The sequence below is a fragment of the Triticum aestivum genome, chromosome 2A (assembly GCF_018294505.1).
Source record: "Triticum aestivum cultivar Chinese Spring chromosome 2A, IWGSC CS RefSeq v2.1, whole genome shotgun sequence".
NCBI classification, from domain to species: domain Eukaryota; kingdom Viridiplantae; phylum Streptophyta; class Magnoliopsida; order Poales; family Poaceae; genus Triticum; species Triticum aestivum.
In genome coordinates this window covers 297,679,431-297,751,519 of record NC_057797.1, presented here as the reverse complement: position 1 = coordinate 297,751,519, position 72,089 = coordinate 297,679,431, and positions in this window count along the sequence as shown.

Genomic DNA, 72,089 nt, shown 5'->3' with positions numbered 1-72,089 from the left:
CGAAACCCCAACAATACCAACACATCTAGACGTAGGCTATTACCTTCATCGTAAGGGGCCGAACTAGTACAAAACCTCTCGTGTCCTTTGTCCCGATTAACCCCTTTATGCTTCCTAGTTGCGATGGCCCTACGACTAAGTCCTTCCACTAGGACATCTGCCATGACAATTCCACGACAATACCCGAAGAAAATTTATAATAAATATTTTTAGTAGGTGAAGTAGGTTCAAGATCAACTGATTGTGGTTCCGGTCGAGGTGAAGATATCCCGAACAAACCCCTCAAAATATTATTTTCCATAGTAACAAGTGACAGTAAATTTCAGCACACTATATAAATGTTTCCTTACCAAATTCCACTTACCAAAGGCACTTCACTCCCTGGCAACGGCGCCAAAAAAGAGTCTTGATGACCCACAAGTATAGGGGATCTATCCTAGTCCTTTTGATAAGTAAGACTGTCGAAACCAACGAGGAGCAAAAGGAAATGACAAGCGGTTTTCAGCAAGGTATTCTCTACAAGCACTCAAATTATCGGTAACAAATAGTTGTGTGATGGGGTAAATTGTAATGGGTAACAAGTAATAAATGTAAACAAGGTGCGGAAAGGTGGCCCAATCCTTCTTGTAGCAAAGGACAAGCCTGGACAAACTTTTATATAAAGGAAAGTGCTCCCGAGGACACATGGGAATTGTTGTCAAGTTAGTTTTCATCATGCTCATATGATTCGCGTTCGTTACTTTGATAATTTGATATGTGGGTGGACCGGTGCTTGTGTGCTGCCCTTCCTTGGACAATCCTGCCACTCTCGGAAACATCCAAAACTATGAAAGAAATATTAAGGTAAACCTAACCATAGCATGAAACATATGGATCCAAATCAGCCCTTTACGAAGCAACACATAAACTATGGTTTAAGCTTCTGTCACTCTAGCAAACCATCATCTATTTATTACTTCCAAATGTCTTACCCTAGGCCCAAATAATAGTGAAGTGTCATGTAGTGGACGTTCACATAACACCACTAGAGGAGAGACAACATACATCTCATCAAAATATCGAACGAATACCAAATTCACATGATCTCTTATAACAAGACTTCTCCCTCAGGAACAAACGTAACTACTCACAAAGCTTATTCATAATCACGATCATAGGAGTATTAATTATCATTAAGGATCTGAAAATATAGTCTTCCACCGAATAAACCAACTAGCATCAACTACAAGGAGTAATCAACACTACTAGCAACCCACAGGTACCAATCTGAGGTTTTGGGACCAATATCGAATAGAAGAGATGAACTAGGGTTTAAGAGGAGATGGTGCTGGTGAATATGTTGATGGACATTGACTCCCTCTCGATGAGAGGATTGATGGTAATGACGATGGCGACGATTTTCCCCTCTCGGAGGGATGTTTCCCCGGCAGAACAGCTCCGCCGGAGCCCTAGATTTGTTCTGCCCAGGTTCCGCCTCGAGACGGCGGCGCTTCGTCTTGAAAGCTTCTTCTTGATTTTTTTTCTAGGGTAAAAGACACCATATAGCCAAAGATGGGAACCGGAGGCCTGCCAGGGGGCCCACAAGGTCGGGGAGCACGCCCAGGGGGAAGGGCGCACCCTCCAGCCTTGTGGCTGGCTGGTGGCCCCCCTCTGGTACTTTCTTCGCCTAATATTTTTTATTTATTCCAAAAACATGCTTCATGAAGTTTCAGGACTTTAGAAGTTGTGCAGAATAGGTCTCTAATATTTTCTCCTTTTCCAGCCCAGAATTCTAGATGCCGACATTCTCCCTCTTCATGTAAACCTTGTAAAATAAGAGAGAATAAGCATAAGTATTGTGATATAATGTGTAATAATAGCCCATAATGTATTAAATATAAATATAAAAGTATGATGCAAAATGGACGTATCAAGGACACACCTTCACTTGAGAGATTACTTGTAGTTGATCAAGAAGGTCCAACAAGAATCAATGTCATTTCTGCGCCGAAATTGACAGTGGCAGGCTACTCATCTCACGAATACTGCAAACTTGTTATTGGATCCACACCTGTTCAGGTACAACAGCCGCCTTCTACCTCTCCTTCTAGTAATGTATATTATTTCTAATTTTGAATATGTATGTTCATATGTCATCCAGAAAATGATTCCGACTAGCTTGACCCCGAAACTGCGCACAGTGAAGGTCTTGGCACTAGAAACTATCGGCCCCAACCTGGACCAAGTTGTCAGTTTCCTGAGATGCTTTCCATGCCTGGAGAAACTATATATCGAGGTGATGTTCCTTTCCTGTTAAATATTAACCATAAGGGAGTTCAATTTGTGACACCTTTTTCCATGTTTACAATGACAATGTACTACAATTTCTGAAGGACTTTTGGAGGATTTCAGTACAAACATGCCCCCCCATACTGGTTGCTTGATCCATATGGTCACAACCCATAAGCATTTCTCCTTTGAATTCATCTATACTAGTTTTCTTAGGGAACTTTTCATCCACTCCAATCTCTTGTAAAGAAGGCTACATTTTTCAAGATTGTAATCAAATGCCCATGTTAATCATGTCGGATTGAAGATGGCACGTTAGTGCATTTTACAAATCCTGCAAACCAAATAGGCCTATAGTACTATTCAAAAATGCATGTAGGCACTAACACGTTTTATTCTTTTGTAAATAAGATTAGGCCCGGTGGTGGATAATGTGATAAAACATAACAATCACATCGAATGCCTAGATCTACATCTCTTAGAAATTACTTTGAACTCCTACCGAGGGATCTTACCGAAGATTATATTCACCAGGTTCTTTGTTGTCAGAGCAAGGGTGCTGAAGGTAATGAGGTTTGCCCTACATTTATTTCGCAAAAATGAAAGGTCTGTTGATCAGCGCCAGCAGCTGCAGCAGAATGGAATAGGCTCCAAAAATGCTGATTTCATTTTGGAACTTCAGATGATAGAGTAATCATAAGTCATCGTGTCAGCCCCATACACGGCTTCTCAGTGGCTAACCCATTTGCAAAAATTATGAGGTTTCAAAACTAGCCTTACAAGTGGGACCTTATTAGTTTGAACCTCTCTTATATCCATGTTCAGCGGATCAGCACAGGCATTTGCAGCTGATGACCTAGATTTCATTTCTAATATTAGTTTGAATCTTGTAATCTTCGAATTTGAGCCATATAACTCTGGAATTATAACCTCGTAATATTCCGAGCTTCTGTGGTACAATCATTGAAATGGCATTGCATGAGACTCATATATTTGTAGCACTATTTGACCTTAATATGCAATGGACTTAGATTTTACTAACCATTCTTTAATGTGTTTACCTTGTCGATCTCATAGCACACGATCTGTATAGCTAATTCGATTGCGATCTTCGACATTATTGCACACAGTTGGTTTCTTCAACTGTGCCCTGTCGAGCGCAGAATTACTTATCACACTTGATTGTTCATCATCACCCTTCGGTATAACTTTGATGTCATCACCCATGGTTAAACTTATGACCGAAGTCATTCCACACACTTCGTTTTTACAAAGCTTTTTGCCAATAAACGCTCATGATTTGTCCCTCTTCAAGCCAACCCGTGGCCAAACTATCCGGGGGAATCTTGCACGGTAAACTCCACGGTTGTGCGGGAATAGGCTCACTGACGATACATTTGGCACCTCTTCGAGCCCACGCATGGTCAAACGAAACATGTGTGTTGTTCTCAAGCATGCACTGGAATCCTCCGCTATGAACGCTATCGGTGTCCTGGGACCGGGAGTGTAACATCCCAAATTTTCAATTTGGAATCTTATACATAGATCATTCATGCATAGCATATTTTATTGCTTTTTGCCTCACGGTCCTCGAAATCCTAAGCAACTCAACGACCCTCGGAGAGAGTTGGGGATTTCCCCGGTTTCCAAATTTGATTTTTATCAAATTCTGAAACGAGGAGTTTGGTTTTAATTATTTTTCTCTCCGAAAATATTTCATATTAAAGTATATGAGAGGAGATAATATGACTTCTCCAAAATAATTGAAATAATGGAGGAAAAATATTAAAATCAAATATTTGATTTTATTTGGATTTTATTTGCATTGGAAAAATTGCACGTTTTTAAAATTGCATTTTAGGGCCAAGAAAATGTTCACCTTGTTCTAAATATTCTATTTAGATGGTGAAAATTTGTTTTGGCATTTTTAGATTTTTATTTTACTCTTTAGGAATTATTTTCTGTTTGGCTGAATTGTTTTTTTAAAGCTTTGGGCGCCGACTGGGCCAAAACCCAGCCGGGCCGGCCCATCTCCCGCCGACGCCGTCTCCCGCGCGGAGCCGCGCGCGCCGCCGCCGCCGACTCAGACAAAGTCCGAGTAGGACTCCTCCACCGCCGCCGCCTTGCCCCTCCTTCAAGCCACCCTGCCCCCGCCCTTTATATATGCCGCCCGACCCCCCCCCCCCCCGCCCTTTATATACGCTGCCCGACCCCCCCCCCCCGCCACCACCACAAACCCCGCCGCCGTCGTAGCGCGCTCCCGAGCCGAGCCGCGCGCCGCCGCCTCCCGCGCCTCGCCGCTGTCGCTGCAAGCCGCTTCGCTGTGCCGCTGCCGCCCCGCTGCCCCGCTAGACTGCCACCCCACCGCCCGAGCCCTGCCTCGCCAGAGGTACCACGCCATTTCGTCGCCGCCGGGTTTTTTTAAGGAAAACCAATTCCGTTTTTTTAGAAAAAACCCTAGTTTGTTTTTTAGATCGGTTCGCCAGTTTTTCCCTGTTCTTCTATTTAGCGGACGCCCGTCCGTACATTCATTTTAACGAACGGTTTTCGCTCGTTAGTTACAGACAACGAACGCTCGTTCGTTAGCTTGTTCGTCAGTTTTCTTTTATCGGATTTTTCCCGCGGTTATTTCTGATCGAGATTTCTGATCCGATTTTCGTCCTAGTTTATCTTTTCGCTCGTTTGTCGGAATCAGGAGATTCAAGCACCTAGATCTTCGTCTCGAGACCCTCTTTTCGTTTAACCAACTTGAACAAGCTTTTGCTACTGTAAAATTTGACCTAGGTCCAGATTAGCAAACGGATCTTGTTTCTTTCGCCATTTCAGTTTTGTTACTCCGTTCGATTTGATTCTTTTTGCAAACCGGAGTTCTTAAGTTGAACTTTCTGGGTAGACCTTCTTATTTGAGTTTTACTCGTGCTTCTTTGCTTGTTTGCTTATGTATGCTATTGTTTGTTTGCGATAGAATTCCTGGAGTGCGAAGCGTGTTATTTGAAATCATTGTGATGTGTACACGGATGATAAGAGTTTGAAGTACATTTTCACCCATAAGGAACTGAACCTTAGGCAGAGAAGATGGTTGGAGCTTATAAAGGATTATGACATGAAGCTGCACTATCATCCAGGAAAGGCCAATGTCGTAGCAGACGCTTTGAGCCGGAAGAGTTATGCTAATACCCTAGAGAGCACGGGATTGCCGAAGGAGTTAGCAGAGAATCTCCGGGAACTACGTTTGGAAATTGTTCCTAGAGGTTTTGTTGCAACAATGGAGGTTCATTCTACATTGTTAGGAAAGATTCGAGAAGCTCAAAAGGAGGACAAAGAGATTGCAGAGATAAAAGAGAAAATGAGCGAAGGAAAGGCCAAAGGTTTTCGTGAGGATGAGCACGACACCTTATGGTTTGAGGACCGTGTTTATGTGCCCAATAACACAGAGATCAGGAAGTTAATACTTCAGGAGGCTCATGACTCACCATACTCGATACACCCCGGAAACACCAATACGTATTTGGATTTGAAGGAACGTTTCTAGTGGACAAGGATGAAGAAGGATATCGCCGAGTATGTGGCCGTATGTGATGCATGCCAGAGAGTGAAGGCAGAGCATCAAAAGCTAGCAGGATTGTTACAGCCTATGTCGATACCCAAATGGAAGTGGGATGAACTTGGCATGGATTTTATCACCGGATTGCCCAGGACCAAATCAGGCTATGACTCTATATGGGTAGTAGTTGACCGCTTGACCAAAGTGGCACACTTTATCCCAGTGAAAACAACTTATACAAGTGCGAAGCTGGCCAAGATATATATGTCTAGGATCGTGTGTCTGGATGGAGTTCCAAGGACCATCGTATCCGCTAGAGGAACACAATTTACCTCAAAGTTTTGGCATCAGTTACACCAGACCTTGGGAACGAGATTGGAGTTCAGTACAACATTTCACCCGCAGGCGGATGGGCGGACCGAGAGAGTCAACCGATTCTGGAGGACATGTTGAGAGCCTGCACGCTATATTATGGATCTAGTTGGGATGACAATCTGCCCTACACAGAGTTCTCATACAACAATAGTTACCAAGCCAGTTTGAAGATGGCACCATTCGCAGCCCTGTATGGACGAAGGTGCAGAACACCGTTAATGTGGGATGAAGTTGGAGATCCACAATTGTTTGGACCAGACTTGATCAAAGAGACTGAGGAGAAAGTTAAATTGATTCGAGAAAGACTAAACATAGCTCAGTCCAAACAGAAGAGTTATGCAGATTCGAAACGCAAGGAGGTAACCTATGAAATTTGAGACAGAGCATATCTGTGAGTATCACCTTTGCGAGGAGTGAAACGTTTTGGACTTAAGGGAAAGTTAGCCCCGAGATTTGTAGGACTGTATCGTGTTTTGGAACGGACGGGAGAAGTTGCCTACAAGTTGGAGTTACCTGAAGGACTGTCAGGAGTTCACGATGTGTTTCACGTTTCCCAGTTGAAGAAGTGCCATGCTGAGATGGCCGATATACCGCTAAGAGATACCGTACCCTTGGTGGCGATTCAGTTAGACAATGACTTGACTTATGAAGAGAAGCCAGTCAAGATTTTGGAGTTTGCCAGTTGAGTCACCCGTAGCAAGGTCATTAAGTTTTGCAAAGTTCAGTGGAGCCACCATACCGAGGACGAAGCCACATGGGAATGAGAGGATGATCTTCGCAAAGACCACCCACACCTATTTTCTAGTCAACCCGAATCTCGAGGGCGAGATTCATCTTAAGGGGGGTAGGTTTGTAACATCCCAAATTTTCAATTTGGAATGTTATACATAGATCATTCATGCATATCATATTTTATTGCTTTTCGCCTCGCGGTCCTCGAAATCCTAAGCAACTCAAGGACCCTCGGAGAGAGTTGGGGATTTCCCCGGTTTCCAAATTTGATTTTTATCAAATTCTGAAACGAGGAGTTTGGTTTTAATTATTTTTCTCTCCGAAAATATTTCATATTAAAGTATATGAGAGGAGACAATATAACTTCTCCAACATAATTGAAATATTGGAGGAAAAATATTAAAATCAAATATTTGATTTTATTTGGATTTTATTTGCATCAGAAAAATTGCACGTTTTCAAAATTGCATTTTAGGTCCAAGAAAATGTTCACCTCGTTCTAAATATTCTATTTATACGGTGAAATTTTGTTTTGGCATTTTTAGATTTTTATTTTATTTATTTTCTGTTCGGCGGAATTGTTTAAAAAAAAGCTTCGGGCATCGACTGGGCCGAAACCCAGCCGGGCCGGCCCATCTCCCGCCGCCGCCGTCTCCTGCGCGGAGCCGCGCGCGCCGCCGCCACCGACTTGGACAGAGTCCGAGCCGGACTCCTCCACCGCCGCCGCCTTGCCCCTCCTCCAAGCCACCCCGCCCCCGCCCTTTATATACGCAGCCCGACCCCCCCCCCCCCCCCGCCACCACTACAAACCCCGCCGCCGCCGCATCCCGCTCCCGAGCCGAGCCGCGCGCCGCCGCCTCCCGCGCCTCACCGCCGTCGTCGCAAACCGCCGCCGCCGCTTCGCCGCGTCGCCGCCCCGCTGCCCCGCTAGCCCGCCGCCCGAGCCCCGCCTCGCTAGAGCCTAGCCGGAGGTACCACGCCGTTTCATCGCCGCCGGTTTTTTTAAACAAAACCAATTCGGTTGTTTTAGAAAAAACCCTAGTTCGTTTTTTAGATCGGTTCGCCGGTTTTTCCTGATTCTTCTATTTAGCAGACACCCGTCCCTATGTTCGTTTTAACGAACGGTTTTCGCTCGTTAGTTACAGACAATGAACGCTCGTTTGTTAGCCTGTTCATCTGTTTTCTTTTATCGGATTTTTCCCGCGGTTATTTCTGATCCAGATTTCTGATCCGATTTTCGTCCTAGTTTATCTTTTCGCTCGTTTGTCGGAATCAAGCGATTCAAGCGCCTAGATCATCGTCTCGAGACCCTCTTTTCGTTTAACCAACTTGAACAAGCTTTTTCTACTGTAAAATTTGACCTAGGTCTAGATTAGTAAACAGATCTTGTTTCTTTCGCATTTTGAGTTTTGTTGCTCCGTTCGATTTGATTCTTTTTGCAAACCGGAGTTCTTAAGTTGAACTTTCTGGTTAGACCTTCCTATTTGAGTTTTACCCATGCTTCTTTGCTTGTTTGCTTATGTATGCTATTGTTTGTTTGCGATAGAATTCCCGGAGTGCGAAGCGTGTTATTTGGAGTCTCTAGGTTACGCGGATCGTCAGCAAGGCAAGTAACACTTTGATCATACCCCTTTATCACCTAGTTTTTATGCATTAGTTCCAATCCTCAAACGTTGCATGATTAGGATGTTATTAACATGTGGGTTGGGAAGTAGTTGATGAGGTAGAACCTATTGCCCTGTTACATTCAAACCCTTGGGAGTTACTTCTACGCGTTGCTTATATTGCTATGCTATGCTCGTAGACGTGGTTTGGGTGAGTGAAATCCATGATAGATGTGAGATTGATAATTAATAGTTTAACTTAAGGTGGCAACTTAAATACACATCTGGGTGGATTGAGGCACCTGGAGTACCCAGTGTTGCCTGTATTTTTGGAAATCCAGGAGTACCCGTGTGATCTTCCTATGGACCGCCACCCAGGCTCAAAGGGAACTAAGATGATTCATGCTAGAAACTTCCGTGTGCAGCCACAAGCTATTATGGGCTCTAGCATAGTTGAGTAAGTTACGTGAAGCTCTCGAAGAGGTAGTTCAGCAGGTACTGGGTTGTAGGTTTGGTATGGTCTGCCCGTAGTAGAGAGTTAATGTTTCTGAAAGGCTGTGTCTCGGTCATCCATTTCTCAAACATCTTGTAGTGAGAGAAATCCAACAGAGGAGATCGAGTCTTGTGGGGAAAAGTGCGCAAACCTCTGCAGAGTGTACAACCTAATCATGGTTAGCCGTGTCCCCGGTTATGGACATCTTGAGTATCTAGTACTTGGAGTATCTTAAGTATCTCATCACTCTTAAATTAATATTGTTGGGTTGATAATTACCTTAATTGGGATTGAGTTGGAGGAACCTTCTCACTGATGTTTCAACTACCATGATAGTTACATTAAAAATCTATTCCATTGTTGAAGGGAAAAATTGGCTTTTCGCAAAACTGTAACCATAGAGCTTTCCACCAGCCAAATATGCATGTAGTGATAGCATTGTTCTGTTCTTGCTCTACTATGTTACTTTGCCAGCATATTCCATGTGCTGACCCGTTTTCGGGCTGCACTGTATTATGTTGCATACTTTTCTGACTAAGAGTAAGGTTCGTTAGGTCGTTGCCGTGCAGCTCAGCAATGTCGTTGGAGTTGATGGACTCACTTTATCTTCCAAGCCTTCCGATGTTATCGTATTAGATGGCCTTAAGCCATATTTATTGTAATAAGTTCTCTCTGGAGACATTCGATGTAATAAGTGTGTGATTGCTACTCTATTATAAATCCTCGAGTATTGTGTGTGTCAGCATTACCGATCCAGGGATGACACTGAAGCACAGAGACTTGACCGTTTGAGGTCGGGTCACTACAGGGAGTGCCCAGTCTTGCCTACCTGCGGCCCATGACGTGGCTCCATCGATGGCCTGGTACGGTCTAGCTTCAGGATCAACAACCCAAGACCCCCGCGAGGGGCCAAGCCTCACGAGGCGGACGACACCAAGATCTCCTCAAGGGGCGGCCTCCCCAGGCTGGCTCCCGAGGAGCGGAGATATCCATGCAAGGTGCACCTCGCGAGGTTCAGATGATTTGAACCATGACGACCAAGGCCAGGTGGGTGCCAGCGGGCACATTTACCAGTTTCCTCTTTGTTGCTAAGGAGGCAAGCGCAGGCGCGGTGTCTCGAGGAATCAAGCAAAGGTTTCAATTTCAGTGCAACAAGACCAAGACCGCTAGGACGGCAAAGCGGAGGTCATTGTTGAGCCCACCACAGCATCACGACCATGAGTGTGACGCCCGGATAGTTAAGCTACAGTAATTCCCTGCTAATGAAGCCATGTCATCATGATTACTGTTGTTAAACTCGCGTTGGTTTGAATCCAGTCCAAATTTAAATTTAAATTAAAGTCAAGATTCAAAATTATTAAACGTGCAAACAAAAATGTTCAAGTTGTTGTAAATAATCTTTTGGTAATATTAGTGGGAAATCAACTTTTTACAAAATGGCTAAATGCTCTAAAAATTATTAAAATAGAAAAGTAAAAAATACAAAAGATAAATAAAAAAGGAGAACCCCCCCCCCCTCACTGGGCCCCGGCCCAGCAGGCCACCGGCCCAACTGGGCAGAGGCCAACCGGCCAGCCCACCCCCGCTCCCTTATCCACCCCACTCCCTCCCGAAACCCTAACCATCCCCCACTCCCCTCGTTTCCCCACCCCCCCCCTCCCCGCTCGATATGGATGATCGGTCGCGCCAGGGGGACGGACCTCGCTGCCCCTGACCCCGGCACACCGACACCGCTCGTCGTCTCCGGCGCCGTCCGCCACCTCGCCTGGAGTCGCCTCGTCGCCCTGGAGCCGCCACGCCGTCGCTGTGCGCCACCACCGTCGCCCGAGGACCTCGCCGGAGCTCCTCTGCCTCAACTTCCTTGTCTCCTCCCCACGCGTCGCCCCCAAGCCTCGCCGCCCCGCTGCCACTTACCCTACGGCCCCGCCGTGAGCGCCCTCCTCCTCTCCCCTCTTCCACTGTCACCGCGCGCCCGAGGACGTGCCCGCTCGCGGCCTACTCGTGCCCGCTCTGGATGGCCATCGCGCCCGACCCCCATGACCACCGCCACTGTCGCTGCGCTGCGCGGCCCCCGTCCATGGTTGCCCCACCCGCGCACTCCGGCAGGCCGCTCCCCAGTCACCGCTCCAGCTCACCGCTGCCACTGCTCTGCACACCGTCTCGCCCCGCTGCTCGCCTGCTTCACCCCACCCCTGACCTTGCACACGCCCGGCGCCGCGTCCCGGTTCCGCTCGCTCTGCCCGCCCATGGTGGCCTTGCTCGCCGACCGCCCTCTCCTCCCGCGGCTGCGCCACCGCGCCCGCTCGCGCTGCTGGCCACGCCGGCGCCGCCCCTCGCCTGCTGCCAGCTCCTGCGCCGCAGCTGCGCCGCCATGGACCGCCTTGCCGCCGTTGCCCAGCCGCCCCATTGGTCGTGCTCGGGCCAGCGCCCGTGTGCCGGCACACTCATGGGGCTCCGCCCGCAATGCCCCAGCGCCAGTAAAGCCCGTAAAGCCCCACTGGGCCAATGACATATGGGCCCCGCGCCCAGAACAAAAAAAAGAATAATTAAAAATAAATAAATAAATAAATAATAAGTAAAATAATTAATTAAGTTAATTAATCCTATTTAATTAATCTAATTAACCTATTAGTTTGATTAAACCATAATTAATTAACCTAACCCTAATTAACCTAAACAGAGAATGACAGGTGGGTCCCACGGGGCCCACACGTCAGGTTGACCAGGTCAACGGTCAATGTTGACTGCTGACGTCATGCTGACATCAGCATGCATTGTTCTGGATAATGTTGAATTTAAATAATTAATTAAATCCTAAAAATGAATTAAATATTTTAAAATATTTATAAAATAAACTATAGCTCGGATGGAAAAACTTTGTACATGAAAGTTGCTCAGAACGACGAGACGAACCCGAATACGCAGCCCGTTCGCCCGCCACGCCTCCCTAACATAGCGAACATGCGACTTTCCCCTACGGTTCATCTGTCCGAAAATGCGAAACATCGGGGATACTTTCCCGGATGTTTTCCCCCTTCGCTGGTATCACCTCCTACCGCGTTAGGTCACACCCGCACATCTTATTGCCATGTTATGCTTTGTGGTGCTATGTTTGCTTTATATTTACTGTTTCTTCCCCCTCTTCTCTCCGATAGACCCCGAGACCGATGCTGCGCTTTTGATCGACTACGTCGATGACGACCCCCTCCTTGCTAGAGCAACCAGGCAAGCGACCCTCCTTGAGCATTCCGATATCGCCCATTTCTTTCCCTCTCATGCTTGCATTAGAACTTCTACTGCTTTATGTATGATCCTACTCTGATGCATAGCTTGTTTTTGTTACCTGCTTTCATACCTTACCGGCTTATCCTAAACTGCTTAGTATAGGTTGGATAGTGATCCATCAGTGACCCCCACCTTGTCCCAGTTGCCTCGCTTTATGTTCGATGACTCGATCACCGTGGTCAACGTCCAGGCCCCGACACCGCACATCACCCCCCTAGTTGTACGACACTACAAAGTTACTATCGAGTACCGAGGGTGAACGTCATACATCACTCCTGATGAGATCTCTGTAGTGTAGCTATTCGGTTGTGATCATCGAGGGTGATTTCCTCCTTAACCACTTCTGTTACGGCTCTGTCGTGCAACCCCTCAAGTGTGAACCTTGAGGGTGGATCCTCTTATGTTCACCTTGATGATAACATCGAGTGGAATTCACCAGGGGTGATTCCTCGAGTTTTCCCCTTGGTGTTAGACACACGGTTACTATGGTTACTATGACTTTGCACGGAGCCATGTTATTAAAGACGGGTCGGCCCTGAGGGGTACCCGTGCGAGCTTAATTGCGAGTGATGTGGAGTCGGGTTGACCTGGAAGGTGCCCGCGAGATACTTATGAGGCGTGGCCGGGCATTCTTAGCCCTTGCCGCAAGTACTCGAGATGGGGTGATGAGGTCACATCGATCGTGAGTCTATGCTCGTTACCGCGTGCTCCTAATCCACTACGATTTGGATATTTGATCCGAGGGGCCTCTTGCTTGATAGCACTAACCATCACGTGGGCATAGTATGGGTGTTCTGCATCGTATGCATCAGCCGAAGTTTAATAGACGTCAGCGACTGAGCGGCGCGCGCCGGGTTGGACTGCGTAAGCTCCTGCCTTGTTGAAGGAGGTAGCTAGGTCTACTCACTAGCCGCGTACGCAACATGCAGGAGTTCCCGGGGAGATGGCCCATCATCCCTGGGGCATAGGTTTAGTCCGGCGTGCTGGCCTCTCTATTAAGCCTAGGTCGGGTTGTGGCGTATTGTTTGGCTGAGGCCGGGCATGACCCAGGAAAGTGTGTCCGGCCGGAGTTAATCGAGCGTGATGGGTAAGTTGGTGCACCCCTGCAGGGAAGAAAACATCTATCGATAGCTTGTCCTACGGTAACGGACACTTGGAGTTGTATCCCGATCGATACAACTAGAACTGGATACTTGAGATGAGACATGGAGATGAGACTTGGATATGAGATGATAACTGGATAGTATGGCTCTGGGATTGCTTTCTCGCAGGGAATCGAGAAAGGATCTCTGGCCGAGGTTGATAACACTACTACTTTACATTATGTTGATTTGTACTCTTCTATATGCTGCAAGATGCTAGTCTTCGATAGGCTAGGCTTTCCCCTTCTTTCTGGCATTCTGCAGTTTAGTCCACAGATACAGCCCATTTCCTTTTATACATATGCATACTTAGTTTAGATCTGATGTATGTCTTGCGAGTACTTTAGATGAGTACTCACGGCTACTTTGCTACCTCTTTTTCCCCATACCCGATTGTTGCGACCAGATGACGGATCCCAGGAGCTAGACGACACCACTGATGACTACTGCTACCCCGAGGGTGCCTACTACTACGTGACGGCCGCTGACGACTTGGAGTAGTTAGGAGGCTCCAAGGCAGGAGGCCTTGCCTTTTCAATCGATGATGCTTTCGTGCTAGCCTTCTTAAGGCAAACTTGTTTAACTCATGTATGTACTCAGATATTGTTGCTTCCGCTGACTCTTGTGTTTTCGAGCTTATGTATTCGAGCCCTCGAGGCCCCTGGCTTGTAATATAAAGCTTGTATTATTTTAATTTGTGTCTAGAGTTGTGTTGTGATATCTTCCCGTGAGTCCTTGATATTGATCGTATCCATTTGTGTGTATGATTGGTGTACGGTCAAATCGGGGGCGTCACAATGAGCTTTTGGCAGGCGAAAACTACTTTTCTCATGATAGCATGTACTAGTTGTCTCCCTTCAAATTTGGCCGTTGTGGGATCCCTTCCTGCCTTACATTTGGGAAGAGGACCAAGCCCACAATACATAGGACTTAGCCACCACCATAGAGGGGGGATCGGTCAAATCATCCTCTCATCCACCAGCTCATCAAGCACAAGAACACCTCTCATCCTAAGGCTGTTCTCCACTGTACTAGTTCATCCTCGGCCCTTCGACGCCAATCCACCACAAAGCAGGAGTAGGGTTTTACACCGCAAGGGGGCCCGAACCGGGGTAAACTGCTGTGTCTTTTCTTCACCCAGTTCGTCGAGATAGGCTGTGGGATTAGCAAGCAGGAAGACAGGGGAGGACGAGTTCTTCGCACACACCCCAGATTTTAAACCTCTCAAGGGTCTGCGGAACCCCGAATCTGACATTTGGCGCGCCAGGTAGGGGTCGTCGAAGCTTTGCCTCTCTGCCCGCTCCGCCTTCCGTTTGCTTTGACCCTTCGTTCGGCTCTCATGGCAGGCGCCGCCACTCCGGCTGGTCGACGGGCGTCCACGGAGGCGCCGTGGGCCTCCGGACCTTCACCCCCGCCTTACGACAAGTGCAGTGGCCGACCAAGTTCATGCCAAAGATGTCCTCCCACTACGACGGTGCGACGGACCTGGCAGCCTCTCTTTAGACATTTGAGGAGGCCGTTTGGGTGGCCAATGGCAACGACAAGGTCATGGCGAACTGGTTTCCCATGGCCCTCGTTGGTGTACCACGCGCCTGGCTGCTCAGCCCACCGGGATCTTCCATGGCATCCTGGGAGGAGTTGTGTGGCCTCTTAATCGCGTGCTTCACGGCACCAGCGCCCCATGCCGCCGCAGCCCTCCTGGGCGGCTCGCAGGCGCCGCCCTCGGACCGCCCCATCAAGCAGTTCTTCCGCCAAATGGGTGCCGCCTGCGTGCAGCAGGGAGACCCTCCGAGGTGGGCGGCGCCAAAGGCCGACCTCACCTTCGACTCAAGGGGCCACCCAGTGACCACCGTGGGCGCATGCGCACTCCCAATGCTTTGCACCCCCACCATCTACAATGTTGCGGTTACCAAGACCCTCATCAAGGGTGAAGCTGGCCTTAATGTACTCTCCGTGGAGGATTTCGGCTTGCTTCACGTACCGCATGGTCGGCTCCACCCCACCAAGCCGTTCTCCAGAGTTGTCGATGGCTCCACCAGCCCCCTGGGGCAGATCCGCCTCCCCGTCACCTTTGGCACCCGCAACAACTACCGTACCGAGCTCATCGACATCGCTCGCATCAGCCTCCCGTATAACACCATCCTTGGTTACCCAGCCCTGGCCAAGTTCATGGCGGCAACTCACCCTGCCTACAACCTGTTGAAGATGCCGGGGAGCAGTGGCGTCCTCACCGTGGCCGGGGACACCAAGGAAGCCCTGATGGCAAGCTCGCCTTTAGGGCTATAGCAGCCATGCGCCCGACCGAAGAAGGGGCCCCAAAGGTCCCAGGGGTTGCGCCACCAAAGAAGAAGCAGTTGTTCTCTCAAGATCGGGCCGAAACGAAGCGGGTGCCAGTAGATGAAGATGGAGCATCGAGTGCCACCTTCACCATAGGCGTGAACCTTCCTCCAGATCAGGAAAAGGCGTTGGTCGACTTCTTGTGCGCGAACAAGGGAGTGTTCATGTGGGAGCCCAATGACCTGGTTGGGATCCCGTGGGGAATAATCGAGCATCACCTGAGGTGTGCCCTAACGCACGGCCAGTGAAGCAGAAGGCGCGGCGGCAGTCCACAGAGAAGCAGTTGTTCATTGTCCAAGAAACCCGCAAGCTGCGTGACGCTGGTGTCATTCGGGAGGTGTGGTACCCGGAATGGTTGGTGAACCCGGTCATCGTCCCCAAGACAGGAGGGAAGGAGTGCAAGTGCGTCAACTTGACCAACCTCAATAAGGCCTGCCCTCAAGACCCCTTTCCGCTTCCGCGCATCAATCAGATTGTTGACTCCACCGCCGAGTGTGACTCGCTATGCTTCCTGGATGCCTTCTCGGGTTATCATCAAATCAAGATGGCGGTACAAGATGTTGAGAAGACAGCCTTACTGACCCCCTGCAGGGTGTACTGCTACACCTACATGCCATTCGGCCTACGCAACACCGGGGCAACCTTCCAGTGACTAATGCACATTGCCCTAGGCCGGCAGCTCGGGAGAAACACTGAGGCATATGTCGACGACATAGTTGTGAAGTCTCGGGAGGCGAGGACCCTTATCGAGGACCTAGAGGAAACATTTTCCAGTCTGCGCATGGTGGATCTATGGCTCAACCTAGAGAAATGTGTGTTTTTCATTCCCTCCGGCAAGCTGCTAGGATTTCTGGCGTCACACAGGGGAATCGAGGCAAATCCAGAGAAAGTGAAGGCCATAGGAAGGATGAGTCCGCCGCAGACTCTCAAGGAGATGCAGAAGCTGACAGGTTGCGTGACCTCATTGGGGCGCTTCATCTCCAAGTTCGGAGAACGCGCCCTCCCGTTCTTCAAGTTGATTAAAAAGAAGGGGCAATTCAAGTGGACTCCGGAGGCTGACGTAGCATTTCAAGACCTCAAGAGGTACCTCACCAGCCCACCATTGATGGTGGCGCTGCTCCCTCTTGAGCCCCTGGTGCTTTACCTAGCTGCCACGCCATACTCCGCCAGCGCAGCGCTGGTGGCGGTCCGGGAGGAGCACCAGACCAAGGGCCCGCCGGGCAATGCCCCTTGATAGGACAAGATGATGCAGTGTAACACCCCGGATGTAAATTGCCATATTTGTACTCCGACTCTTGCCATTTTTGGCTCTAAGTTATGAGATTCCCTTCGTGGATGGGTTTTGTCTTCGTTTTTGCATTTTGTTCATGTCATGCATATCATATCATGTCATCATGTGCATCTCATTTGCATACGTGTTCATCTCATGCATCCGAGCTTTTTCCCGTTGTCCGTTTTGCAATCCGACACTCCTACATGCACTGGCGCCCCCTTTTGTCTCTTTTCGTGAGCGGGTGTTAGACTTTCTCGGAATGGATCGAGATTTTCCAAGTGGCCTTGGTACACCACCGGTAGACCGCCTGTGAAGTTTCGTTCCATTTCGAGTCCGTTTGATACTCCAACGGTTAACCGGGGAACCGCAAAGGCCTTGTGTGTGTTGCAGCCCAACACCTCTCCAAAACGGCCCAATAACCCATCCAAACCCCTTCAATGTCCTCCGCCGTCAGATCACGATCGCGTGGTCGAAAACTACACTCCATTTGGACACTCCTACCTCCTCATAGCTATAAATATGTGCACCCCTCCTCCAAATCTGGGTCCAAACCCTAGCCCCGCTCCTCCCGCGCCGCCGGACACGTCCGCGTCCGCTGGACGTGTCCGCCCGCCGCCACCCGGCCAATCCCAGTGTGCCACATGGCGATCCCCGCCGCGAGCCACCGCCGGCCTGCGCGCTCGCGCCTCCTCCCGCCGCCGCCTTCGCACGCCGCCGACCGCGCGCCTCCGCTGCCTCCATCGTCGGCGCGCCGCCGCCTAACGCCTCTGCCAGCGCTGCCCCGTACGCCGCCACCCGCGCCCGCACGCTCCGGCCACCAGCGATGCCCTCCCCAAGCTCCGGCTGCCTCCACCTCTCCTCTCCGGTGAAGTACTCCGGAGAGAGCTCGCGCCCACCTCGGTTCACGCGCCCGGGGTCAAACCCTAGATCTGGGTGAGGTGTTTTTCTCTAAGTCTTCATCTCTGCAACATTTCCAGGCTCTGTCCAACGCATCATAACTCCATGACCGTAGCTCCGTTTCATGCGCATGATATATCAATTGTTCATCATGATGTGCTCTGCATTTTGTTCCATTGTGGCATGCTTTTTTGAGTCCATCTTGATACCCTAATCACTGATGCAAGGGTGCTATAAATTGTTAGGTGTTGTTTCTTATCAGAGTATGAGGATTTGTCATTTTTGTCACATTTGTTTTGTGCTTCATATGAACATGAGCTCTACATGTGTTTTGGTCTATGCCATGCCATCTTTACAGGGGTGCTTGCCATGTATTTTTGTGATCAATGTGGTGACTAGCACAAGCATGCAAAGTAGCCTCCGTGATATTGCTGATTTCAGGGACTTAGGATTTTACTAAGTTCTTTTCCTGCTGTTATTTTTATGCCATGTAACCATGTTGCTACAATGTGATCCATGCTTGTTTTGAGTTGCTTCAGTAAGGATGATTTGGACATACGGTTATGCTCTATCCATCCATGCCCCTGTTTGCAATTATGGAGTGCCCTAGCATGTCTTAATCTTTCTCTATGTTTGCTATAAAATGTTCCTGGCAGATTGTTTGCATGTTCATCAATTTTGCCATGGTTGTTGTAGTTGATCCAAGCATGCTATAAACTTGTTCTTTCCATGGTTAGCCTTATGATCATGTCTTCTTGCTGATGCTAAGCTTGTTTTGTAATGCAATGCTTTGTGATGAGTGTTTTGAGCTCACAAATATGCCTTCATAACTCTCTTTATGCCATGCTCTGTTTTTCTGCTAAGTCTGAATCTGTTAACGAAATTTGCTATGTTTACATGGGTGCCATCATATCTTTTGTGCCTTTTTGGCTCATGGTCAGTAAGGGACTTTTGTTCTATGCTTTGAGTAGATTCATGCCATGCCTTTGTTTGCTATTATATGATCATGTAGCATGTTGTTTTGCTTGCTCTAAACTTGGCTTCCTGATGTTAATTTCTGGCATGTTAGTATTTTTACTAAGTCTGTGATGCTCATATCTTTTGCACTTTTGACATGTTTCTTTGAACCTTCTCTTGTGTAATTTAGCCGTACCTCAATGTTCATCTTTTGTCAAGCATCTTGAGTAGATCACTGCCATGTGCTTTGTTGTTATGTTGGAGTGCAGTAGCTTAGTTTCTTGTTGCATTCTAGATGGCATCATGATGTTAATCGCAGAATTGTGTCATTCTTGTTTTGCTCGCCATTTGCAAACCGTGCATCCGATTCCGGTGATCTTTATATCGATTTCGACCGAAATCATCTCATGTTTCCAGCGGCACACTTGGTTTGCCAAGTTGATGCCTTGATCAATCTTTTCCTTCCAGAGAACGCATATGCATTGCATATCACATCTCGCATATCATGCCATGTTTTGCATCATGTTGCTTGCGCATTGCACCGTGATTGATTGCTGGTCCTTTTCTTGTGCTTGCTTTGTGTAGAGCCGGGATACGAGTAGGAACCTGTTGAGTACGCTAACAAGGATCAAGCTTCCGTCAACTCTGAGAACTTTGCAGGCAAGATGACCATACCCTCGAAATCACTTCTATCTTTGCTTGCTAGTTGTTCGCTCTATTGCTATGCCGCAATACCTACCACTTGCTATATCATGCCTCCCATATTGCCATGTCAAGCCTCTAACCCACCTTTCCTAGCAAACCATTGTTTGGCTATGTTACCGCTTTGCTCAGCCCCTCTTATAGCGTTACTAGTTGCAGGTGAAGTTGGAGTGTGCTCCTTGTTGGAACATGGATATTATTGTGATATCATTATTATCTCTTATTTACTTTAATGCATCTATATACTTGGTAAAGGGTGGAAGGCTCGGCCTTATGCCTGGTGTTTTGTTCCACTCTTGCCGCCCTAGTTTCCGTCATACTGGTGTTATGTTCCTTGATTTTGCGTTCCTTACGCGGTTGGGTGTTATGGGAACCCCTTGACAGTTATCCTTGAATAAAACTCCTCCAGCAAGGCCCAACCTTGGTTTTACCATTTGCCACCTCCCTTGGGTTCCGCGGACTCAAGGGTCATCTTTATTTTAAACCCCTGGGCCAGTGCTCCTCTGAGTGTTGGTCCAAAACAGAGCCACTTGCAGCGCCACCTCGGGGAAACTTGAGAGTTGGTTTTAGTTGTATGTAGTGTTCATCCGGTGTGCCCTGAGAACGAGATATGTGCAGCTCCTATCGGGATTTGTCGGCACATCGGGAGGCTTTGCTGGTCTTGTTTTACCATTGTCGAAATGTCTTGTAACCAGGATTCCGAGTCTGATCGGGTCTTACTGGGAGAAGGAATATCCTTCGTTGACCGTGAGAGCTTGTGATGGGCTAAGCTGGGACACCCCTGCAGGGTTTTGAACTTTTGAAAGTCGTTCCCGCGGCTATGGGCAGATGGGAATTTGTTAATATCTGGTTGTAGAGAACTTGAAACTGAACTTAATTAAAATGAATCAACCGCGTGTGTAGCCGTGATGGTCTCTTTTTGGCGGACTCCGGGAAGAGAACACCGCCTCGTGTTATGCTTGAACGTATGTAGCTTCAGGATCACTTCTTGATCACTATTAGCTTCTTGACCGTGCTTTGCTTCTCTTCTCACTCTCTTTCGCGTAAGTTAGCCACCATATATGCTAGTGCTTGTTGCAGCTCCACCTCACTACCCTTTCCTACCCTTAATCTTAAATAGTTTTGATCGCAAGGGTGTGAGATTGCTGAGTCCCCGTGACTCACAGATACGTCCAAACAGATGCAGGTGCCAATGATGCCTGTGCTGGGGAAGCGACCGAACTCAAGTGGGAGTTCGACGAGGATTCGGGTCGTTACTATGTTTCTTTTCTGGATGATCAGTAGAGGATCCCAGTTGGGACGTTCGGGGGTCTAGCATTTGGGGTTGGTTTTCTTCATTTTGGTTCCGTAGTCGGACCTTGGTTGTATTCTGGATGATGTATGATACATTTATGTATTGTGTGAAGTGGCGATTGTAAGCCAACTCTTTATCCCTTTCTTATTCAGTACATGGGATGTGTAAAGATTACCCCTCTTACGACATGCCTACCATGCGGTTATGCCTCTAAGTCATGCCCCGACACGTGGGAGATATAGCTGCATCGTGGGTGTTACACGTACCTTCAGGACGGTGCTCCTGAGGCCTCTATGGCACCAGCAGATGACCATGCCCCGCAGGATGATGCTCCTGAGGCCCAGGCTACCCCCGCAAGCGGCCAAGCTCTTGAGGTCCCCTAACCTCAGGAGGTACAAGACCCCATCAACGCTCCTGCCCTCATCAAGCACCCGGTGTACTTCGTCAGCTCGGTATTGCGTGATGCGTGGCCACGCTATCCCATGCTGCAAAAGCTCCTGCTTGCGGTCCGTGTCGCCTCCCGCAAGCTGCGCCACTACTTCCAGGGCCACCCCATCAAAGTCGTCTCGGCTTACCCACTCGAGAGAGTGCTCTAGAGCCCCAATGCCGTGGGGAGAGTTGACGAGTGGAACATCAAGCTGCAGGCATTCTAGTTGGATTTCAGCACCACCAGAGTCATCAAGGGAGCCGCGCTTGCCGACTTCATGGCTGAATGGACTGATGTTCTAGCCACGAAGAAGGCGAGGACCACCCACTCTTACCAGGAAGCGAGACGCCAGACAGCAGGGTCATGTACTTCGATGGCGCCTTCGCACGTCAGGGCATGGGGGCTGGAGCCGTGCTCATCTCGACCATCCAGGAAAAGCTCTACTACACCATGCAGCTCTGCTTCCAGCAGGGCGAGAAGGTCTCCAACAACATCGCAGAATACGAAGGCTTGATCACCGGTCTCAAGGCTGCGGCAGTCTTGGGAGTGAAGCGCCTCACCATCAAGGGCGACTCTCAGCTCCTCGTCAACTTCTCCAACAAAGTATACGAGCCAAGGGACGAGCACATGGAGGCATACCATGCGAAGGTACGAAAAATTGAAAAACAATTCTTGGGTCTAGAACTGTAGCATGTGCTGCGCGGCACAAACAAGGAAGCAGACGACATCGCCAAGAGGGCATCACGGCGCCTGCCTCAAGAGCCTCGTGTCTTTGAGGAGCGGCTCTTCAAGCCATCTGCAGCTCCGCCCTCAGCAGAACCAGCACCACCTCGCGAGGACCTCCCTCAGGCCCCTCCGTCGGGCGCCCCGGCCTGTGGAACGACCTCAGGAGCTCGCCTCCTTCTTGCGCTGGAACCTCAGGAGGGATGTTGGACTGAGGAGTTCAAGGCGTACCTACTGCGGGGCACACTATCACAGAAGGAGGAAGATGCAGAGCGGGTGGCACGTTAGGCCACAGCGTATTGCGTCCAGGATGGTGAGCCCTATCGGAGGCGCCCAAACGACGTCTCCTTGTGATGCATTTCCAGGGAGCGGGGACGTGACGTGTTGGCGGACATACATGGCGGGGATTGCGGCCACCACTCTTCATCACGCAGCCTCGTGGGTAAGTTATTTCGCAGTGGGTTCTACTGGCCCACGGCGCTCAAGGACGCTATCGAGCTGGTCAAGTCCTGCGAGGCCTGCCAATTCCATGCCAAGCAGATCCACCAGCCCGCACAGGGCATCCACACCATCTCGCTCACATGGCCGTTCGCAGTCTGGGGGCTGAACATCTTGGGACCGTTCCCACGGGCGCCCGGGGGTTACCGCTACCTCTACGTCACCATCGACAAGTTCACCAAGTGGGTGGAATTGGAAGTTCTCCACACCATCTCGGCCGGCTCAGCAGTCAAGTTCATCAAGGGCCTCGTGAGCCGCTTCGGGGTCCCTAATCGTATCGTCACTAAGAATGGCTCACAGTTCACTAGCAACCTCTTCAAAACATATTGTGCTAACCTTGGAACACAGATATGCTATGCCTCAGTGGCGCACCCCAGAAGCAACGGCCAAGCGGAGCAGGCCAACGCGGAGGTCCTGAGAGGCCTCAACACAAGAACCTTCAAGAAGAAGCTCATGTTGGGGAACATAGTAATTTCAAAAAAAAATTCTACACACACACAGGAACATGGTGATGCATTGCAACGAGAGGGAAGAGTGTGTCCACGTACCCTCATAGACCGAAAGCGGAAGCGTTAGCACAACGCGGTTGATGTAGTCGTATGTCTTCATGATCCGACCGATCCAAGTACCGAACGCACGGCACCTCCGAGTTCAGCACACGTTCAGCTCGATGACGTCCCGCGAACTCCGATCCACCAGAGCTTCACGGGAGAGTTCCTCAGCATGACGGCGTGATGACGGTGATGATGTTGCTACCAACGCAGGGCTTCACCTAAGCACCGCTACGATATGACCGAGGTGGAATATGGTGGAGGGGGGCACCGCACACGGCTGGGAGAGATCCAACAGATCAACTTGTTGTTTAGAGGTGCTCCCCTGTCCCCGTATATAAAGGAGGGAGCGAGAGGCCAGCCCTAGAGGGGGCGTGCCAAGTGTGGGGAGTCCTACTAGGACTCCCAAGTCCTAGTAGGATTCCCCTTTCCTTTCCGAAGTAGGAGAGAAGGAAAGAGGGGGAGAGGGAAAAGGAAAAGGGGGCTGCACCCCTTGTCCAATTCGGACCAGAGGGGGGGCGCGCGCCTCCTTCCTTTTGGCCTCTCTCCTCTATTCCCGTATGGCCCAATAAGGCCCAATACTTCTCCCGGTGAATTCCCATAACTCCCCGGTACTCCGAAAATACCCGAATCACTCGGAACCTTTCCGATGTCTGAATGAAGTCATCCAATATATAGATCTTTACATCTCGACCATTTCGAGACTCCTTGTCATGTCCCTGATCTCATCTGGGACTCCGAACTACCTTTGATACATCAAATCACATAAACGCATAATACAATCGTCACAAGAACTTTAAGCGTTGGGACCCTACGGGTTCGAGAATGATGTAGACATGCCCGAGACATGTCTCCGGCCAATAACCAATAGCGGAACCTGGATGCTCATATTGGCTCCCACATATTCTACGAAGATCTTTATTAGTCAAACTGCATAACAACATATGTTGTTCCCTTTGTCATCGGTATGTTACTTGCCCGAGATTCGATCATCGGTAACTCAATACGTAGTTCAATCTCGTTACAGGCAGGTCTCTTTACTCGTTCTGTAATACATCAACCCGCAACTAACTCATTAGTTGCAATGCTTGCAAGGCTTAAGTGATGTTTATTACCGAGTGGGCCCAGAGATACCTCTCCGACAATCGGAGCGACAAATCCTAATCTCGAAATACGCCAACCCAACAAGTACCTTCGGAGACACCTGTAGAGCACCTTTATAATCACCCAGTTACATTTTGACGTTTGGTGGCACACAAAGTGTTCCTGCGGTAAATGGGAGTTGCATAATCTCATAGTCATAGGAACATGTATAAGTCATGAAGAAAGCAATAGCAACAAACTCAATGATCAAGTGCTAAGCTACCGGAATGGGTCAAGTCAATCACATCATTCTCCTAATGATGTGATCTCGTTAAACAAATGACAACTCATGTCTATGGTTAGGAAACATAACCATCTTTGATCAACGAGCTAGTCAAGTAGAGGCATACTAGTGACACTCTGTTTGTCTATGTATTCACACATGTATTATGTTTCCGGTTAATACAATTCTAGCATGAATAATAAACATTTATCATGATATAAGGAAATAAATAATAACTTTATTATTTCCTCTAGGGCATATTTCCTTCAGCTCGAGGCCTGTGGCAGAGGCTGGCTCGACGAGCTCCAGTCCGTATTGTGGTCCATCCGCACCACCGCCACCAAGCCGACGGGCGAGACTCCGTTCTTCCTCGTCTACGGAGCCGAAGCGGTTCTCCCTCATGAGGTCAAGCATCGCTTCACGCGGGTCTTGGCATTTGACGAGGCACGTTAGGACACCACGTAGGGGATGGACGATATGCTGAGGGAGGAATGCGGCCGTCAACCCTCGCTCCGGGCGGCAAGGTACCGGCAGACGCTGCGGCGGTACCACTGTCGTAGCGTCCGCTCCAGGATGCTCGAGGTGGGCGATCTCGTCCTGAGGCGAGTGCTCTCCAGGGAGGGGCTGCATAAGCTCTCACCCATGTGGGAGGGCATGTTTAGGATTGCCCGCGTCTCCAGGCCTGGCGCCGCGTTCCTAGAGACGCGGGGCGGGGTCCTCATCCAGAATGCCTGGAACATCTAGCACCTCCAGAAGTTCTACCCATGAAGCAAGGCCTAGTGCCTATGAAGGTCTCCGCTCGTGACACTCTCACGTAATAATGAGTGGGGTTGTACATGCCGCGGAGTCTTCGGAGTGCCTCCCTCGGGCCTCGGGGTCTCCCTCCCACATCCTAGTGGCGGCACTTAGCTCTGCGCTCGTGAGTGACTAGACTAGGTACTGGACGCAGTTTCTCATTTGCTTGCTTTCTGTAGCTGGTTTGCAACTTTTTTAATGGAATTCGGAGTCTTAGCATTTCTAAATTGCCAAGTTGGGTTTTTCTCCTTTTGCTCCACTCGCCTTTTCGTTTTGAATCAGGGACAGCGGCAGTTGCCCGTCGCTCTTCCTCGGGCGCCTTGCGCGGGGGCTGGGCAGCTGTGTGCTAGCGTTGAGCTTGCCCATGCCGCGAACACACCTCGCCAAAGCCCGGTCACCCCAGAGCTTCGGCGTCCTGGATCTTTGCGGGGCGCCCTCGAATGAGCTTGTGATTTGCGCACCTTCTTAAGTCCGTGCCCCCGGGTACCGTGACGCGATGCGCTACGGCACGACCAGCCCATGCCTGAGGGCTCGCGCAAGGAAGAACAGGACACCCACCAAATTTCCTAACAATTCTGTAGCTTTATGATGTCTCCTGAGGCCAACGACTCCTGAGTCAGCAGCAAGGTGGCCTCAGTAGATGCTGAAGGACGCTCCCTCACGAGGTTGGATGCTACCGCGAGTATATCAAGCTAAGTTGTCCTACCGCACCAGCGTAACATCAAAACAATAAACATAGCATAGTAGCATAAGTACCATGGTTGATAGCACGCCCCAGCAGGGCCCTCTACTTTTTTCAAAATGTAGGAGAAAGGAAAAGTTAAACAAAAGCGGCCTGCATGACCATACCAGCTCCCGGGGCCTGACTCCGGTGGCCCTTGGGCTTAGCATGAGCCTTCCTCCTGCTTCACAAGAGCCTGGGGATGAGACAACCCGCCACCTTCCCCGATGCGAGCATGGCAACGTGGCGGCTAGTCGTAGCCACCGCTACTCATGCTCTCGCCGGAGGAGGAGCTGCCGCTGTTGAAGGAAGTGTGGACATCGCCAAGGGCAGGCTCACCCTCGGTGTTGTCGTGGCTGTCGTCAAGGCCAAGCTCATCGTCGCTGTTGCCGTCTTCGGGGCAGCACCCAGCGCGACGGCTGTATTCCCCAAACACCCTCACATAGAGGGTCGTGAGGCCATCATACTTGAAGTGGAGGGTGCACCTCCTGCTCAGGCTGCGCCCGCGAGTGAACACCTGCTAGCCGCGGGCCAGGGACACGCTCCTGGCGATGGTAACTTCTACCAAAACCCACGGAGCCTTGCTGCAGCAGCCGTCGGTCTACAGCCAAAGGCCGTCAAGCTCCACGACTGGCAGCTCATCCACGAAGAAGCGAGGGAGTGGGATCTGGGTGCCGGCCGGCCTCTCCGTCCACATAACGAACTCCGGGAGCGCCTCCGCCGAGTGGAAGTGTGGCCGAGGAGGCCGGGCAGCCAAGGCGCGCCTCCCCTCGTCGTAGGGGCAGCCTCGCGCGGCTCCCACCATAGGAAGAAGCACCACCACGGCCACCCAGGGCAATGCCGGCCCCTGAGGGAGTGCGCCCGCGCCCCTGAGGAGCCACCGTAGGGGTCACGACGTACTTACGGGGGCAGCCTCGCCCTCTCTTTGGCGGCGGCATACCCGGCCCCTCCTTGGGGGCCTTCCCCTTCTCGGCAGCGGAGAACTTCCCTGTCGGCGCCATGGGTGCTAAAGCAAAGAGGAAGAAGAAGGAGTGGGCAGCGAGAAGATGGAAATGGGCGAAGGTGGCTCCGGCCTCTCCCCATTTATAGCCAGAAGGAGGCCATCCGCCGGCTTCCATGATCGCACGCAATGATGGTTTTCCTCTGCATGCTGCAGAGTCTCGTCACGTCGAATAGTTGCCGAGGCGGCATGGGGATGCGGAGATGCCCACGTCTCGTCAATTGCCACGTGTCAACCGAGGCCGCAGGCGGTTAGGGATCATGGTGCTCCACACTAGCCCCTTGGATTCGCCTGGAAACCAAGTTCGAGCGTGCCTTGGGCCCGGGGGCTACTATTAGCGTCCTGGGACCGGGGGTGCCCAGACTTTCCTACCTGCGGCCCATGATGTGGCTCCATCGATGGCCTGGTATGGCCCAGCTTCAACATCAACAACCCAAGACCCTCGCGAAGGGCCAAGCCTCGCGAGGCGGATGACAACAAGACCTCTTCGAGGGGCGGCCTCCCCTGGCAGGCTTTCGAGGAGTGAAGATATCTATGCAAGGTGTACCTCGCGAGGTTCGAATGACATGAGCCATGACGACCAAGGCCAGGCTGGTGCCAGCGGGTGCCAGCAGGCGCAGTGTACCAATTTCCTCTTTGGTGCTAAGGAGCCAAGCGCACGCACGGGGTCCCGAGGAATCAAGCAAAGGTGTCCATTTCGGTGCAACAAGACCAAGACCGCCAGGATGGCAGAGCAGAGGTCATCGTCGAGCCCACCATGGCATCATGACCAGGAGCTTTTGGCAGGCGAAGACTACTTTTGTCAGGATAGCATGTACTAGTTGTCTCCCTTCAAATTTGGTCGTTGTGGGATCCCTTCCCGCCTTACATTTGGGAAGAGGACCAAGGCCACTATAAATAGGACTTAGCCACCACCATAGAGGGGGGATCGGTCAGATCATCCTCTCACCCACCAGCTCATCGAGCACAAGAACACCTCTCCTCCTAAAGATGTTCTCTACTGTACTAGTTCATCCTTAGCCCCTCGAGGCCAATCCACCACAAAGTAGGAGTAGTTTTACACCGCAAGGTGGCCTGAACTTGGGTAAACTGCTGTGTCTTTTGTCCATCCAGTTAGTCGAGCTAGAATGTGGGATTAGCGAGCAGGCGGACCGGGGAGGACGAGTTCTTCACATGCACCCCAGAGTTCGAACCTCTCAAGGGTCTGCGGAACCCTAAATCCAACAAACGCGGTTACAAGACGTGACGATTACAGGCTGGCCAGCCTCATTTATTACAGTGGCCATTTAACCCTTATGTCTCTTCAATCTTTCGATCGCGCCCCACTTTTTCAAGAAGCACACCCACCACGACAAATTCTTAGAGGGTATCATGTGTGGCTCCAATGGCGCTCCGAGCGGCTGCAGATGACGAGCAGCAGTTCATCATGCATGGCATGGTGGATACCCACAGAAGGTGGAGCTCTCGGTGGTGTACACCAACAACCCGGTCTGGGTGGAGCACTCTATCCACATCATGGAGTTGTTGCTTGCTGAGGAGAAGTACAAGGTGGTCAGGTTCGACCTCGAGTACACCTGCGCTCATGCCGGCTCTCGTCCCAAAGTCATCGTCTCCTAGATGTGCGTGCACAATCACGTCCTCGTATACCACTACTACCTGGCCACAAGGCCTTGTGAATGTTTTGCCAGGTTTGTCAACAACCCCGACTACATGTTCGCTACGGTGGAGATCTCCAACGATGTAAAGGTGCTCAGGAATTCGGGCATCGCCTATCATAATCTTGTCGACATCCAAGGCCAATACAAGATCTGGGGCAGCAACAAGCATGAGAAGGACTCGCTGGTTCACCTCACCGAGGCTAGCATCGATCCCTACTACAAAGACATGAAGAAACTTGACTGGCACTCAGTCTGGATGGAGAAACTCGACACAGCTCACGTTGTGTACGCGGCCAAGGAGGCATACACGAGCTATGAGATGTATAGGCGGATTGTTGACACGAGGAAGTGCCTCCTTCCCCAAAACGGCCAGGGATCCAGCCGGAAGCAGAGCAATGGCAAGCGTCATCGCAACAAGAAGTAGATGATTAGATCCTCGTTTCTCCTAGTTCAGTATGCATGTAATTGCTTACTTTGGTGTGTAGAAATGTTATGTGTGTAGTCAGTTGTGTAATTGTATGCTTAATTTGGTTATGCAATGCTGTATTTTTAAGTATATATGTTGATGCTCTATAGACAAAGTGCAGATGTTGTGCAGACAGAGCAAATCTCATCGCACACGGACTAAACAATGGAACACGTTGGTGATGATTTCATCAATCATCACAATTGTATACCAGCAATCATTTGCTCACAACACACACGGCTTGTTAACAAGACTCGTCCATGTTGTTATCAGTCTCCCACACATTCCCGATTACAGACCTGTTTGCCGCGTATCACACGCATCTTGTTAAGTTGAACCGTTTTTGTTCTCTGGGCTCAACGCAAACAATTCATCCGAGTGAACTATATGTTGTATATCGCACACACTTTCACCTGGCTGACTGTTTCTTTCGTGTTGACTAATCAAAAATAGTTCATCCAAGTGAAATGTATGTTGTATATCACATAAACCTTCATCTGGCTGCCCGTTTCTATTCTTCTGCCTCATCGGAAATAGTTCATTGAATTGAACCGTATGCCCAGCATCGCACACACAACTAAAATCTGAACCGTGTTTGATGTATTCGCCATCTTAAACATTTTGCATCTTTTTTGACGGGGTTTTTACATCACCATTTGCGATTAATGCATTGCACACAGTTTCTTCAAAGGGTCTTTGATCGTAGTGTCGCGTTAGCAGCATCCTATAGTAGTGTATACCATCATTGTACATTCGTTCTTGCCATTGCTTTGGTAACCCCTAGCCCATTTTCATCACTTGCATCATCGGAGACTCACCAATGCCCTTCTAACTTAGAGATAGTATCTTCATGAGACTCCATGATATCATTGGCCCCACCTAGTTCTTCCAAGAGAGCAACAAAGTGCTTCTTTGTATTTCTACAAATAACAAGATCTCTCAACATATTGAGCCCACCTTCCAAGGATGGAAGCAAATATATATGCTGGAGATGAAGTTACTCACACACAGGATCAAGCCAAAGTATGCTGATCATTTCCTGGCTTGGATTCAGCACCAAGGATAGTCTCATAGGCAGCTCTCATGCCTTTTGTTGTATTCTTCTCCTAATCTTAGCTAGATTAGTTAGATTTTTTTTGAGGGCTTTGCTCAAGCCCTTCTTTAATGTTTTCAGGAATACTTGAGATCTTTGCTCCTTTTATTTATATAAAAATTGCAGTGGGGTTTTTACTCTACTATTTATAGTAAAAAAGCAAAGTCCTTCTTGGTCTCCCCTTTGAGCTTACCCAAGAACTTGTCAAACTCATTTTCATCCACCTTTGCCTCCTCATTTTCATCCACACAATCCAACAAATAAGGATTAGTAGTGATGGACGTTTTGATGTTGGAGGTTATCTTGTTAATGCATTTACCCATAAGGCACTTGGGGATGAGGTTCTCATTGGAGGCGTCGAAGTGGTGGCAATGGCCACAGTGGCCGTTGCCATTCCTTGACCGCTTGCATCATCGAAGAGTTACTCTTCTTGTGCCACCAACCCCTTTTGAGGCACCTCCTTGGTAAAGTTGTTCTTGTTGGGGAAGATCTTGGCCTTGTCTTTGCGGATAAGCTTGGCGCCATTGTCTTCCCTCTTCTCATATGGGCAATCCACCACAAAGTGACTCACATTGCCACAATTATAGCAAGTTATCACACATTGCTTGCCCTTTGAGGCACTTGAGTTGTTCTTGGAGAAATTTGGCTTGGTGTTTCTCTTGTTCACACAAAATTTCCTTGACGCAAGAGCCATGTGCTCTTGGTAAGCATATTTGATGTCTTCAGGGCAACTCTCATCTTCTTCCTCTTCTTCTGCTTACAAAATGGCCTTGGCCTCGAAAGCAAGGTTGGGCTTCTTTGACCGTTGAACACGAGCTAGAGCATTGTCGGCGGTGTTGTTCATGATGTTCATGGCAACAAACTCATCCAACACATCGCTTCAAGACAAGGTGTGGAAGTCCGGTCTTTGATGGATCATGGAGGACATGGCCTTATTGAATGTCATGATAGCCTTGAGGAACTTGTTCTTGATCCAATTATCATCTTTATCCTTGCTCCCATGATCTTGAAGAGCGACCGCGAGAGTTGTCAATCTCCTTAGAGGTCTCAAGGATCCTCATCTTCATTCATCACAAACTCATCGGCCTTATCAATAACCACCTAAAAGTTGGACCGTTAAATGCTTGAGCTCCCCTTGTACAAAGAGACAATGTGTTCCCAACAATCTTTGTGCGAGAGAAGGGGCGCAAGTGAGCAAGGTCTTCGGGAGGCACTACGGATTGAAGGATGAATAAGGCAGAGTGATTGTATTGATTTTCCGCCTCTTCTCTTGGGGTGAGGTTGTCTGGATCATGCGGCTAGTAGCCTTGCTCGATGCTTATCCAAAGATTTGTTGAGTTGTGATCCAAATGAGACTTGATGCAAAAATCCAATTAGCAAAATCATTCTTCACAAGCTCAGGAGGAGGACCAAGGTTGTTAATATGAGGTGTGGGGACTAGTCCTCCATAGGCCGGGGAGGAGGAACCTAGGCATGAGTTCCCGTCCCATTCTTACCATGAGGGGAAGAGGTATGTGTACCTTTAGCCACTTCCTTAGCGAATTGGCCTCATACTATGATGCGGTGGGATTAACCACATGCAACGGATCGGGAGAAGATTTCAACAACTCAAGTAATTCTTTGAGCATGGACTTTACTTCGGCCATCATAGACACCTTAAGTGAACCCATAGCTTCATTTAAGTTGTCTCGGGTGACCGAGTTCAACTCCACGGCCTCGGGTACGTCCTCATCCCTATCCTCGTCGCCAACCATACTCTTCGGGTGGTGAAACCCTTAATAAAGAGATGAGGCTATGATACCAATTGAAAGGATCAGTATGGTTGACTAGAGGGGGTTGAATAGGCAACTACTAATTTTTATCTTTTCTTAACAAATTAGTTTTAGCGACAAATAGGTTTCTACATAAGCAACTAGGTGAACAACCTATATGATGCTAGAAACAACAACACAAGCAAGAAAGGGATACAACACAAGTAAAGCTTGCACAAGTAATGGTAAGAAGTAACCACAAGTGGAGTCGATGGAGACGATGATGTGTTACCGATGTTCCTTCCCTTTGAGGGGAAGTACATCTCTGTTGGAGCGGTGTTGTTGGAAATATGCCCTAGAGGCAATAATATTGTATTATTGTATTTCCATATTCATAGTTAAGAGTTTATATTCCATGTTATAACTGATATGATCTTGGAACATGCGATTCAGTCGAAAACTCATTGGCTCAAAGTGTGGAATGATAAACGGAATAAAATAGGTTCCTAGTCTCGCCTCTAAGACTGGCTCAAAGTGTTGTTGGTGATCATGTTTTCCAAATCTTAGGATATCTTAAAGTGTAATGATAGTCCTAAAACAACATTGAGGGCATGACGTTAGAAGAATGATCATATTGAATCGACCCAATACTTGTCTGTTATACTATAGGATTATATCGTCTGAAATCATCTGTTATAACATGGAGTGTTAGCATGTTATTTAGTTCCTCAAACCATCAGAGTGTCTCAGTCACTTCCTACCAGACGGTAGACTTTGGGGTTGCTCAAACATCATTTGTAACGAGATGATCATAACGATAACTTTCAGGCACACCAAAATGTTTGACAAGTGACCGGATAGCTCAAGAGTAGGATTTGCTCGTCCGATGATGGAGATATATTCTTAGGGCCCTATCGATGTGATGGCATCCATCATCGTTTGGCCAGACATAGGTGAATACGTCATGGGGATGCCGGAACACGTCAACGCGAAAGAAGAACAAAACCGATAATGGGAGCAACGGTATAGTGAGCATGGTGATGACTCACGAGGATACCGATGCACACTAGGTTTTTTAAAGTATCGTGAAGCAAAAGTAACATCACATGATAACCAAAGTTCACTCGAATATCATTTGTGTAATCGTACGGACCGATATGGATCTCCACGGTTCCGCCATCGGTCATTGAATGAAGGGGTTGCATTCATGTCTATGATTTATCGGACCTATGGGGTCACAAGCTTAAGGTAATCATGATCTGCTGAGTGTTAGTGGGATGGGAGTGATTAGAATATATTTTTTGAATTGTTTCATTAATATCTGGAATAGTTCTGATAGGTTCCAGAAGCGTTTCAGTGTCACCAGAAGGGTTTCAGTGAATATCGGGTAATCCGTGTATTACCGATTAATTATATATATGTGGAAAATGTTTCCAGAGATGTTAAATTATATATATAATAGTCTAAAAGTATTTATAACATTTTATATTTAATTTAAATATCAATGGGCCTTAAAAGGCCAACAGGTGGAAGGCAACTTGGGCCACAAGGGCCCAAGAGTAGTTGGCGCCCCCCTTTCCTTGTGGGGAGGGCCGAATCCTACTAGGGGATAGAGTGGGACTCCTCCCCTAGGCCGACGCACCAAGGGGGTTCTTTTCCCTTTGGTGGCTGCCCTCTTCCTCCCCTCTAACCTATATATACTAGAGGATTTCCACCCTATGACATACAAATTTTTGGAGCCTCCTCTAGTTGATCTAGTGCACGTTCTAGTTGGTCCTAGTTGACTAATTAGAGCGAGCCCTAGCCACCTCTAATCCTCATACTTAGAAGCCCCATGTGGTTCTAAACTCCTCCCTCTAATTCTCCGGTGATGATTAGCTCTTGATAGCGAAGCGCTGCCGGATTGTGAAGACCGTACGCTTGCAACCAAGTAGAGAGGACGTGCTTTCGGTCTTCTATTCGAGGGATCGTTCTAGGGTAGTTCAGGGGATCGTCATCAACGTTCGAGAGACTCCAAGTACGATCTACACCAACTCGTCTACTTTTGCTGCACTCCCGGAGTCGATAATGATCGTTGATCACAAACCGTTATGCATCTTCGTATTGTTCCTAGGTGACCATACGACGATTTTTTTGTTTTCTACTAGGTTTCCCAACAGTGGCATCATGAGAAGTTCTATGAGTAGATGCGGGTTGCGAGCTAGATCACATGTGGATGTGAGGGTGATATTCTTGCTATGCTTCCCTCGAGTGTTGCTTCGGTTTAGTTCATTTATGACATGGTGTCGCTTTCTACAAGGTTCTGACAATCGCTCGGCTCTGGCTGTCGACGATCTGCTAACAATTCCTTAGGCTTCACCATAGACAAGAATAGTGATCCGTCGCGTACACAAGAGGGCGATGACGATGGATGATCTTCTAGGGGGTCACACGTATTAGACGAAGTTTAGTCTCTTCTTGCACACACACCAAAAGTTAATCTAGCAACAAAGGTTATCACTTTATGGTGTGCATGTAGGTAGCCAGGTTTATCCAGAAACCCTAGAAGCCTCATAATTAAAATATGCCAAACTGATTAGAGGACGTCTAACTTGGTTTTGTAGGTTTGCATATGATGTGGTATAGCCTTCGTCATGATAATGAGTTTATGTACGAGATGGTTATATATTGTAATGATAAGTGGCCTATGTGTCATGGCATGATGGTTGGAGCCACGAGATTGCCACCTTAATGTAAGTATCATAGAGATAGGTTATAGGTGACAGTGGCAAGACATACACGAAGGACCCTGGCGAGGAGAAGGTGTACCAAGTCACAGGACGATGAGCTATAATTTCGTGCCACAGCGGAATTTTAGATTTTGGTGCCACGACAACGGATTCTGAAACGGTCGCCGACAACATTTTATGAGATTGCCACCACGACAATGTTTTTGAACACGGTTACCACGGTAACACAATATTGGTCGTCACGTCGCTTCAATGAAGATTGAAGATGATCATGGAAAACTCCTAGTGGTTATGGCTATACCATGTCATGCTATTATGCCTGAGATGTTTATCCCTTTGTTGTTTGCACCCTTTGATTGTGCAGAAGTCAATTATTAGGGTGATCTGTCACAGTAAATATCAAGTTAAAAGGTGCTCTTCCCAGTGTTGCAGCCGTCTATAACACGTAGTGTTCTAGAATAAGTCATGTCCACATGAGTACAAATGGGACGTGAGGTGTAAGATGGGGATGGTCAGACCATGTATGAAGATAACACTCAGTTGTCTTGAAGTTCTAGTAGAATCGTTCTGAGCTCGTTGCACAAAGCATCGAAAGATGAACAAGAGTCATATAGATATATGATCAGCAAAAGTTTACCCACTGGTCAAAATTCTCGTCATCAGTGATGTACACATCAATTGCTAAGAACTAGACATGGATCTTGAATCACTCACTATTAATTATGAGAGATATTAATTTGAGTGAGTGTGCACTTTAAAATAAAAAATTGTATTAATGATAGTGCAAAATTAATTATGAATTATGTCTAAAATTATTTGTTTTTATCATTGTAGATTAAATGGCTTGCAATATGTTCTACTTAGCCCCTATGCTTGAGAAAGAAAAATTGGCTGCAAATGGTGGAAACTATACAGATTAGACTCGCAACCTGAGATTTATTCTTAGGAGTGCTAAGAAGGAGTACCTGCTAGATCAGCCCCTAGGTGATTGTCCCTCAAAGGATGCACCAGCAGAAGAAGTTGCTGCTTATACTGCTCGTAGTGATGACTATGAGGCAGTCCAGTGTCTCATGTTAACTTGCATGGATACTGAACTACAGAAGAGTTTTGAAGGATCTGCCAATCAATTTATAGTTGGGTCACTAGAAGTTCCATACAAGAAATAGGCAAGGACCAAACGGTTTGAATTAACCAAGGACCTGATCAAATTCAATACGAAAGAGGGTTCCTCAATAAGTGAGCATGTAGTGAAGCTTGATGGCTATGTTGATAGACCTGCTTCACTGGAATTTGGAATTCTGCCAACACTCGGTACAAATATTGTGCTTGCTTCACTCCCCCATCTTACGATGGTTTTATCATGAATTACAACATGAATAGGATGGATAGAAGTGCAAACAAGTTGCTTGATGTGCTCAAAACTGCGGAAGCTGGAATGTAGAAGAACAAAGAAGTGTTGATGGTCAACAAAACTACCAGTTTCAAGAAGATGGGCAAGTCCAAGAAGAAATATGTTGGTGCTAGTAAGGCCATCTCTCAAAAGAAGAACAAGGGTGGGGCCTCTAAGGAGGCTGAATATTTCTACTACAAATAGGAGGGTCCCTGGAAGCGTGCCTTTAAGAAATATCTGGCAGATAAGAAGAATGGTTCTTCTGGTAAAGGTATAAAAGTTATACAGAGTAAATGTTATTACTTTTTTTTCTATAAGTCACAAGTATTTGATATCGATCGATTGCTCTTGCTTGCAATCTAATGCAGTGAAAGCTCACAAGTTGAGAAGAAATAAAGATGTGATGCTAGTCAAGGATGGTGAAGGGATCACTACTCAGGACCGATGGAATCATGGCTTTAGTTTATCTTCAATATTCATCATAGGATCGAATAATAGTTATTTTGTTTCGAAGTTGTATAAGACATTGAATTTTGGATTATACGACGAATATTATTATAAAGTTTTGAACAATATTTGTAGAAGTGATTATAAGAATATGTTTAGATTTGCACTACTGCAGGATGCTGCTAACGCGACATTACGATCAGAGACCCTTTGACGAAACTATGTGTGATGCATTAATCGCAAACGGGGATGTAAAAAAACATCAAAAAATATGCAAAATGTTTGCGATGGCGGAGACATCAAACAGGGTTCAGATTTTAGTTACGTATGTGATGCGGGGCATACGGTTGATCCATACAAACTGTTCGCGATTAGATAGAACAATAGAAACGGCCAGCCATATCAATGTGTGTGCGATATACGGCATACAGTTTGCTCCGATGAACTGTTTGCTATTAGGGAATGCAACCGAAATGGTCAACCAGATCAAGGTGTGTGTGATATACGGCATACGGTTCACTCGGACGAACTTCTTTTGATTAGGGAATAGAACAGAAATGGTTCAACTTAACAAGATGTGTGTGATTTGCGGCATATAGTTCACATAGATGAACTGTTTGCAATGAGCCAAAAGAACACGAATGATTCGTGTAAACAAGATGTGTGTGATACACAACAAACAGGCCACTCGGATGAACTATTTGCGGTGAGAAATTATAACACAGACGGTTACTATAGTTAGTTCGTGTGTGATTCTGTTTGTACAAAAAACATCAAAAAATGCAAACTAGTTGCTTGCGGTGGCTAGGAGAATCACACATGATGTGTCTACGGGTACTCATGTGCAATGGTTAATAAGTTATACATACATTTCCTTATGTTAACACGTGTGTGATAAATAACACGTGGCACCGCGTACGGTATTCGGGTTGTGTGTGTGCTCAACTTAGTATTCCCGCGCTCCAGCGAATGCTTCCCGCGCTCCACATGGGTGAATTATAAAATCCACGCCTCTTCCCTCATCGGTTTCCCGCCACCAGCTAATGGCTTGATGCATATAATCCAGGCGGCAACGCACTATCACGACACTCTGCGCAGATCTAGTCCTCACCCATATACCATTAGTTATTCCATGCATGCCAGGCAATGACCAAAGCTTCGATGTCGACCCCTACCTATGTTACATCTTCGGCGAGGAGAACGAGCCGGAGCGGTTCGGGGACCCCTACATATTCTAGAGGAAGTGTGATGAGAAGTTTGCTATCCACCGTGCAAAACATCCAGAGCTACTCAACGACATGATCGATGACCCACCTGAAGAGCCGTCGTCACGAGTGCAAAATCAAGAGCCTGATGCCCCGCAAGGAATGGGTAGAGGACCTCTGCGATTCAGTCAAGACATAGCCAGCCTGCTGCTTCATCATTCCTTGCGGGGCATCAGGCTCGATCCCGATGATGTGGTGGCCAGGCTCAAGCGCATCCTTGGCGGAGTTGACGTCCCCGACGAAGTAGAACATCGCCCACGTGGTATCTTGAGGATGCAGGTGATGGACAAAATTTGCTACCAGGCCAGAGATATGGAAATGGAGCGGTTCACCGAAGATATCATGCGCGCGATTGCACGCTGTCAAGCTCTTCTGTAAGAGGCCCAGCATCCCCAAGAGCCTCCCAGCGCCAGCAGCTCCGTAGGCGGAGGTGGGTCAGGACCCTTGGAATGAACGGCCGCAATGGTGCTATACTGATCATGGAGTCCAAGAAGACCATCATCGGCAGGCCCCTAGCTCAGCCTTTTAGCTTATATTTTATTATAATTGTATGCACATGTAGGTCGTGAGTGTTTTGGGCGTTGCCGCATGTGGCATTTTAAATTATCCTGAATATCTAAGACAATTATTAACCGTTGCCATTGTAAATTTGCCTCAATAGCAAGCAGAGCGCGCAGGGACGCCATAGCGGAGCACATCACGGCCGCCTCAATGGCGAGCAAAACACGCAGACGGACACGAGCAGAGCGCACCACGGTTGCCACAACAATGAGTAAAGCACGTCGCAATGACCTCAATGACAAGCAACCACATGGTCATCCTTTTGGCACTCTATGGGAGGCGCGACGGCGCATCCGTCGGACACGATGGTGATATCTTGACCGTGTGTGATAGTGGGCAGACACGTACACGTACATCCGAGAACGTGGGCCCATGTACACCATCCGGGGACCGTTTGGCCCTCCGATGTGTGGCATCCGGTTGATCCATAAGAACTATTTGCGATGAGCCAGAACAACAGAAACGGGCTTTGTAGGCCCAGAACCATCAATAAATGTTGACCTTGTTTCTCATCACATTGCAGATTACAACGCAGTAAGTAATTACAAATCTATTCACACCGATCAAACCAATATGTCTTCACACTTAGCACCAGGCTATAAAAACTACCCACTTGAAAATTACTTCACGGTTCCTCTCCTAATCACCCACAAAACTGCTCTTTCCTGTCAAGTCATTCCGCCATGACCGGTAGGAGGAGTTTTGGGTGGACATATAACCAGGGAGCAAAGACCAAGGCCACCGAAGCAGTAGAGAGGTCCCGCCGCCATGCGGCAGCTGCAGTACAGTTGTCCCGGCACTCCACGGAGCCCTCAAACGAGCTCTAACCAACATGCGAGGGCTCTCACAAGCGCACTAGCAGCGTCAGTGATCGCGACGAGCTGGCATTGCTGAAGTCCTTGGCCAGCGACGACAACATTCTCGCTGGCCTCATTAAGAAGCAGGAGTTGGTCGACAGCTTGATGAAGATGCTCGAGATCAGTGATGCCTCGGTTGATAAGGCGACCGGCCTCGTCGAGCAACTCATGGGTGACAATGTGAAGCTCCTCAAGGCGCTCGCCGAGAAGGAGGAGGAGGCTGTCGGCTGGAAGCTACTACATGAGCAAAGCAGTGCCTCAGGGATGACGCTGACAGTGGTCATTGAGGAACTTATGGGTGACTTGAGGAAGCTTCGGATCGAGTGCGAGCAGGAGGTGGAGGAATATGTTGCTTCTTTCAAGCAAAGCCGTGCGGAATTGAAGAAGGAGCTAGAGGATGTCGTCGCCCTAAATATAAAGAAGGAACTAAAAAATATAAATAAATAAATAAATAAATATAAATAAATAATAATAATTAAATTAATGAATTAATTAATTAAGTTAATTAATCTTACTTAATTAATCTAATTAACTTGTTAGTGTAACTAAGCAATAATTAGTTTAACCTAACCCTAATTAACTTAACAGGGTATGACAGGTGGGTCCCACTGGGCCCACACGTCAGTTTGACCCAGTCAACCTCTGTTGACTGCTGACGTCATTTTGACGTCGGCAAACACTGTTATGGATAACGTTGCATTAAAATAATTAAATGAATCCTGAAAATGATTTAAATCTTTTAAAATTAATAGAAAATAAATCGTAGCTTAGATGAAAATACTTTCTACATGAAAGTTGCTCAAAACGACGAGACGAACTCGGATACGCGGCTCGTTCGTCCTCCACGCATCCCTAGCATAGCGAAGACGCAACTTTCCCTCTCCGGTAAATCTGTCCGAAAACGTGAAACACCGGGAATACTTTCCCGGATGTTTTCCCCCTTCACCGGTACCAGCTCGTACCGCGTTAGGGAACACCTAGCATCATGCTTTGTCATGTCATGCATTTATTTGCATTATATTTATTGTTTCTTCCCCCTCTTCTCTCGCTAGACACCGAGACCGACACCGCTGCTACCCAGTATGACTACGGTGTTGACGACCCCTCTCTCTTGCCAGAGCAACCAGGCAAGCCTGCCCCCCTTGATCACCAGATATCGCCTACTCTTCTCTATACTGCCTGCATTAGAGTAGTGTAGCATGTTACTGCTTTCCGTTAATCCTATCCTGATGCATAGCCTGTCCTTGCTACTACTGTTGTTACCTTTACCTGCAATCCTAATGCTTAGTATAGGATGCTAGTTTATCATCAGTGGCCTACATTCTTGTCCGTCTGCCATGCTATACTATCGGGCCGTGATCACTCGGGAGGTGATCACGGGTATATACTATATACTTTATACATGAAGCATGTGATGACTAAAGTCGGGTTGGCTCGAGGAGTACCCGCGGTTGATTCACGAATTGGGGGCTGGAAGGACATACTTTCCCGACAACCCTCTAAGTGGATCTTTGTGGCGGAGCGACAAGGTAGGTTGAGACCACCTAGGAGAGAGGTGGGCCTGGCCCTGGTCGGCATTCGTGGTTATTTCAAGATAACACATTTAACGAGATCTTGGTATTTGATTTGAGTCCGGCCACTGGCCTATACGCACTAACCATCTATGCGGGGGCAGTTATGGGTACTCGACGTCATGGTATCAGCCGAAGCCTTCGTGACGTCAGCGACTGAGCGGCGCACGCCAGGTTGGACTGAAACACCTACTCTTGTATAAGGGAGGCTAGGTCTGCTCGTCGGCCGCGTACGCAACGTGCAGGTGTGCAATGGGCTATGGGCCCAGACCCCTGCACCATAGGATTTAGACCGGCGTGTTGACCTCTCTGTTGTGCCTAGGTAGGGCTACGACGTGTTGATCTTCCGAGGCCGGGCATGACTCAGGAAAGTGTGTCCGGCCAAATGGGATCGAGCGTGTTGGGTTATGTGGTGCACCCCTGCAGGGAAGTTAATCTATTCGAATAGCCGTAATCTTCGGTAACAGGACGACTTGGAGTTGTACATTGACCTTATGACAACTAGAACCGGATACTTAATAAAACACACCCTTCCAAGTGCCAGATACAACCCGGTGATTGCTCTCTAACAGGGCGAGGAGGAGGGGATCGCCGGGTAGGATTATGCATGCGATGCTACTTGGAGGACTTCAGTCTACTCTCTTCTACATGCTGCAAGACGGAGGCTGCTAGAAGCGTTGTCTTCGACATGATTAGCTATCCCCCTCTTATTCTCGCTTTCTGCAGTTCAGTCCACCGATATGGCCCTTTACACATATACCCATGCATATGTAGTGTAGCTCCTTGCTTGCGAGTACTTTGGATGAGTACTCACGGTTGCCTTGTTCCCTCTTTTCTCCTTTTCTTTACCCGATTGCTGCGACCAGACGTTGGAGTCCAGGAGCCGGATGCCACTGTCGATGACGACTACTACTGCTCGGGAGGTGCCTACTACTACGTGCAGCCTGCTGACGACGACCAGGAGTAGTTTACAAGGATCCCAGGCAGGAGGCATGCGCCTCTTTCGATCTATATCCCAGTTTGTGCTAGCCTTCTTAAGGCAAACTTGTTTAACTTATGTCTGTGCTCAGATATTGTTGCTTCCGCTGACTCGTCTATGTTCGAGCACTTGTATTCGAGCCTTCGAGGCCCCTGGCTTGTAATATGATGCTTGTATGTTTTATTTTATTTGTAGAGTTGTGTTGTGATATCTTCCTGTGAGTCCCTGATCTTGATCGTACACGTTTGCGTGTATGATTAGTGTACGATTGAATCGGGGGCATCATAAGTTGGTATCAGAGCTGATTGCCTGTAGGAATCCCCCTTCCACACTCCTTGGCCGAAGTGGATTCTAGACATTACAAAACTTTTACTAACATGGATGTGTGTCTTACGGGCACACTTCGCCATCGGGTGGTAGTAGGATCTTTTATTTCCCGACCTATACTCTGGGACTCTGACATCTCTCCTATTCGGGTTTAATGAATTTACTTAAATCTAACTTTAGGATCTCATTACTACTTTCTCCCGAAGAGCCCCTCGGTACGAATGATCGCTTGCTTCACCAAAAGATTCCGGAGACACCCTACGATGTTCTCTCGAGACTATGTGTCATCGCTTTTACCATTCCCTACCACCGATGTATCCTCATGGATAGCTACCTACATTTGTCATTGATACATTCAACCCAGTTGATCTTGTTAGTACAAGATACCTTGAAATCCTTTCTATTGTTCCAAGAATATTTTATGCCTACTGTCTGGCAGTTCCTTGCCACCTGAATACCCCTACGGATAATTTCTCGCCCTTATCGAGTATCCGTTCATCCCCAGTTGTTCATGTGTTTCACAATGGTCTTTGAAATACTATTCGATCCTCCAAAAATCCTTAGTAGTTTATTGCTCCGCAATACTTGTCTGCTTGCATTATGGATGCTTTCCATATGTCTGGCAATATTCGTTAGTATCCTTAGGCATCGTATTTTTGATCCTATTGATTCAACATGAGTGTGAATGCACGCAATCATCAGTTGATCCTTTTAAATTATCTTTCCGGCTCAGACGTCATTTTAAACATGAGATGGATCTCGACCAATCAAATTGCCGTTGATTGTACCCCTAAGGCTATTCATCTTATCCATCCCTAATCATAGCATTGCTTCTGATCCCTTGTCTTGGAATTAATAATTCCTTTGCATTTGAGCTTTGAGTTAGTCAATTGTTTCTATAATCTGACCTCCTTGTATTCTCTCTTCTTCTGGTTGAGTACCATTGCTCACATCAGGTCCCTCGTGGACCACCGAATCCTTTGATGATTTTTATCCGGCATCGTCCTTCATATTCAGTAACCTTGTGAGCCTTTCCGCGGGTATGAAATGCCTTCGGTAAATTGTATCCTCTGCTTTGTCAACCATGCTCTACTTTCGAGCTTGTATTCTTTACTCCAAAATTTCAGGTATAGGTTCCTAAGATGCCCCGATGGGTTGAACCAATGCCTTCCCTTATCTGTGTGAACCCGAAAGATTTCATGGGTCATACTTATCTGGTATTGGACCAGGTGAAACTTTCAACAACTAATGTCATTTTCGAAAAGCGAGAGGTGAATGGAAGGTTATACATTGAAGAAGTGGGAGTCGACCTTGAACTTTGTGTTCATGCCCATGGAAACGATGTTGAGCTTATCATGATAGCTTCTCGTAACAATAATTATTCACTTGGCATAATTTGATCTCGTATCTATGATTTTGTCCTTTGCAATTGTGGTTCCGACCATGATTGTTCTTCTTTGATCCCATTCTTGGACAAGTTAAAAGTACTTGCCTTCTGCAGATCATTACGTCTATCTAGCCTCCATTTTGATCTACCTTCGAGTATTACCCCCTGGTATCTCGAGATTATCTTGGAACTGCATAACTTCCTATGAGTTCTTCATCAAGTACTACAGTCTCACTGATTACAATTTTTCATGGGCTCTGAGTTATTAAACACTCAAAGACACCGATAACTGAACCGAGTCCACACTATGGTTCAACAACTCTTAGTAATCTTCTTTAAGTACGAGTTTGTACCCGATCACGCCATTCCTAGCCTGTTTGGCTATATCATTGTCTTGATGATTTTAACTATGCTACCTGGTCCTTATTCCCGGAGTACCACTTTCGACGATGAGCTAAGCTTATGTCGATTTTCCTCGTCATATCATTTCTCCTTGAACAGCAAGCTCGATTTCGAGTTTGTGTCGTACTAGTGGTTCAAATAACCTTTCACTTCATCATTCATTTGACTTGATGTAATCATCGATCGATTACATCTTCATGAAATCTCTCGACAAATGTGTTGTGTTCATCATCAGCATTCAAAGCTCTTCCAGGATATCAATTGAATTCATGATGAGAAATACCATCCTTGCCCTCGATGATTTGTGTTGTCATCGACCACTTTATTGCCTTCCCTCCAACACAAACTTGTTAGTGTTCTGTGTTATACTTTGAGTTCCTTGCTATCTAGCATTTGTTCTTCTTTACCTTGGAGTATTACCATCTTTGATGTCAAGAATGTCATGAGGATTACTCCACCTTTTAAGAGTTCTTGGTATAGTGATGCTTCTCGCCATCACCATTCTTTTCTTAGTCCCCGTGTTGAGTGAACTCTGTTATGCGAATATATTATTTCTAGCTACCATATTGCTTCAGAGTTAATGGACAATAATTCCAATTTAGTGTGTTGGTTGCTCAATCACCATTCCGACGTTGGTCGTGCAACCCAACCCATAATTCGTGCGCACCTTTCAACCAATGTTTAACTGTGTATGTTTTCCTCGAGCATACATCATTATATCATTGATCTGAATAATGTTATCTCATGTTCACATAATTATGGAAACCCATCTTTTGGAAGTCTCGATGAGTTGTCGCTGAGTTCATTAGCTACCACCTTATCCCTTCATTGGTTTAATGATGAGCTCTTATTTCAGAACTCGCTTCCATAGTAGATTTCCCGAGAATCTTACAATGTTGTCTCGTCAATTTGTTTTGCACCTTTTCTTCTCAGGCATCCTGAGTCTGAGGTATGCTAACACCGATCAGATCTGAATTTGGGTCAGATATGATGGTTGGAACATTTTTCCAAGAGTTATAACACTGGTCTTTTATGACCCGGTAAGGTGATGGCATGTCCAGCACACCTGGCCGGAGGCCCTATTGTTATAGATTCCTTTTCAGCAAGGTTATCCATTCTTCCGTGAGGAAACTATAAGTTGTTACCGTCCTTTGTATCCAAAGTCTGACCTTTGCTTGAAGACCATGTCAATACTGTCTCGAAGCATGTCGGTGGTACTCCGATTTTCAACAAGAACATTTGAATCCCAATGCCAAATGTTTCTTGCTCAATTATCCAAACAACGTTGTATGGGTAATATCATGAAATTTCTTCCCCCTTTCCTAAAGGGTTTTCTACATATATCCTGTCATGGATATCATGCACTGTTTGTCCTTGGGAAGGATATACCCCTGAATATGTGTTTAAACACCTTTTATTTTCCATTGTTTTCTTTAACCTTTCTGGTGATCATTATGATCTAAGCAGTATTAATTCCCTGCTTGTGCAAACATCTCGGTGTATTAGTCCGTCAATAAGATCCCGTTACTTTTGTTGATGACATTTCGGTAACCGCCGATGGTCGAGAACTTTGCATACTGGTCCGCCTCGTTTCAACGAGCAAGAAAATGGTTCTCTTCATCCCTCGCCCTTGCTACCGACGTTGTTGCCGACATAATCGACAGGCTACCCTCTAACATGTCTTGCGATCATGACCGTGCAAGATGGCAGTCCCCTTCCTACTTTTAACCACATGGTGGGCCCATAACCCATAGTTCCACAAGATCGAAACCTGACTCTCCTGTACTCCCCAACTCCTAAAGGTTATTCCTCATGCTTGGCTTCGTATGTAATTCACGAGCCACCTTCCAAGATATCATCAATTCTGGTATCAGACATAATACTTATTTTCGTTGCTCTAAAACCCTTTCACACTCTGTTTTAGGCAACGGACGATTGACCAGCCACTTGAAACTTCTTACTGTACCTTCTTGTTCGGCTCTCGATGTGTTCCATCTGACCAATTCGAGAGTTACTCATGTGATCATTCATGGGATAACCCTAGATAATTTCCCCTGATAGCATTCTATCGTTGTCGGGCTGCCCCTTTCTTATTGGTAAGCACGATGGAGTTCACCAAGAAAGGCTGATGACTTAGCCTGATAACCCGAAGCTAAGGAATGACGACATCAACGGAAGCGGTCAACTTCTTCGAGAAGAGCAACGAAGACCGAGAAGACTCGGTAGAATTTCGTAGCCAGAGCTTTCCCACTTACTTTACCTCTTAAATCTCGGGACGAGATTTCTTGTAGTGGAGGAGAATTGTGACGCCCGGATAGTTACACTATAGTAACCCTCTGCTAATGATGCCACATCACCTCGATTACTGTGGCTAATCTCACATTAGTTCGAAACCGATTTGAATTCAACTTAAAAATCAGGCAAACAACAAAAGTTTTCAAAAATTAAAACTAAAGTGTTCGGGTGGTGTCAAATAAATCATAAACAATTATGGTGGAGAAACCACACTTTTTATAAAATATTTAAGTACCATCAGGTGAATAAAATAGTAGCAAAACAATTATATAAATGCTATTAAATATAAACAAATATTAAACTAGTTTATTTAGTCACTAAAAACTTTTTACAACTCCAATTTAGGTGTGGGCTTTTTTTGCGAGGTAATTTAGGTGTGGGCTTTAACTTATTATAAAACTATAACTATTAAAGAAATAAAATAAAACAGAAAGGAAATAAATAAAAGAAAAGAAAATACATAAAAAAAGAAGAGAAAACCCCCTGCCCCCCTGGGCTTCAGCCCAGCAAGCCAAGGCCCAACTGGCCAGCCCACCCCCCACTCACCTTATCCCCACCACCTACCGAACCATATACCCATCTCCCCCAGTCCCCACGAACCCCACTCGCTCCCTCCCATACGCCTCTCTTCCCTTCCCCGTCTGGATCGGGGCAGAGGGCCCCGACCCCTCCCCCTTCCCCGACGCCGCTCGTCGTCTCCGGCACCCGGCCCCGAGGAACCACCGCCTCCGCCCACAACTACTCCCCCCCCACCCCCCGTCCTTGCGCCACCGTCCCCGCCCAAGGCTTGGCCGGATTCGCGCCTCCACGTCCTTCGACCCCGATGCCGCCACCGCTTGACCCCGTCGCCACCACCACGATGCCACCTGGACCTCGCCGGACCTCCTCGACGGACTGCACACGTCCTCGTCCTCTTCCCCAGCATGCATCAACAAGCCTCACCGCCCCAGATCCCCTGCAACGGGGGTGAGCAACGATCCCCCCTCCTCTTCCCTTTCCCTCTGGCCGTGTTGCTCCACCGCTAGCCCCGCTGCCGCGTCACGCCCTACTACTCCCTCGCGCGTGCACCGCCCGCTCCCACTCCCCGCGTCGTGGCCGTCCCTTGCTCCTGGACGCGCCCGCCCGCAACGATGCGCGCGCTCAGCGCGCGCTGCCCGCGCCCACGCTTCGCCCACGCCCTCCCCTGCCTCCCCGGCTGCACGCCGCGCCTGTCAGGGCCACGGTCTAGCCCTGCACCGAGCCGCCCGCATAACCCTGCTCCCGCGCGCCGCCGGACGTGCTCGTCCACCGCTGCTTGCGCATGCGACCGTCGCGCCTCGCCCATCCACCCGCTCTGCCTACGTGTTGTACCGCGCCGCTCCCCTCATCGCATCGCCTCGTGCAGCTACTGCTTCCTACGCATGCCCGCTGCGCACACACACACGCCGCCCTGCTCCAGCCCCGCGGCCTCCGCCGGCCGGCCTGCTGCATCCCGCAGCCGCGGCGCCGCCCGGTTCCGTTCCCTCGGGCACCCACAACCGCGCCCAGCGCCCGTCGCCCATCTCCGCCCGTAGCGCCCACCCGTTAAGCCCCATAGGGCATATGACAGTGGGGGCCCACCCTGAGAACGTTTTACAAAAAAATAGAATTAAAAAATAATAAATAAATAATAAGTAAATATAAATAAATAAATAGATAATAATTAAATTAACAAATTAATTAATTAATTAAGTTAATTAATCCTACTTAATTAATCTAATTAACATGTTAGTCTAACCAAGCAATAATTAGTTTAACCTAACTCTAATTAACTTGTCAGGGTATGACAGGTGGGTCCCACTGGGCCCACACATCAGTTTGACCCAGTCAACCTCTGTTGACTACTGACATCATGCTGATGTCAGCAAACACTGTTCTGGATAACGTTGCATTAAAATAATTAAATAAATCCTGAAAATGATTTAAATCTTTTAAAATTAATAGAAAATAAACCGTAGCTCAGATGAAAATACTTTCTACATGAAAGTTGCTCGGAACGACGAGACAAACCCGGATACACAGCCCGTTCGTCCGCCACGCATCCCTAGCATAGCGAACACGCAACTTTCCCTCTCCGGTTCATTTGTCAGAAAACGCGAAACACCGGGAATACTTTCCCGGATGTTTTCCCCCTTCACCGGTACCACCTCGTACCGCGTTAGCGCACACCTAGCATCACGCTTTGTCATGTCATGCATCGTCATGCATTTATTTGCATTATATTTATTGTTTCTTCCCCCTCTTCTCTCGCTAGACACCGAGACCGACGCCGCTGCTACCTAGTACGACTACGGTGTTGACGACCCCTCTCTCTTGCCAGAGCAACCAAGCAAGCCCCCCCCCCCTTGATCACCAGATATCGCCTACTCTTTTCTATACTGCTTGCATTAGAGTAGTGTAGCATGTTACTGCTTTCTGTTAATCCTATCCTGATGCATAGCATGTCCTTGCTACTATTGTTGTTACCTTTACCTGCAATCCTAATGCTTAGTATAGGATGCTAGTTTATCATTAGTGGCCCTATATTCTTGTTCGTATGCCATGCTATACTATCGGGCCATGATCACTCGGGAGGTGATCACGGGTATATACTATATACTTTATACATGATGCATGTGATGACTAAAGTCGGGTTGGCTCGAGGAGTACCCGTGGTTGATTCACGAATTGGGGGCTGGAAGGACATACTTTCCCGACAGCCCTCTGAGTGGATCTTTGTGGTGGAGCGACAGGGCAGGTTGAGACCACCTAGGAGAGAGGTGGGCCTGGCCCTGGTCGGTGTTCGCGGTTATTTCAAGATAACACATTTAACGAGATCTTGGTATTTGATCTGAGTCCGGCCACTGGCCAATACGCACTAACCATCTACGCGGGGACAGTTATGGGCACTCGACGTCGTGGTATCAGCCAAAGCCTTCGTGACGTCAGCAACTGAGTGGCGCGCGCCGGGTTGGACTGGAACGCATGCTCTTGTATAAGGGAGGCTAGGTCTGCTCGCCGGCCGCGTACGCAATGTGCAGGTGTGCAATGGGAGATGGCCCCAGACCCCTGCACCATAGGATTTAGACCGGCGTGCTAACCTCTCTATTGTGCCTAGGTAGGGTTGCGACGTGTTGATCTTCTGAGGCCGGGCATGACCCAAGAAAGTGTGTCCGGCCAAATGGGATCGAGCGTGTTGGGTTATGTGGTGCACCCCTGCAGGGAAGTTAATCTATTCGAATAGTTGTGATCTTCGGTAACAGCACGACTTGGAGTTGTACCTTGACGTTATGACAACTAGAACTGGATACTTAATAAAACACACCCTTCCAAGTGCAAGATACAACCCGGTGATCGCTCTCTAACAGGGCGACGAGGAGGGGATCATCGGGTAGGATTATGCTATGCGATGCTAATTGGAGGACTTCAGTCTACTCTCTTCTACATGCTGCAAGACGGAGGCTGCCAGAAGCATAGTCTTCGACAGGATTAGCTATCCCCCTCTTATTCTGGCTTTCTACAGTTCAGTCCACCGATATGGCCCTTTTCACATATACCCATGCATATGTAGTGTAGCTCCTTGCTTGCGAGTACTTTGGATGAGTACTCACAATTGCCTTGTTCCCCCTTTTCTCCTTTCTTTACCCGATTGTTGCGACCAGACGTTGGAGTCCAGGAGCCAGACGCCATTGTCGATGACGACTACTACTGCTCGGGAGGTGCCTACTACTACGTGTAGCCTGCTGATGACAACCATGAGTAGTTTAGGAGGATCCCAGACAGGAGGCATGCGCCTCTTTCAATCTGTATCCTAGTTTGTGCTGGCCTTCTTAAGGCAAACTTGTTTAACTTATGTCTGTGCTCAGATATTGTTGCTTCCGCTGACTTGTCTATGTTCGAGCACTTGTATTCGAGCCTTCGAGGCCCCTGGCTTGTAATATGATGCTTGTATGTTTTATTTTATTTGTAGAGTTGTGTTGTGATATCTTCCTGTGAGTCCCTGATCTTGATCGTACACGTTTGCGTGTATGATTAGTGTACGATTGAATCGGGGGCGTCACAAGTGGCATGGAATTTTAATTCCAAAAAAATCAGAAACACATGAAACCTTGGTTGATGTAATATCATGCCACCAAGATGATTTGGTAAAGAAATTGGCATGTTTGACGAAAGTTTGGACACACACCCCTCACAAACCGGAGCAACTCGCTTGAAGGTTCGTGGTTCCGAGAGGGAACAATGCATGTTTGATGACGAATGGGAGATAGCTTCCTCTTACGGCCTTCAAATTTTTTCAACGTCTAACGTGCACTACTACAACTGTAATGTGAAACTTTGGAAAATTCTAGGGGTCATTTGACCTTTTAAAGACATTTAAGTGATTTTCTAACAATTTAATGACCGTAATTCAAATTTGAACTACATCTACAAGCAACGCCTAACCAAAACATTTTGAAAAATAATGTATGTGTACTTGTGTGCGAGTTAATTCCATGTGCAATAAATTAGAAGGAATTTCCAAACATATTGGTCTCACGACATGGACACATGCATACGTATGCATGGAGTGACATGGCATTTTAATTCAAAAAATAGAAAAATGATGAGAAGCACATGAAACCTTGGTTGATGTAATGTCATGCCACCAAGATGATGTGGTAAAGAAATTGGCATGTTTGACGAACGTTTGGACACGCACCCCTCACAAACTGGAGCGACTCGCTAGAAGGTTCGTGGTTCCAAGAGGGAACGATGCATATTTGATGACGAACGGGAGATAGCTTCCTCTTGTGTCCCTCAAGTGGATGACCTAAGGTTTATCAATCCGTGGGAGGCATAGGATGAAGATGGTCTCTCTCAAACAACCCTGCAACCAAATAACAAAGAGTCTCTTGTGTCCCCAACACACCCAATACAATGGTAAATTGTATGGGTGCACTAGTTCGACGAAGAGATGGTGATACAAGTGCAATATGGATGGTAGATATAGGTTTTTGTAATATGAAAATATAAAAACAACAAGGTAATTAATGATAAAAGTGAGCACAAACAGTATTGCAATGCTTCGAAACAAGGCCTAGGGTTCATACTTTCACTAGTGAAAGTTCTCTCAACAATAATAACATAATTGGATCATATAACCATCCCTCAATATGCAACAAAGAGTCACTCCAAAGTCACTAATAGTGGAGAACAAATGAAGAGATTATTGTAGGGTACGAAACCACCTCAAAGTTATCATTTCTGATCGACCTATTCAAGAGTCCGTAGTAAAATAACATGAAGCTATTCTTTCCATTTGATATATCCTAGAGTTTGTACTATATTAACAACTTAAGACACAAATCAACCAAAACCCTAATGTCACCTAGATACTCCAATGTCACCTCAAGTATTCGTGGGTATGATTATACGATATGCATCACACAATCTCAGATTCATCTATTCAACCAACACAAAGAACTTCAAAGAGTGCCCCAAAGTTTCTACCGTAGAGTCAAGACGAAAACGTGTGCCAACCCCTATGCATAAGTTCACGAGGTCACGGAACTCGCAAGTTGAGCACCAAAACATACATCAAGTGGATCACGTGATATCCCATTGTCACCACAGATAAGCACATGCAAGATATACATCAAGTGTTCTCAAATCCTTAAAGACTCAATCCGATAAGATAACTTCAAAGGGAACACTCAATTCATCACAAGGAGATAGAGGGGTAGAAACATCATAAGATCCAACTATAATAGCAAAGCTCGCGATACATAAAGATCATGCCGAATCAAGAACACGAGAGAGAGAGAGAGAGATATCAAACACATAGCTACTGGTACATACCCTCAGCTCCGAGGGTGAACTACTCCCTCCTCATCATGGAGAGTGCCGGGATGATGAAGATGGCCATCGGAGAGGGATTCCACCCTCCGGTAGGGGGCCGGAACTGGTGTTGATTGGTTTTCGGTGGCTACAGAGGCTTGCGACGGTGGAACTCCAGGTGTAGGTTTCTTTTTGGAAGTTTGGGTATATATAAGAGGTGTTGGAGTCAGGTACAAGTCAGGGGGTCCCCGAGGCGGCCACGAGATAGGGAAGCGCGCCCAGGGGGTAGGGCATGCTCCCACCCTCGTGGTGGCCTCGGGACTCCTCTGGTCCATCTCCGGTACTCCGTGGGCTTCTTCTGGTCCAAAAACAATCTCCGTGAAATTTCAGGTCAATTGGACTCCGTTTGCTTTTCTTTTTCTGTGATACTCAAAAACAAGGGAAAACAGAAACTAGCACTGGGCTCTAGGTTAATAGGTTAGTACCAAAAATCATATAAAATAGCATATAAATGCATATAAAACATCCAAGGATGATAATATAGTAGCATGGAACCATCAAAAATTATAGATACGTTGGAGACGTATCAATGTATGATTTTCCAACCATTTTGCTTCACTGGAGCATGTGCTTGTAGTTCAAATTTGAATAATGGGCTAAATTAAATGCCTAGAAAACTCAATTAATAAGTGAACCCTGAACAGTTTCAAATTTTAGCACGACACTCCTGTTATTCTATGTTGCTTGTAGAAAACAAAGTTCAAGGTGAGAAGAGGTAGAGATTATCATTTCGCCCATAATAGGGGCATGTTTCCCTACCGGAACCACGAGGGTTACGAGAAGCTTCGGTTTGTAACAGGCTTGTAATATAGCTTGGCCCAAATTGGACAATTATTTTGCCACGACATATATGTGCCATGTAGTGACACCATGCCAAGTTTCATGATTTTCTGGTGAGTTTTGGATTTATGGAGATTTAAAAATCGAGATTCACAATGTTTGTGGCCGAGCCAGGACGCCGAGATGGTTGAATTCATTCTCATTCCTTCCATGGGACCTAAACATGCACCCCAAGGACACATGTACATTTTTCTAGCCATTTTGGTGCACTAGAGCCTTATTTGTAGTTCGGATTTGAATTATGGACATTAAATGCCTAGAAAACTCAAATAATGAATAAAAGGTCAAACGAACCCTGGATAATTTCAAAGTTCAGCGCGAATCTCCTATTGTTCCATGTTACGTGTAGAAGAAAATACAAGGCTAGAAGAGGGAGCGATTATCGTTTTCGCCCGCTGATGATCGACAATTATAGGGGATATATCATAGTCCTTTCGATAAGTAAGAGTGTCGAACCCAACGAGGAGCAAAAGGAAATGATAAGCTGTTTTCAGTAAGGTATTCTCTACAAGCCCTGAAATTATCGGTAAGAGATAGTTTTGTGATAAAGTAATTTGTAACGGGTAACACGTAATAAAAATAAATAAGGTGCACCAAGATGGCCCAATCCTTTTTGTAGCAAAGGACAATCCTATACAAACTCTTATATAAAGGAAAACATTCCCAGGGACACATGGGAATTATCGTCAAGCTATTTTTCATCACGCTCATATGATTCGCGTTCGGTACTTTGATAATTTGATATGTGGGTGGACCGGTGCTTGGTTACTGCTCTTCCTTGGACAAGCATCCCACTTATGATTAACCCCTCTTGCAAGCATCCGCAACTACAAAAGAAGTATTAAGGTAAACCTAACCATAGCATGAAACATATGGATCTAAATCAGCCCCTTACGAAGCAACTCATAAACTAGGGTTTAAGCTTCTGTCACTCTAGCAACCCATCATCTACTTATTACTTCCCAATGCCTTCCCCTAGGCCCAAACAATGGTGAAATGTCCTGTAGTCGATGTTCACATGACACCACTAGAGGAGAGACAACGTACATCTCATAAAAATATCGAACGAATACCAAATTCACATGACTACTTATAGAAAGACTTCTCCCATGTCCTCAGGAACAAACGTAACTACTCACAAATCATATTCATGTTCATAATCAGAGGGGTATTAATATGCATAAAGGATCTGAACATATGATCTTCCACCAGATAAACCAACTAGCATCAACTACAAGGAGTAATCAACACTACTAGCAACCCACGGGTACCAATATGAGGTTTTGAGACAAAGATTGGATACAAGAGATGAACTAGGGTTTGATATGAGATTGTGTGGTGAAGAGGGAGAATGCCGGCAGCTGGAATTCTGGGCTTGAAAAGGAGCAAATATTAGAGACCTATTCTGCACAACTCCAAAAGTCCTGAAACTTCATGAGAGTCATTTTTAGAATATATAAAAAATATTGGGCGAAGGAAGCACCAGAGGGGGGCCACCCACCATCCACGAGGGTTGGGGCGCGCCCTACTCCCCTGGGCGCGCCCCCTGCCTCGTGGGCCCCCTGGCAGGCCTCTGGTGCCCATCTTTTGCTATATGAGGTCTTTCGTCCAGGAAAAAAAATCATAAGCAAGCTCACGGGACGAAACTCCGCCGCCACGAGGCGGAACCATGGCGGAACCAATTTAGGGCTCCGGCGGAGCTGTTCTGCCGAGGAAACTTCCCTTCGGGAGGGGGAAATCATCACCATTGACCCTCTCATCGGGAGGGGGTCAATCTCCATCAACATCTTCACCAGCACAATCTCATATGAAACCCTAGTTCATCTCTTGTATCCAATCTTTGTCCCAAAACCTCATATTGGTACCCGTGGGTTGCTAGTAGTGCTGATTACTCCTTGTAGTTGATGCTAGTTGGTTTATCCGGTGGAAGATCATATGTTCAGATCCTTTATGCATATTAATACCCCTCTAACTATGAACATGAATATGATTTGTGAGTAGTTACGTTTGTTCCTGAGGACATGGGAGAAGTCTTGCTATAAGTAGTCATGTGAATTTGGTATTCGTTTGATATTTTTATGAGATGTACATTGTCTCTCCTCTAGTGGTGTCATTGGGACGCATGTTCACACTTAACCTAACGTCTTGGTCCTATTAAGGAGGTATAGCGCAGCGAACGAGGCAACCAGACTATAATGCTTTAACACTTTCACTTAGCCATAGGAGTTTGACGGTGGGGCTACTATATAGCCCCTGGTGGCTTCGCACTCTCCCGAATTCGGGGTGCGTACATGCCTGGCCGGGAAACGGCCCTTCGTTAAGGCGGAGGAATTCTAACATTCCGATAGGTCATCGAGTGGTTGACCAGTTTCATGCTATATCATGACAGTCAGTTTTCGGCTTTCTCTACTAAGGTGCTCGTCCGAATGAATCGCGGCACAATCGTAGTAGTTCTCCTAGTGCTACCTTAGCCGATAGAGCAGAACGTAAGGTACCAAAACATAGGAGTCGGGCAAACCCAACATTTGACCAAAGACATGATTCGGAGCTGATGCATATAAGGCCAAACTCGCGACGCCGAGCACTCCCTAAGGTATTCGGTCTTTATGGTATAAACTGGGCCTAAACAGTGCCCTTTGTAAGAAGCCCCTGGTGTCCAGGTACGTGCATTATTCTGACGTGGCCACATGCCAAGACGCCAGCATCCTTCTCAATAGTACTGAGAACCCGAGGGATGTGTATCAACAAGAGACAGTAAAAAAGGTTTACACAGGGTCTTAATCTAAAAAGAATCCTTGGAACAGGTCCCTGCTGCACGTCTGCACCTGTGTCTCCATTGTGCCGTATCCTGGACGGGTGTAGCACGATGGTCATCTGTAAAAGAGAGGAACTTAGGTGAAAAGTTGTCATGCAAAAAGGTAGGTTTAAAGAAACCATGTATAATTCAAGATGAGTAAAAATTGCCACTTGTCTGCGTGCGTTGAGCCCCTTGTATTTGTAATAGGGGTGTTGCCATCAAACCTGTATGAATTACATATAGCTGCGTCAGACTCATCTAACCGTGTCCATAGTCTTGAGGACCTATTGAATGCTTTAGTTGGTGAGGCCATTTTAGTGTGCGGCTGCCGAGGCAGCCGCACTCTCTTCGGCGCGCAGGGATTGCTCAATATTTCCATTTACTGTAATGATGCCACGTGGACCGGGCATCTTAAGCGTCAGGGAAGCATAATGCGGTATTGCATTAAAGCGAGCGAAAGCTTCGCATCCAAGTAGTGCTTGATAGCCACTTTGGAACGGAGCAATGTGGAAGGTTAAATTTTCACTACAGAGGTTATTGGGGAAGCCGAATGTAACTTCTAGTAGCAGGGAGCCCATGCAATGAGCCCCTGGGCCTGGCGTTACTCCTTTAAAGGTAGTATTGCTGAGGCAAATTTTCGTTGGGTCTATCCCCATTTGGCGGATTGTGTCCTGATATATCAGGTTTAGACTGCTACCACCGTCCATCAGGACTCGTGTGAAGTGGTATCCGTCAATTATTGGGTCTAATACCAAGGCAGCTCATCCTGCACGCCGGATACTTGCTGAGTAATCCTAATGGTCGAAAGTGATCGGTTGAGACGACCAGTGGCAGGACTTCGCGGTGATAGGCCTTTGGGCATATTTCTCTGGGAGTGCCGCTTTGTTTCTCCCCTTTATAACGTGTAACACGTTTACTATTTTGACTCCTGGTGGAAATTTTTTCTGTTCCCCAGTGCTTTGCTTGCGAGGCTCATCCTCGTCTTCGCTTGGTGTATCCTGCCCCTTGTGTTCGGCGTTAAGATTGTCAGACTGCTTGAAGACCCAACATTCTCTGTGGGTATGATTTGTAGGTTTATCGGGGATGCTATGGATCTGACATATTTGGTCCAGAATTTTGTTTAGGCTGGACAGTTCATCTCTGGCGCCTTTAGAGGGCGGCTTTTGCTGACCTGGCCGAGAGCTTCTGAATCCGGTGTTTACCGTCGTGCTCTTCGGGCTGTCTTCTTTGTTCCGGTGCTTATTATTTTTGCTGCGTCGTGATTTCCCGTTTTCATCTCTAACTTCGGATGTACTTGGGTCGTTGGTGTTGCATCTGGCTAGCCAGCTGTCCTCACCCGCGCAAAAGCAGGTCATGAGGCTTGTTAATGCTGCCATTGTTCTCGGCTTTTCTTGGCCGAGGTGTCTGGCAAGCCATTCATCGCGGACGCTATGCTTAAAAGATGCCAAGGCTTAGGCATCCGGACAGTCGACTATTTGGTTCTTTTTAGTAAGAAACCTGTTCCAAAGCTTTCGGGCTGACTCTCCGGGCTGTTGAGTTATATGACTCAAATCGTTCGCATCTGGAGGTCGGACATAAGTCCCTTGAAAATTTGCCCGAAAAGCGTCTTCGAGCTCTTCCCAGCTTCCAATGGAGTTTTCAGGGAGGCTTTTAAGCCAGTGCCGAGCTGGCCCATTGAACTTGAGGGGTAAGTACTTGATGGCGTGGAGATCATCTCCTCAAGCCATATGGATATGGAGGATATAGTCCTCAATCCAGACCCCGAGGTCTGTGTTCCGTCGTATGCCTCTATGTTTACGGGTTTGAATCCCTCTGGGAATTCATGGTCCAGCACCTCATCAGTGAAACATAGGGGGTGTGCGGCATCCTTGTATCTGGGTGAACCGCGTTGTTCGGATGTTTGTTGTGTTGCATCGTATGCTGGAGCGCGCTTGCGTGGTCCATAGATGGATCTGGTTGCGCCGTCCTTTTGATGCGGGCCCTCGCGTGGATCGCGTATTGGCTTATGTGCGGCGTTGTTTGCTGCTCTATGTTGGCCGTGAGGTCGTCTTATCCGGCCAGATGGCCATTTTAATTTTTAGTTGCAGGGGATCTAAGGCCTCCTCATCAAATTCAGGTAGCAACTTCCGCTTTGGGTAGCTCTTGGTGTGGCGATTACTGCCGTACTTCGCTGCTGTGTTGAGTACTTTACTCCATCTGATTCTGAGTGTGTCTTGCACAGCTTTGAGCCTTTGCTTCTGCTTTTTTAGACTCCTCGCGGTAGCAACAAGCCTTTGATGGGCATTCTGTTGCTCCGGGTGTCTGTCCGGTGTGATGTCGTCCGGACTATTATCTTTGACAAAGTCGGGTTGTTCGGTTTGATTCTCCGTGTTGCCGTGATCCGGCGATGGTTCACCCTGCTCTAACGCTGGGTCTATATGATCGTTGTTTCTGCCGAGGCGGGATTTGGAGCGGCGCTTACGCTGCCGCTTTGACTGCTTCTCGAGGGGACAACCCTTCATTGCGTCCTTCCGCTCCTCGTCCTCGTTTTCTTTTGGTGTGTCCACCATGTATACGACATGTGATGAAGTGGGCGTCCAGTGCCCTGCGGGCAGTGGTTCCTGTTCGTCTCCTGCATCGTCGTCCATACCGTCGATGTCTTTGAAGTCGAGGTCGAGCATGTCGGTTAAGTCCTCGACAGTGGCTACTAAGTGGGTGGTGGGTGGGCGGCGAATTTATTCGTCATCCGCATCCCAATCCTGCCGAACATAGTTCGGCCAGGATCCTCCTGACAAGGAGAGAGAGCTTAATGAGTTCAGTACATCGCCGAAGGGCGAGTGCCGAAAAATATCCGTTGAGGTAAACTCCATGATCGGTGCCCAATTGGATTCAATAGGAATGGGCGCTGGCGGTTTGGAGTCCGTGGCCGGAGAAGAATCCGGCAGTTTAGCAACACGGCTCTTGTGAAGGGTAAGGTCGATATTCGGCTCGATCGCCGCTGAGGATACGGCCTCCGTGATGGGGTCTATCCACCCGTCCATGGATGGTGCAATTGGCACCGAATTGAGGCTCGGAGCGGCTGCCGGTGCGATCTCCTGAACACTGTTTGATGGTAGAGCTAAATTGTACTCATCGTGACCGTGTGACGCACAAGGCAGAGGCTCAAATCCGTCGAAGATCAAGTCTCCGCGGATATCGGCCGTGTAGTTTAAGCTTCCAAACCTGACCTGGTGGCCAGGGGCGTAACTTTCGATCTGCTCCAGATGGCCAAGCGAGTTGGCCCGCAGTGCGAAGCCGCCGAACACAAAGATCTGTCCGGGGAGAAAAGTCTCACCCTAGACTGCATCGCTATCGATGATAGAAGGGGCCATCAGGCCTAACGGCGACGACACAGAGGAACTCTCAATGAAAGCACCAATGTCGGTGTCAAAATCGGCGGATCTCGGGTAGGGGTCCCGAACTGTGCGTCTAGGCGAATGGTAACAGGAGGCAGGGGACACGAAGTTTTACCCAGGTTCGGGCCCTCTTGATGGAGGTTAAACCCTACGTCCTGCTTGATTAACATTGATGATATGGGTAGTACAAGAGTAGATCTACCACGAGATAAGAGAGGCTAAACCCTAGAAGCTAGCCTATGGTATGATTGTATGTTGTCCTACAGACTAAAACCCTCGGGTTTATATAGACACCGGAGGGGGCTAGGGTTACACAAGGTCGGTTACAAAGGAGGAGATATCCATATCCGTACTGCCTAGCTTGCCTTCCTCGCCAAGTAGAGTCCCATCCGGACACGAGACGAAGTCTTCAATCTTGTATCTTCATATTCTAACAGTCCGGCCGAAGGATATAGTCCGGCTGTCCGGAGACCCCCTAATCCAGGACTCCCTCACCAGGGAATGAAGCAGCAGATGGCTAGGTCATGTACTTTGACGATGCCTTCGCACAGCAGGGCACGGGGACTGGAGCCATGCTCATTTTGCCTACTGAAGACAAGCTCTACTACGCCGTGCAACTCTGCTTCCAACACGGCCAAAAGGTCTCCAACAACATCGCGGGGTACGAAGGCTTGATCGCTGGCCTCAAGGCCGCAACCGCTTTGGGAGTGAAGCACCTCACCATCAGGGGCGACTTCCAGCTCCTTTTCAACTTCTCCAACAAAGTGTACAAGCCGAAGGATGACCACATGGAGGCATACCTGGCGGAGGTACGCAAGATGGAGAAGCAATTCCTGGGCCTGGAGTTGCAGCACGTGCCCCATGACATGAACAAGGAAGCCAAGACATCGCCAAGAGGGCATTCAAGCGCCAGCCTCAGGAGCCTGGTGTCTTCGAGGGGCGGCTCTTCAAACCTTCAGCAGCCCCCCCCCCTCGGTTGCGGAGCCAGCACTGCCTCAGGAGGAGCTCCCGCCAGCACCAACCTCAGGAGCCCCCGCCCGCGGCCCGACCTCAGGAGCACGCCTCCTCCTTGCGCTCAAGCCTCAGGAGGGGTGCTGGACCAAAGAATTCAAGGCGTACCTGCTTCGGGGGACCCTGCCGGAGAAGGAAGAAGACGTTGAGCGCATAGCTCGGCAGGCCAGAGCCTACTGCATTCGGGACGGTGAGCTTTACCGAAAATGATCAAACGATGGTTCCTTGCGATGCATCTAAAGGGAACAGGGGTGCGAGCTGTTAGCCGACATACACGATGGAGACTGAGGGCATCACTCTTCATCGCGCACCCTCGTGGGCCGCGTTCCGCAGCAGATTCTACTAGCTCATGGCACTCAACGACGCGGCCGAGCTGGTGAGATCATCTGAAGCCTGCCAGTTCCACACCAAGAAAATCCACCAGCCCGCACAGGGCCTTTAGACCATCCCACTCTCATGGCCGTTTGCGGTCTGAGGGCTGGAAATCTTGGGTCCATTCCCTCGAGTGCCCAGGGGCTACCACTACCTCTACGTTGCCATCGACATGTTTACCAAATGGGCGGAGGTGGAAGTAGTCCGCACCATTCCGGCCGGCTAGGCGGTCAAGTTCATCAAGGGCCTCGTGAGACGTTTGGGAGTCCCTAATTGCATCATCACCGACAACGGCTCGAAGTTTACTAGCAATCTCCTCAAAACATATTATGCTAACCTTGGAACACAGATATGCTATGCCTCAGTAGCACACCCAAGGAGCAACGGCCGAGCTGAGCGCACAAACGCAGATGTTCTGAGAGGCCTCAAGACAAGAACCTTCAAGAAGAAGCTCGAGGCCTGTGGCAGGGGCTGGTTCGATGATCTCTAGTCCATGTTGTGGTCCGTCCGCACCAGCGCGGACAAGCCAACCGGTGAAACTCCATTCTTCCTCATCTATGGAGCTGAAGAGGTTCTCCCACATGAGGTCACGCATCGCTCTACGCGGGTCTTGGCGTTTGAGGAGGCATGCTAGGACGCCGTGCGGGGGATGGACCTCGTGCTCGGGGAGGAACGTCATCGTCAAGCCTCGCTCCGAGCGGTAAGGTACCAGCAAGCGGCGTGGCGGTATCACTGCCGCAACGTCTGCTCCAGGATGCTCGAGGTGGGAGATCTCGTCCTTCGAGAAGGGCTGCGTAAGCTCTCACACATGTGGGAGGGCTCGTTTAGGGTCACCCGCGTCTCCAGGCCTGGCATCGCGTGCCTGGAGACGCAGGACGGGGTCCCCATCCAAAACGCCTGGAACAATTAGCGCCTCCAGAAGTTCTACCCATGAAGCAAGGCCCAGTGCCTGTGAAGGTCTCCGCTCGTGACACTCTCACGTAATAACGAGTGGGGTTGTACACGCCCCGGAGTCTCCGGAGATCCGCCCTTGGGCCTCGGGGGCTCCCTCCGACGTCTTAGTGGTAGCACTTAGCTCCGCTCTGGTGAGAAGTGTAATGACCCAAGACCGACGCTCCAGACGCCTTTCATATTTTTCATCGTCACTTAGCTCCGTGCTTTATTTTTGTTTGTTGTATTCACCATGTCATCATGAGCATCACATCCGCATGTTCTCATAATACTTGCACCTATTCATAGTTGTCGCGTCCCCCCTTGCCTTCGTTGACCGTTCCGAGACCAGCCGTGTTTTCAATTCCCTCTTGCCGAACCACCTAACCTCTCTTGTTAGCCCACAAACCCCTCGCGTGCGTCCGAAGCTGTCCCAGACCCGACCCGGGTAGTCGTTACCATTGAATTCGGATCATCTCCAAACATCACCTAAATATCTTCGGTTTCTCATTTGGACTCCCAAACCCATTTATTCCGGATCGCCTGATCGTGGTCGAAGGATCCAAATCATCTCCCCTTTCATATATACATATATAGACTCCCTAGTCTAAATCAGGTCAAACCCTAACGACTAGGGAGTTTGTCCCATCGAGCCGCTGGTTGCCATTTCCCCTCAGGATCCATCCCCGCCTACCAGCAGCCAAACCCCCGATCCAAAAATCCTCCCAACCAACCGGCGCCCAAGCTCTTGGCTTCTCCTCCTGCCTCACTCGATCTCCGGGAAGGGGCTCCCATGTAACAGCACCAGCGCCTCCACTAAATCCCTGGCTGCCTCCTGCCCGAGCGTTTCTTCCTCCCTACCTCGCTTGAACCCAAAGGAGAGGAGCTCCTCCTCGATCTTCAGTCGCCCCTCATCGGAACACCGGACCAACACCAGCAGCTAAGCTACATCGTCTCGCTCGTCTGCATCGGCGGCGAGGCGCCCGAGGCCACGCCCTCCTCCCCTCGCGCAACACCTCGTCGCGTCCAGAGCCTCCTCGCGTAGGTGCACCCCACGCATGTCGTTTTCAAGCTAGGAGCCCCTCGTTCGAGTGCCAACCGCCTCCTCCCGCTCGTCACCTCACCACCTCTCCGCATGCACGCCTCCCTCCGGCCGTCTACCGCGCTTCCGCTGGAGCTCGCCAGAGCAGCCTCCCGCCAGGTCGTCCCGCTCCCTGCCATGTCCCTCCTTTCTCTTTTCTCTGCTCCCTCTAGATTCCCCTCACCCCCATCTTTTCAACCTGAAGGAACCCATGGCACCATCCCCATGGAGTTGCGACCACCACCACCGGACGTCTCTGACGCCGTCCAAGTCCTCCTCACCGTTGGATCCGGCCTCCCACACATCTCCCGGATCCACCCGTTCCCCGGCATCCCCTGCTTCTGATCCACAAGGAGAGCGACGCATCGTCCCAGCCCCTGCATCAAACTACTGCTCAAGATCGAGTCAACGCCCGCGCTGACCTGCCCGCCTGGGCCACCACAGCCTCCCAAGGCCCAAGCCAGATTTGGCCTGCCCAACCTCCTCCACCGACCGGCCCATGAGGCCTAGTGAGCAGCCCCCGCCCCCTGTGCACTGTTGGGCCAGCCTCTGTTTCGGTCCGTTCATGTTTTTTTTTCAGTTATGCGAATTTGTCTAATTTCTAGAGAAAAACAGTTTTGCAGAAAACCCCCTGTTGTTCATGCATATAATAACTTCACAACCATGCTACATAATTGAACAATCTTAATATGTAAAATACTTAGAATTTTGTCTAGTTTCATAATATCCCACTTTCATCCATGTTTGAAATATTTAACTTGTTGTTTGCATTAATTTGCAAAAATGCCATGTTAAAATGATTTATTTAATAACTAAATAACCGTAGCTCCGAATGAAATAATCTTCATATGTAAATGGGGTAGAAAAATGCTTAGTTTAAGGTGGTGCACTTACTTTTATTGTTTAACAACTCTAAAATTGTGTAACAGGAAGAAAAATAGCAAATCCAAAAATATGCACATGGGGATTTTCCAAATTTGTTGTTTGTTATTTCCGGCCTCATTTAAACTTGCTTAAATAGTTAGTTTACTTATGCTTCACATCTTTCCATGTTTAACAACATTTAATATTGTTGGGTACATAAACGAGAGCGAACTAAATACTTGCATGTGGTGTTTCTTCAATATGCAACTCGTACCATATTGAGCTCCACTTAACTTGTAGTATTGTTTGTTCCACTTTCCTTGCCATGCCATGTTTCATTAAATCGGATATACATCATACTTGGTTGTGCATCAAGCCATGTTAATGCTTGGTTGTTTACCATGTTGTTTTCTTCTTTCCCGTGGTGCTCTTTCTCGTTAGTTCTGGTCTCGTTGCGATTGTGAGGCTCCGTTCGACTATGTTGGTTCGTCTATATCATGGATTCGGTCTTCTTCCTAGCGGGATTTCAGGCAAGATGACCGTCACCTTGGATACCACTACTATCTTTGCTATGCTAGTTGTCTCGATCTTATCGCTATGTCGCGCTACCTACCACTTGTTTATCAAGCCTCCCAAATTGCCATGATATCCTCTAACCTTTTCCACCATCCTAGCAAACCGTTGTTTGGCTATGTAACCGCTTTGCTCAGCCCCTCTTATAGCGTTGCTAGTTGCAGCTGCAATTGCATGTTGTTCCATGTTGGGACATGGATATCATGGGATATCACAGTATCTCTTATTTAATTAATGCATCTATATACTTGGTAAAGGGTGGAAGGCTCAGCCTTATGCCTGGTGTTTTGTTCCACTCTTGCCGCCCTAGTTTCTGTCATACCGGTGTTATGTTCCTTGATTTTGTCTCCCTAACACGGTGAGGGATTATGGGCCCCTCTTGAAAGTTTGCTTTGAATAAACCTCTTCCAGCAAGGCCCAACATTGGTTTTACCATTTGCCTAAAAACAACTAAAACTTGCATAGGGACTTGCCGGCCCCTGTGGACTTAATCAACAACCCGGGCCAGTGCTCCTCATGAGTGTTGTTCCAAACCGGGCAGACTGCGGGGCCGCCTCGGGGAAACTCGAGGTATTTGGTATATACCTGTAGGCTGACCCATCCAGTGTACCCTGAGAACGAGATCGCAAAACTCCTATCAGGCTAGGTCTGTGCATCGGGAGGTCTTGTTGGACTAGTTTTACCATTGTCAAAATGTCTTGTGCACCGGGATTTCGAGTTTGATCGGAGGGTCCCGCGATGGAGGACTGTCTCTGCGGATCGTGGTCTTGTCATGGGATAAGTTGGGACACCCCTCCAGGGTTTAATCTTTCGAGAGCCATGCCCACGGTTATGTGGCAGATGGGAATTTGTTAATATCCGGTTGTGGAGGACTTGAAGTAAACTCAATTAAAATACACCAACCGCGTGTGTAACCGTGACTGTCTCATTTTGGATGCGTTCGTGAAGAGAACATGGTTGGGTTATGTTTGAACGTAAGTATTTCAGGATCGCTTCTTGATCATTACTAGTTTGCGACCGTTTGCATAGTTTCTCACCTTATTCTGTACTCGTAAGTTAGCCACCATACAATGCTTAGCCGCTTGCTGCAACCTCACCACTTATCCTTTCCATACCCATTAAGCTTTGCTAGTCTTGATAACCATGGTAATGGGATTGCTGAGTCCTCGTGGCTCATAGATTACTATAACAACAGTTGCAGGTACAGGTAATGCGATGATCTGACGCGAGTGCGATGCTTGCTTGTTTGGAGTTCTTCTGCTTCTTCTTCTTTGTTCAAGGGTTAGGTTCCGGGTCAGGAGACCTAGGATTAGTAGGGTGGATGCCGTTCTTCTTTTTTGTTTGATTTCATCCGTAGTCGGATCCTGCTCTTCTGTATGATGACTGCTATGTATTGATGAACTGTTGTATTCATGGTGTAGCTTGTGCCGAGTGTAAGCCTTTATCTTGTATTCTCATCTATTCAATACATGGTATGTTATAATGATATCCACCTTGCAATGCGCTTGAAATGCGGTTGATCCCCAATCATGAATTCAGCACGTGATTGGGATAGAATCGCATCTTGGGCGCAACAAGTTGGTATCAGAGCCTTACTGACCTTAGGAGCCCCCTTGATTCATCTAACCGCTACCGTTGTTGAGCCTAGAAGAAAACTATTTTGATTCTAGTTAAATATCGAAGAGTAGGAATTCTTTTTACTCCTCATCCCCTTCGTCGCTCTGGTGAGCACTCCTCACGTAGATGTGTTGACTTCTCTCTCCTCATTTTCACTAAAAATATTAGGATCATGCGGGTATCTTGGAATCGTTCCGATATTGTTGTGACGAGAACATTGTTCTTGGTGCCTACTGACATTTAGGGGTTGTGGAAGTGTCCCGGGGAGTTGAGCTCCAAGGTGTTGTCATCACAATTTTATCATTGCAGTTCTGGTATACCTCAGCTCGCCGACATCGAAAATCTTTTTATGCTATTAGTGGTGAGATAACCTCGATGTCGGATTGCGGGTTCCGGCAACCCTTGAGGTTCGAACATTGGGGTGCGCATGAAGATCTCTCCCTAGCTCACTCTCACAGTGATCTCAAGGCCTAGCTCGCCGAACCCAAGGAACAAGTGGAGAGTTTATACTGGTTCGTGCCACCGTTGTGGTGTAATACCCTGCTCCAGTGTGGTGTGATGGATTGCCTCGTGGGCTAAGGATGAACTAGTACAGATGATGGACAGCCTCCTGAGGAGAGGTGTTCTTGAGCTTGATGAGCTGGTGAGATGGCCTTGGTGGAGTGAATCCGATCCAAGATGAGCCGATCCTTGACTACGGTGGTGGCTAGTCCTATTTATAGAGGCCCTGGTGCTCTTCCCAAATGATTAGGTGGGAAGGGATCCCACAACAGCCAATTTTGAAGGGAGACAACTAGTACATGTTATCCTAACAAAAGGTGGTCTTCGCCTGTCAAAGGCTCTGGTGGCGATGTCGTCGTGGGCTCCGTGATGACCTCCGTCCTGCCGTCCTACTGGTCTTGGTCTTGTTGCACTGACATGGAAACCTTTGCCTAATGCCTCGGGACTCCTCACCTGCGCCTGCTTCCTTAGCACCAAAGAGGAAACTGGCACTCTGCAGCCGCTGGCACCCGCCTGGCCTTGGTCGTCATGGCTCACGTCACGCGGACCTCCCGAGGTGCCCCTTACATAGATATCTCCGCTCCTCAAGAGCCAGCCTAGTGAGGCCACCCCTGGGGAGGTCTTGGTGTCCTCCGCCTCGCGAGGGTCTTGAGAGGTTGCTGATGAAGATGGGACGTACTAGGCCATTGGTGGAGCCATGCCCTAGGCCACAGGCAGGCAGGTCTGGGTACCCCCATTCCCAGGATGCCAACAGTAGCCCACAGGCCCAAGGCGCGCTCGGACTTGGCTTCGAGGCGAAGCCAAAGGGCAAGTGCGGAGTGCCGTGGGCCCACACCGCCTGTGGCCTCGATTGATGCATGGCGATCGATAGGATGTGGGCGTCCCCACTTCCCCACGCCGCCTTGATATCCGCCTGGCTAGGCGGCCACCATTGTCTACACAACCCCACCTTCATTGTTGGCAGCGCACTCCCCAACTCCTCTGTCTTCCCAAAAGCAACGGTCTGCTCCTCCAACCCGGCCAGGATCCAACCCTCTCCATCTCCATGGCGCCGAGCCATAAGAAGAAGGGAAAGAAGAAGCCCCAGGCTTCAGCCGAAGCACCACCGGCCTTCGAGCCTGCCGTCGAGCGGTCGGTGGTGCTCAACAAGGAGGCAATGGACAAGGTCCGCCCAACAATCGCCGCCAACTTCAAAGAATGGGGGAAGACGGTGGCTTGGCCCGCATCCCGCACCGCGGTCGACAGGACAGCCACCGAGACCCTAATTCATCTTCACGCCCTCTGGGCTGGCCTGATTCCCCTTTCTCCGCCTTCTTCAACGCCGTGCTCTCCCACAACCAAATCAATATGCTGCATCTGGATCCTTAGTCCATCATCCTTCTCGCCGTCTTTGCCTTTGTCTGCAAGGCCATGGTGGGCATTGCTCCCTACATGGCCTTACTTCGCCACTTCTTCTTGTTGCATCTGACTGACCCCCGCCAGCGCTCCGGATGCTTGAGCTTACAGGCTGTGGCTGTGATGGCCGGCGTGGGGATTGACTTCGAGCTTTCGCCGTCTATGAGAGGGTACCGGAGGCGGTGGGTGTTCATGGACGCCGGCGAGCGCAGCCCCCTGCTCTTGCTTCTGATGGCACCGGCTGCTCCAAGCTCCGGCTGGGGGCACGAGAAGCTCACTGACCCGCATCTTGCCCATGTCTGGCGCCGGCTGACGAGGCTGAAGGACCTCGGCGTGACAGTGCCCATGGTGGTGAAGGAGTTCATCCGATGCCGCATTGCCCCACTCTGGTGCCATTCTCGTCCAATGTGGACCCTCTCCCACAGCAAGGACCGCATGAGGCTTCATGAGCCCGACCTTCCTCTTGAGGCGTAGCACACTGCGATTGAGCTCCTGACGAGCGACCCATCGCCAGCCGATATGCCGGCGGAGGGCTACCTCTTGTACTGCTGCTCGAACATGGTGGAGTTCAGGAGGCAGATGCCCCCTTTCGACGAATGGGGGCTATGCCTGGCTGGCCTTGAAGGGCCTCACGAGAGCCCAGTCTTCGTGGCCCCCTTGGTAGTCGCTTGTGCGGTGCCCATCTAGAAGTGGGTGCAGGGGGCGGTCGCCGTCGAACACCGGCAGCACAGCCGCTAAGGAACCGACGTTGCTCGGGGCTCCTGAATCATCGTCAGCTAGGGCTCGAGAGAGCCGTCCCGAGGAAGCGGCCGCGGGGGCGACGCAATCTGATACTCCTGAGACCGAAGCCCCCGAGGCCCTGGCGAGCTGCCATGAGGCGGGGACTGGGGGACTCCACGTGGCCTAGTGTTCCTGAGGTCGCCTCCTCAAGAGCCACACCAGGCATGCCCATCATTGGTGACCGCATCGAGGGTTTCGGTTGGCTTCGACCGAACTTTGAAGCGCTCCGCAAGAGGAAGGGGTCTTCAAGCTGAAGTGGTGATGCCTTCCGACCATTGAAGCAGAGGAAGTGCATTGCCGTAGATGAGTGAGTACCTTATCTTTGTAATTTTTTAAGCCCAGCTTCTCCTCTTGACCGCAGTTCCTTAGGGCTCCTTCTGCCAAGGCGACGAAATCTCCCAAGGAGCGACCTCCGCCCGCTCCAGGCCCTCCGCTAACCCTGAGTGCCCCGTGTCGGCCTGTCGCGCGTGGTGCGGGGCCTGCTAAGGAGGACGACGCGCCGGCCTGGTGCCTTGACCCTGCGCTCTTGTCGTTCCTCCTCTACAATCCTGCCTGGGGCACGGAGGGTGTGCTGAGGGCCCCGCCATTGGTCATTGCCTGTGGCTGGATGACCTTGGCGCTAGCCTTATCTTCGAGCAACGAGGCCCCGCTGCACCAATCCTCCACTGAGATCCGAAGGGCGGCCAGAAAGGCGCCGGTCTCCAGCCCCCTGCTGGGAGCAAGCGAGCCGCTTCAAACTTCTTCGATGACCCCTGGCACGGAGGATGGTCTTGGCTTTTGAGCTCGCGTGCAAGTGCGGTGCCGTCCATCCTGAGCTCCTCCGAGAGGCAATGAGCGCGCTGAGCTGGCTCGGGGAAGAGCTTGTGGATGTTGACGCCTGTCTTGAAACCGAAGGCCTTCGGCTGGTGGACGGATGGGATCAACTGAAGGTGGCGATTGACCTCGGGCGTCTCCAGCATGACCGTGCCAGCATGCAGGCCGAGACATCCCTTGGTACCTCGCGTGAAGCCAGCGCCCGAGCCTTGGAGGAGGCCAGGGAGGCTGACCACCGCCGTGAGGCCATAGAGAAGAGCAAAGGTGAGCTCCGAGCTCTGAATGCCTCCCTGGAGCAGCAGGTTGTGGCGCGCAGGGTTGCCTTGGCGTCGATGAAGGGGGCGCCTTCCGAAGAGGAAGAGATCTTGAAGCGCGAGGAGGCACTAATGTTGGAGGCCACGGAGCGCAGTGTGACGCCCCAAGACCGGAGCTTCAGATGCCTTCCATGTTTTCCGAGTTTTCTCGTGTGAGTTGTTGGTTTGTTGCATTCATCTTTGCATCATGTGCATTGCATCATGTCATCATGCCATCATGTCTTTTTTTAAACTCTACTAAATAAACCGTATGGATTTTCGGTCCATTTAAATAGAGGGATATTCACAATGGTGATTTCTCTTTAAAACTTGCACTCCCAATATTATTAGGGAGCTACAATAAATATTCCATTAACTGGAGGTCACCCATAACACATTTGCATTATTCTTCAACTCTTCTTTTAACCGACTCAATTTTCTATCCTTCCTTTTTGACCTTTTAGTAAATTTGAGTTGCAAATTTTACTTCTCCATAAATGTTCCAAATCATCCCATAAATCACATTTGGTGTGTTGGGTCACCCCCTATAATCTCAACACATTTGGAGTCCATTCAAATGGGTTTCGAAATTCAAACTTGTCTGAGTTAAATCCAGCAGGTGTGGATTTTACTTCCTCTAAAATCCTCAATCTATTTTTTTCAAATTCCTCGCATTGTTGTGAGTCCGGGAAAATAATCCCCATGTCAAACTTATTTGCCTAACCCTCTCCTTCTCTTTCTTCTCTCTATCCTTTTTTCCTTCTTTCTTCTAAGGAGTATAAGAGAGAGAGGGAAAGGAGCACCAGGCCCAGCCGTAGTCGGCAGCCCAGCCAGGCCGACCGGCCTCCTAGGCCCATCTAACCCTCCTAAACCCAAGGCCCACTCCCTCCTAACCCTACCCGATCCCCTCCTCCCTCGCGTTTTCCCCTCGCGCCGCGAGGAGAGCGCCCGCGCTCGATCCCATGGCCGTGCCTCCCTGTCGCCGCTGCTGCTCCATGCTCCGCCTCCAGCCACCTCCGTCGTGCTGCGACCTCGCCATGGACTGTCACCCGGTGATCCCCATCGCCTGCCTTCCCTAGTCGCGCGCCCCTGCTCCCTTCTCCTCCTCACTACTGGTTCCGCCCGCGCCGGAGCATGCAAGCAGCCGCAGCTCGACCCCGCGTCCCCACCATAGTACCACCATGAAGCTCCCATGCGTCGCGCGCCCAACCTTCCACTCGCGCCTGTGTCCCTCCATCATCGACGAGGACCACCTTCGGCCTCCACGTCCTCTGTTTCACCTCCTCGCAACATTGCCGCCCCGGCAACCTCTCCGCCGGCAAATGACCCGCATGGTACAAGCCTCTTCCCCTACCCTGTTCCCTCATTCCCTTTCTAGCTCCCTCTTTTCTCTCATGGCCATCGCTTGATGTGTCTCTTCTTCAAAACATCAGAGGCCATGGACGTCGCCGCCCCTTGGGAAGCCGCTGACGTCGCTACGAACCCTCCCCAATGCCTAGCTCTTCCTTGCTGCCGCCCCATGGAGTTCCATCGGCCCAGATCTGGCCGGGAACCAGACGAGCCCCGTGTTTGCTGTTGTTGTTGTTTTCCCTCTGTCAAACAAACGAACACCTTCACCGGAGACCGCCAAGACCGTCCAGGATTCGCCAAGTACAACACCGTCGGTGCCCCTCCAAGTTTGATGTTGGAACATGCACCTACGGGATTTGCCAAGTACCACGACGCCCCCCCCCCCCCCCCCCCGAAGAGTTCGGGTTTGACAAGTCCGATGTCGCGCTTGTACAACTACACTGCCGAGACCGAGACCGGCAAGACCGACCTTGTAACACTGTGCCAAGTACCTCTACCGGTGACTCGAACATCCACGAACCATGTACAACTACCGTCGAGGGCTGATAGTACCACTACTTCCTCTACTTCCCTCGATGAACCCGGACCATCCCGATTACACGCTTCGAAGATATAACCGCCGAGACGATGACCCGCGGAACGAATGCATGTTGTGTGATGTATGAGTTGCACCCTATGTTTGCACCGTGTCCAAGTTGTCACTTGCTCGGTCCTCCTCGTTTGCCACTAACCCGTGGGAACCCGGTTACCGGGATCACCCCACCATCTTACATGACGTGCTCCCGTCACACCCATTTCCTTTTGCACCGGTATCCCCGTGAGCTACCGGATCATAGGAATGTTGCAGTGGCATCATTTCTGTTTCGCCGTCGTGGCACCATTCCCGTTATCGTTGTCGTGGCACCCCTTTCGTTTCTGCCACGATGACAAATGCTTCATAACATGCTCTTATCAACATTTTCATAAACATGCATAAAACTTGCACATGTCATCTGCATCATGATAATAACTTTTAAAATGTTTAAATTGTTGTTGCATTAAATTGCTAAATGCACATGACGATTTTCCGTAATGCTTGTTGTTATTTCCGGCCTCATTTAAACTTGCCTAAATGTTTAATTTACTTATGATTCACCTCTTGCCATGTTTAACAACATTTAATATTGTTGGGTACATAAACGAGAGAGAACTAAATAATTGATGTGGTGTTTCGTTAATATGCAACTCGTTGCATATTGAGCTCCACTTAACTTGTAGTATTGTTTGTGCACTTTGCCATGCCATGCCTCATTCAAGCTTCAAAATATTGGATATCGGGTTCGTATCGGTTTGGCTTCGACATATCGGATGTCGGATATCGGGTGATATATCGTATGATATGTAGATATATCGGAGAAAATATGTCTAGTTTCTTTTTCATTATTGTTGTTGAAAACATTTATTTTTAGTAAAGGAAAATGTA